The sequence below is a fragment of the Entelurus aequoreus genome, linkage group LG03 (assembly GCF_033978785.1).
Source record: "Entelurus aequoreus isolate RoL-2023_Sb linkage group LG03, RoL_Eaeq_v1.1, whole genome shotgun sequence".
NCBI classification, from domain to species: domain Eukaryota; kingdom Metazoa; phylum Chordata; class Actinopteri; order Syngnathiformes; family Syngnathidae; genus Entelurus; species Entelurus aequoreus.
In genome coordinates, this window is record NC_084733.1 from 91,909,582 (window position 1) to 91,981,670 (window position 72,089).

The window sequence follows — 72,089 nt, forward strand, 5'->3', positions numbered from 1 at the left end:
CTATTTAAGGCTCCTATTACTTCACCTCAAATATTCCACTTCGACATTTTTTGGGGGGGGGGGGGAATGTTGAATAATTTGTGTTTTTGCCATTAAAAACAGGGTTTTCGTTAACTTAAGAGCATAAAACATAAACATTTTTTATTTTAACTTCATATAAACTGATCTGAAGTTGAAAATATTTTTTTTTTTCAATGTATGACTTATTTTTAACACTTTTACGAGTGGGACCCTTTTGGGTCCCCAAGCATTTTAGTGTGATTTAAAAAAAAAATTGATTTCATAATCTCATTGCTCAAAAAATAATAATGAATCAAAATGTTGTTATGAATTAATAACCTATTTTTTCCCATCAAATATTTCACTTTGTCATTTTTGGGGGGGAAATATTGCACATTTTGTGCGTTTGCCATAAAAATAAGATTTTCTTTAACAAAAAGGGCATAAAACATAAAAATATAAATATATTTTTTTATATCAACAGATAAACCGGATATAGAGATTTTTTTTAAAAATTCATTAAAAAAAACTAATACAAAAAAAATATATATATATATATATATATATACATATATATATATATAATATACTGTCCAAAAAATATTCATGTATTAAAATCAATGTTTTGAATTATTGACCTATTTAAGGCTCCTATTACTTCAACATTTTTTTTTGGGGGGGGGGGGGGGGGATGTTTAATTGCCATTAAAAACAGGGTTTTCGTTAACTTAAGAGCATAAACCATAAAACATTTTTATTTTAACTTCATATAAACTGATCTGAAGTTGAAAAGATTTAATTTTTTCAATGTATGACTTATTTTGAACATTTTTACGAGTGGGACCCTTTTGGGTCCCCAAGCATTTTAGTGTGATTTTTTTTAAATTTGATTTCATACTGTCATTGCTCAAAAAATAATAATGAATCAAACTGTTGTTATGAATTAATAAGCTATTTAAGGCTACAATTTCTTCACATCAAATATTTCACTTTGTCATTTTTGGGGGAGAAAATATTGCACATTTTGTGCGTTTGCCATAAAACATGATTTTCTTTACAAAAAGGGCATACAAATTTAATATATATATATATATACTTTTTTTTTTTTTTATATCAACAGATAAACCGGATCTAGAGATTTAATGACAAAAGTAAAGACATAAAAATAATATCTGATTTATTTTGACCATTTTTATGACTGAGACCCTTTTGGGTGCCCGGGACCAAAATTGAAAAGAGCCCAAAAGGTTAAAAAAAAAAAAAAAAGTATATATTGTACTGCTTTTGAAAATGAAAAATATGAAAATGGCCCCTGCATGATTTAAATTTTCAGTGGAAAAAATGTGGACACCCTTGTGCTGCACACAGACTACTCTAAAGTGATGATTGTAGCATTATGAGTAAGAATGTGGTTCTTGGAACAGGCGGTCGGACGGCGAGCACCACCGACTCGTCCAACAGCAACCGAGAGAGCGTCAAGTCGGAGGACGGCGAGGAGGACGAGCCGCCGTACCGCGGTCCGTTCTGCGGCCGCGCTCGCGTCCACACCGACTTCACGCCCAGCCCGTACGACGCCGACGCCCTCAAGCTGAAGGTAAAACGCCCCTTTCAGGGCCAAGGCCCACGACGGACGCTCATGCTCGGCCTTCTCCCCCCCTGCAGAGCGGCGACGTCATCGACGTGATCAGCACGCCGCCCGCGGGCACGTGGATGGGCTTGCTCAAGGGCCAGGTGGGCACCTTCAAGTTCATCTACGTGGACGTCCTCCACCAGGAGCACGCCAAGCCCAAGAAGACGCGGCGGCGCAGGAAGGCCCGGCAGCCCAAGGCCTCGTCCGTGGAGGAGCTGCTGGAGCGCGTCCATCTCAAAGTAATCGTCTTCGTCACCGTCGTCGTCGTCATCAGCGCTCATTTGCATAATCCTCCCAAACCCCTCCCCTACCCCCAGGAGCACCTCCCCACCTTCCTGTTCAACGGCTACGACGACCTGGACACCTTCAAGCTGCTGGAGGAGGAGGACTTGGACGAGCTGCACATCAGGGACCCTCGACACCGGGCGGTGCTGCTCACCGCCGTGGAGCTGCTGCAGGAGTACGACGGTAGGCGGGGCTTAGGGAGGGGCTAGAGTCCACATGGCGATTCATGTTAAACCAAAATACACACACACACACATATATATATATATATATATATATATATATATATATATATATATATATATATATATATATATATATATATATATATATATATATATATATATATATATATATATAAACACAAAAAAATTAGCAATATTTTCCCCTAAAAATATTTGAGTGAAATATTTGTTGTGAATTTTTAGAGACTTCAATATGTTAATAATTCATAACAACATTGATTTGGATTCATTATTATTTTTTGAGCAATGACAGTATGAAATAAAATAAATAAAAAATCACACTAAAATACTTGGGGATCCAAAAGGGTCCCACTCATATAAGTGTTAAAAATAAGTTAAAGATTAAAAAAAAAAAAAAAAATATATATATATATATATATATATATATATATATATATATATATATATATATATATATATATATATATATATATATATATATATATATATATATATATATAAACAATTTTTTGATTTTTTTTTTTTCAAATTCAGATCGGTTGATATGAAGTTTGATTTACTTTTTTTTATTTTATTTTTTTTATAAAAATTTTGTTTTTATGTTTTATGTCTTTTTCTTAAAGAAAACCCTGTTTTTAATGGCAAAAACGCAACATATTCAATATTCCCCCATGTGGAATATTTGATGTGTAGTAATTGGAGCCTTAAATAGGTCAATAATTCATAAAAACATTGATTTTAATTTAAAAATATTTGATTGAAATATTTGTTGTGAATTTTTAGAGACTTCAATAGGTTAATAATTCATAACAACATTGATTTGGATTCATTATTATTTTTTGAGCAATGACAGTATGAAATCAAATAAAAAAAAATCACACTAAAATACTTGGGGATCCAAAAGGGTCCCACTCATATAAGTGTTAAAAATAAGTCAAAGATTTAAAAAAAAAAATATATATATAACAATTTTTTGATTTTTTTTTTCAAATTCAGATCGGTTGATATGAAGTTTGATTTACTTTTTTTTATTTATTTAAAAAATATATATTTTATGTCTTTTTCTTAAAGAAAACCCTGTTTTTGATGGCAAAAACGCAACATATTCAATATTCCCCCAACCCCCCATGTGGAATATTTGATGTGAAGTAATTGGAGCCTTAAATAGGTCAATAATTCATTAAAAAATTGATTTTAATTCATTATTTTTCGAGCAATGACAGCATGTATATATATATATATATATATATATATATATATATATATATATATATATATATATATATATATATATATATATATATATATATATATATATATATATATATATATATATATATAAACACAAAAAATTAGCAATATTTTCCCCTAAAAATATTTGAGTGAAATATTTGTTGTGAATTTTTAGAGACTTCAATAGGTTAATAATTCATAACAACATTGATTTGGATGCATTATTATTTTTTGAGCAATGACAGTATGAAATCGAATTTTAAAAATCACACTAAAATACTCATATAAGTGTTAAAAATAAGTCAAAGATTTTAAAAAATATATATATACATAAAAAAATTTTTTTTTTTTTTTTTCAAATTCAGATCGGTTGATATGAAGTTTGATTTACTTTTTATTTATTTTTATTATTTTTTTAATACTTTGTCTTTTTCTTAAAGAAAACCCTGTTTTTAATGGCAAAAACGCAACATATTCAATATCCCCCCCACCCACCATGTGGAATATTTGATGTGGAGTAATTGGAGCCTTAAATAGGTCAATAATTCATAAAAACATTTATTTTAATTCATTATTTTTCGAGGAATGACAGCATATATATATATATATATATATATATATATATATATATATATATATATATATATATATATATATATATATATATATATATATATATATATATATATATATATATATATATATATATTATATATATATAAACACAAAAAATTAGCAATATTTTCCCCTAAAAATATTTGAGTGAAATATTTGTTGTGAATCTTTAGAGACTTCAATAGGTTAATAATTCATAACAACATTGATTTGGATTCATTATTATTTTTTGAGCAATGACAGTATGAAATCAAATTAAAAAAATCACACTAAAATACTTGGGGATCCAAAAGGGTCCCACTCATATAAGTGTTAAAAATAAGTCAAAGATTTAAAAAATATATATATGTATATATAACAATTTTTTGATTTTTTTTTTCAAATTCAGATCGGTTGATATGAAGTTTGATTAACTTTTTTGATTTGATTTTTTTTATAATTATTTTAAAATATATTTTATGTCTTTTTCTTAAAGAAAACCCTGTTTTTAATGGCAAAAACGCAACATATTCAATATTCCCCCAAACCCCCCATGTGGAATATTTGATGTGAAGTAATTAGAGCCTTAAATAGGTCAATAATTCATAAAAACATTGATTTTAATTAACTATTTTTCGAGGAATGACAGCATGTATATATATATATATATATATATATATATATATATATATATATATATATACATATATATATATATATATATATAAACAAAAAATTAGCAATATTTTCCCCTAAAAATATTTGAGTGAAATATTTGTTGTGAATTTTTAGAGACTTCAATAGGTTAATAATTCATAACAACATTGATTTGGATTCATTATTATTTTTTGAGCAATGACAGTATGAAATCAAATTTAAAAAATCACACTAAAATACTTGGGGATCCAAAAGGGTCCCACTCATAAAAGTGTTAAAAATAAGTCAGAGATTAAAAAAATATGTATATATATATATATATGTATATATATATATATATATATATATATATATATATATATATATATATATATGTATATATATATATGTATATATATATATATATATATATATATATATATATATATATATATATATATATATATATATATATATATATATATATATATATATATATATATAACAATTTTTTTATTTTTTTTTTCAAATTCAGATCGGTTGATATGAAGTTTGATTTAATTTTTTTTTTTTTTTAATTAATTTAAAAAAAAATGTTTTATGTCTTTTTCTTAAAGAAAACCCTGTTTTTAATGGCAAAAACGCAAAATATTCAATATCCCCCCAACCCCCCATGTGGAATATTTGATGTGAAGTAATTGGAGCCTTAAATAGGTCAATAATTCATAAAAACATTGATTTTTATTCATTATTTTTTGAGGAATGACAGCATGTATATATATATATATATATATATATATATATATATATATATATATATATATATATATATATATATATATATATATATATATATATATATATATATATATAAATGTATATATATAAACACAAAAAATTTGCAATATTTTCCCCCAAAATATTTGAGTGAAATATTTGATGTGAATCTTTACAGACTTCCATAGGTTAATAATTCATAACAACATTGATTTTGATTCATTATTATTTTTTGAGCAATGACAGTATGAAATATAATAAAAAAAACAAAAGGCGAGTGCCGCTAAGAAAAGCCATTGAAGTTTAGGCATGGCTATGCAAAATGAAACTAAAACTGAACTGGCTGCAAAGTCAACAAAAACAGAATGCTGGACGACAGCAAAAACTTACTGTGGAGCAAAGACGGCGTTCCACAAAGTACATCCGAACATGACATGACAATCAACAATGTCCCCACAAAGAAGGATAAAAACAACTGAAATCTTCTTGCTCGCTAAAACAAAGCAGATGCGGGAAATATCGCTCAAAGGAAAACATGAAACTGCTACAGGAAAATACCAAAACAAGAGAAAAAGCCACCAAAATAGGAGTGTGAGACAAGAAGTAAAACACTACGCACAGGAAAACAGCAAAAAACTCCAAATAAGTCAGGGGGTGATGTGACAGGTGGTGACAGTACACCTACTTTGAGACAAGAGCTATACTGATGCATGCTTGGTTATGCTTTAAAGTCATACCCAACAATTGCGACAACGACTTTTTACTGCAAATCCTCCACACGACACCTCCGCTCCGGACAGGCTAACCTCCTCCAACCTCCGACTACAAAACTACGAACAGTCTGTGGAACGATCTCCCTGACCACCTGAGGGCACCACAGACTGTGGATGCTTTTTTTTTTAAATATTAAAAACCCTTCTTTTTAGATATATGCATACTAAGTCTACCTATTAGGCTGTACTAGTTTTATTGTTTTTTATCATCTTTTTATTATTTTTTAATACACTCTAGCCCGTTGAGGTTGTCTGCTCAATGTAAAGTGCTTTTTACAAATACAATCTGTTATTATTATTATTATTATTATTATTATTACTGTCAACTGAGTTTTGTTTTTTAACGATTTCTGCTGCTGGTGCGCCTGGGGATTTTTTTCAACGCAAAAAATGTGCCTTGACCTCAAAAAAGGTTGAAAAACACTGCAAACAGTAACAGTCCGCCCTCTGCTGGCGGCGCTGTGTCCTGCAGGCAGCAGCGACCCAGAGCGAGGCAGCCAGGAGAAGGCGGCGGTGGCGGACACGCTCGGCCTGGCGGGAGATTCCCCGCGCGACTCGGGATGTTACGAAAGCGGCGACAACCAAGACCACGGTAACGACGAACGTCTTACTTCCTCCCGCCAGATTCGAATTCTGAGCATTGACCGCCTGGACGCTGAGAGGCCGCCGTGTTCTCCGTGAGTGCAGGGAAGACAAGCTCACGAATTGTGCCTACGGATGCATGAATGACTTCTTTAAGTGTGTGTGTGTTTGCACTACAACGAAGTGGTGACAATGTGTGTGTGTGTGTGTGTGTGTGTCATCATAGATGCTGAGTGTTGGGAAATTAAAAAACATGCTTTACCAGTCTGGACTCCTGCCTTTTTAAAAAAAAAATATCACGTTCTTGTTATTCTTCAGGTGGTTAAAAGAAAAGAAGAAGCTGTAGTTATGTTTGTAAATGATTGTTCGGGTTTTTCGGAGCCGGCAGTTTAAAAAAATAAAATAAACTCATCTTGTGGAGGGGGGCGTGGTCTGCGGGCCTGCCGCGGAGCGGGGTGTGTAAGGACCGGCCTCCAAGCCAGCGGCAGGTAGAGTAGATTGCCCAGCTGGGGCTGGCTATCTAATCACCTATCATGCTCCTTATTTTCCGTAGGTCATAAAAATATTCCATAATTAAATAAGAATAACAGGGCAAAATAATGTTACACAGCCGTTATTTCCTGGCTCTAAACCTGCAGAAAATAGTTTCTCTATGTTTACATTTTCACACTTTTTTTCTTAAACATTTCTTACATATTCCTCATTGTTGCACCTTCCTTTTTAAAAACGTATTGTTGAGTGTTGAATTTGACTATTTTGTTAAATGATCTAATACCATGTTGGCAAAATACAAACACACAATACATATACAGTATATATATATCAGGGGTCACCAACGCGGTGCCCGCGGGCACCAGGTAGCCCGTAAGGACCAGATGAGTAGCCCGCTGGCCTGTTCTAAAAATAGCTCAAAGAGCAGCACTTACCAGTGAGCTGCCTCTATTTTTTAAATTGTATGTATTTACTAGCAAGCTGGTCTCGCTTTGCTCGACATTTTTAATTCTAAGAGAGACAAAACTCAAATAGAATTTGAAAATCCAAGAAAATATTTGAAAGACTTGGTCTTCACTTGTTTAAATAAATTCATAATTTGTTTTACTTTACTTCTTATAACTTTCAGAAAGACAATTTTAGAGAAAAAATACAACCTTAAAAATGATTTTAGGATTTTTAAACACATATACCTTTTTACCTTTTAAATTCCTTCCTCTTCTTTCCTGACAATTTAAATCAATGTTCAAGTAAATTAATTTTTTTTATTGTAAAGAATAATAAATTAATTTTAATTTAATTCTTCATTTTAGCTTCTGTTTTTTCGACGAAGAATATTTGTGAAATATTTCTTCAAACTTATTATGATTAAAATTCAAAAAAAATATTCTGGCAAATCTAGAAAATCTGTAGAATCAAATTTAAATCTTATTTCAAAGTCTTTTGAATTTCTTTTAAAATTTTTGTTCTGGAAAATCTAGAAGAAATAATGATTTGTCTTTGTTAGAAATATAGCTTGGTCCAATTTGTTATATATTCCAACAAAGTGCAGATTGGATTTTAACCTATTTAAAACATGTCATCCAAATTCTAAAATTAATCTTAATCAGGAAAAATTACTAATGATGTTCCATAAATTATTTTTTAAATTTTTTCAAAAAGATTCGAATTAGCTAGTTTTTCTCTTCTTTTTTTCGGTTGAATTTTGAATTTTAAAGAGTCGAAATTGAAGATAAACTATGTTTCAATTTTTTTTTTCGTGTTTTCTCCTCTTTTAAACCGTTCAATTAAGTGTAAATATCATTAATTATTAATAATAACATAGAGTTAAAGGTAAATTGAGCAAATTGGCTATTTCTGGCCATTTATTTAAGTGTGTATCAAACTGGTAGCCCTTCGCATTAATCACTACCCAAGAAGTAGCTCTTGCTTTCAAAAAGGTTGGTGACCCCTGATATATATAATACATAAAACATTTTATTATACTTTGTTAATTTCACTAGCAAAAGCATTCGGTCAAACATTTGTGATTCATTGTCATTTCAAAGTAAAGGTATTCTATTACATTATGCAGAGATAAGATGTGTTGATTCGAAAATATAACTTGGAATCCATTTTTGGCAGCAGGAAAGTGGTCGTTTGAGTAGATTTTAGCTTTGTAAATGGTATTGTAACAAGTAAACAATACAGTAGGTCCTTTATTTTGACATATGCAATGCTCATAATGGCATTTTAGTACATTATGCAGAGAATTTGAAAATACTACTTCGAATCAATTATTGAATCCAGAATATCGGGCTCTCGTGCCAGTGTGTGTCGCTCTCTCTCTCCAACTCCAACAACGTGTCTCAGGCCGGCTGCTGCTAATAAGGGTGACGGGTTAGTAGATACCCAGCCCCAGCTGGGCAATCTACTCACCTGCCGCTGGCTTCGAGGCCGGTCCTTACACACCCCGCTCCGCGGCAGGCACGCAGACCACGCCCCCCCTCCACAGTTCTTTTATCAAGGAAAGAAAAAATGGTAGCGGTTGTAAGATAAAACGTGGATCAGAATCATTTCATTTACCCCAGGTGTGTCCAATATATGATGCCTTCAGGTGTTACTGTATAAAGTACTAGTACAAATGTACCTAATGATGCCTTCAGGTGTTACTGTATAAAGTACTAGTACAAATGTACCTAATGATGCCTTCAGGTGTTACTATATAAAGTACTAGTACAAATGTACCTAATGATGCCTTCAGGTGTGTTACTGTATAAAGTACTAGTACAAATGTACCTAATGATGCCTTCAGGTGTTACTGTATAAAGTACTAGTACAAATGTACCTAATGATGCCTTCAGGTGTTACTGTATAAAGTACTAGTACAAATGTACCTAATGATGCTTTCAGGTGTTACTGTATAAAGTGGTAGTACAAATGTACCTAATGATGCCTTCAGGTGTTACTGTATAAAGTACTAGTACAAATGTACCTAATGATGCCTTCAGGTGTTACTGTATAAAGTACTAGTACAAATGTACCTAATGATGCCTTCAGGTGTTACTGTACAAAGTACTAGTACAAATGTACCTAATGATGCATTCAGGTGTTACTGTACAAAGTACTAGTACAAATGTACCTAATGATGCATTCAGGTGTTACTGTACAAAAGTACTAGTACAAATGTACCTAATGATGTCTTCAGGCGTTACTGTACTAGTACAAATGTACCTAATGATGCCTTCAGGTGTTACTGTACTAGTACAAATGTACCTAATGATGCCTTCAGGTGTTACTGTACAAAGAACTAGTACAAATGTACCTAATGATGCCTTCAGGTGTTACTGTACTAGTACAAATGTACCTAATGATGCCTTCAGGTGTTACTGTACAAAGTACTAGTACAAATGTACCTAATGATACCTTCAGGTGTTACCACATAAAGTGCTAGTACAAATGTACCTAATGATGCATTCAGGCGTTACTGTACGAAGTACTCATACAAATGTACCTAATGATGCATTCAGGCGTTACTGTACTAGTACAAATGTACCAAATGATGCATTCAGGCGTTTCTGTACTAGTACAAATGTACCTAATGATGCATTCAGGCGCTCCTGTACTAGTACAAATGTACCTAATGATGCATTCAGGCGCTCTTGTACTAGTACAAATGTACCTAATGATGCATTCAGGCGTTACTGTACTAGTACAAATGTACCTAATGATGCATTCAGGCGCTCCTGTACTAGTACAAATGTACCTAATGATGCATTCAGGCGTTACTGTACTAGTACAAATGTACCTAATGATGCATTCAGGCATTACTGTACAAAGTACTAGTACAAATGTACCTAATGATGCATTCAGGTGTTACTGTACAAAGTACTAGTACAAATGTACCTAATGATGCATTCAGGCGTTACTGTACTAGTACAAATGTACCTAATGATGCATTCAGGCGTTACTGTACTAGTACAAATGTACCTAATGATGCATTCAGGCGTTACTGTACAAAGTACTAAAACAAATGTACCTAATGATGCATTCAGGCGTTACTGTACTAGTACAAATGTACCTAATGATGCATTCAGGCGTTACTGTACAAAGTACTAAAACAAATGTACCTAATGATGCATTCAGGCGTTACTGTACAAAGTACTCGTACAAATGTACCTAATGATGCATTCAGGCGTTACTGTACTAGTATAAATGTACCTAATGATGCATTCAGGCGTTACTGTACAAAGTACTAAAACAAATGTACCTAATGATGCATTCAGGCGTTACTGTACAAAGTGCTAGTATTTGTATGAAGCAGTAATAGCACAAAGTGTGTAAAGGATGTGTTTAATGTGTGAAGGAGATCAGAGTTTTGCAGGTAAAGGTGTGTCCTGAAGACACTTCCTGATTAGTGTGAGGGCGTCCACAGCGGTCCCCCAGGCCAAGGACACCCCCCATCCTCCATGGCCGTAGTTGTGGACCACGTGCACGCTCCTGTGCTGGTTCACGTGCACCACCTCTCTCTCCACCCTGGGGTGCTTCCTGCCAGGCCTCAGCCCCACCACCACGCCCGCCGGGCGACTGTTGCGCAGCGAGGGCTCCAGGCGGCAGCAGCGCTCCAAGATGGCGTCGCTCTCTCCCGGGTCGGGCATCGGGCGCTCGTCGCCTTGCTGCCGGGTGCCGCCCAGCGTGACGTAGCGCGCGCCGGGGTAGATGTAGGTCTTCCCGTCCGCGTCCCGGACGAAGTGCTGCAGCCAGGGCGCCTCCACCTGCAGGACCTGGCCTCGGACGGGGTACACCTGGCCGTCGCCCGCCAGGGATCGAGAACCCAGACCTGAGCAGTTGACGATGATGTCATAGCGGAGGCCGAGCTCCCGGAGGTCGGTGACTTTAGTCCGCTGCACTTGACCGCCAGCTTTCTGGAACCTGACCACACAACAAGCACAAACTGCCATGACGACTCACTAACATGGACCCAGCCAAATATAAGCACCTATCATAGCAATCCCACAAGCATGCCCCCTTTATGAGGATAAGACATACCTTCACACAGGTGGCTACATGTTAGCATTGCAGCACACTGTACCTAATGATGCCTTCAGGTGTTACTGTATAAAGTACTAGTACACATGTACCTAATGATGCCTTCAGGTGTTACTTTACTAGTACAAATGTACCTAATGATGCCTTCAGGTGTTACTATATAAAGTACTAGTACACATGTACCTAATGATGCCTTCAGGTGTTACTTTACTAGTACAAATGTACCTGATGATGCCTTCAGGTGTTGCTGTATAAAGTACTAGTACAAATGTACCTAATGATGCCTTCAGGTGTTACTGTATAAAGTACTAGTACACATGTACCTAATGATGCCTTCAGGTGTTACTTTACTAGTACAAATGTACCTGATGATGCCTTCAGGTGTTGCTGTATAAAGTACTAGTACAAATGTACCTAATGATGCCTTCAAGTGTTACTGTATAAAGTACTAGTACACATGTACCTAATGATGCATTTAGGTGTTACTTTACTAGTACAAATGTACCTAATGATGCCTTCAGGTGTTGCTGTATAAAGTACTAGTACACGTGTACCTAATGATGCCTTCAGGTGTTGCTGTATAAAGTACTAGTACACATGTACCTAATGATGCCTTCAGGTGTTGCTGTATAAAGTACTAGTACAAATGTACCTAATGATGCCTTCAGGTGTTGCTGTATAAAGTACTAGTACACATGTACCTAATGATGCCTTTAGGTGTTACTTTACTAGTACAAATTTACCTAATGATGCCTTCAGGTGTTACTGTACAAAGTACTAGTATAAATGTACCTAATGATGCCTTCAGGTGTTTCTGTGCAAAGTACTAGTACAAATGTACCTAATGATGCCTTCAGGTGTTTCTGTATAAAGTACTAGTACAAATGTACCTAATGATGCCTTCAGGTGTTTCTGTATAAAGTACTAGTACAAATGTACCTAACGGGAAAGGGCCGAGAGGTGAGAAGATGGAGTCAAAGACCATGATCCTGCCAAACCAGCTCACTGAAGAGGATAACAAAGCCCTCGGCCTTGGTTACACCATTGAGGATGACACACTACATGTCATGGTTGCAGTGAACTTCTCCAAGAAGAAGAGGAAAATGCGCCTTGGTCAGGACTTACTGAGAGATGAAGTAAGAAGACAAACCCCAGATCCATTCACCAGAAGAGAACTGTTGAGCCAAGTCTCTGGTCTCTATGATCCACTCGGCCTCGTGGCTCCTGCAAAGCAGAAGGGAGCCATCCTCATCCGAAGAGCTTTTCAAGAAACAAAAGTCATGTACTGCATAGAAGACACCTGGGATGCCGCCTTGTCCAAAGGACTCAGAGAAGATGCCATAAAGCTCCTAGAAGACTATGCAGAGCTGAGCCAACTCAGATTCACCAGACCCCTGACACCACCAAACCTGACAGTGAAAAACCGTCTGTGACCAGCAAAAGACTCCACTTGCGGCCACCACCGAGAGGGAGGACACTCCACCTGGGGCCTGGAGGACAAAGACTGCTGTCTGTCAGCCAAAGAGAGCAAGATGGCTGATCCAAAGCCAACAGATGAACTGAAAGTGGAGAGGGCCACAGCTAAGAGACAGTTCTCCCGCCTTGCCAACAACATTACGAGAACCTACATAGAGATGTCTAAGGAGGAGTTACAGGAGAACTTCAAGAAGCTGATGCTAGAGAGCTCTCGTGTCTTCGAGGCAAACGAAGAAGTGGAAGCCGCTTACATGGCAGACGCTGAGGAGCTGAGCGACCCCCAGAAAGCCGACATAGCAAAGACGGAGAAAGAATGTGAGCAGAAGACGAAAGAAGTCAAACTCCTAATCCGAGAGACGCTCTGGACCACATATGGAGAAAAGGAACTTTCCCTGGCTCTACAAGTTGCAGAGGCCGAATTCAGGAACGTCTCCTTCCAGCCAGACACAACTCTGGAGGCTTGTGAGTTCATGCTGACCCACCTACAGAAGTTGGTGGACAAGGCAAAGGAAGCGCACCAGAACTGGAACCACTGGGCTCCGCTTGCCGAGAAAAAGGACTTTGATTACCGTTTAAGAGAGCTCGAGGTGGTCCTTCCCAAGCTGGTGTCACAGAAGGCCCCCCTCATCCAAGCAGCAAGTATAAAGAAAGACGCTGGACCCCAGCCCATCTCAGCCCGCAGCTCAGCTCCAGTGGCAGCGATAAAGCTAAAGGCCACAGCCTTACCAAAGTTTGCCGGCAACCAGCGAAACTACTACAGATGGAGGAAGGAATGGGAGGCTCTGCAGAAGCAAGGTGAACCAACCGGATCTTCAGAGGTTAAGAAATTCCAACTACTGGATAGCCTTGATGAAAAGGTGGCCAGGGAACTACGTCTGTCAACGTACAGCTCAGCAGATGAGGTCTTCAGAGTCCTGGAAAACCGGTTTGGGAACCAAGCCAGCATTGCTCTTGAGATCATAGAAGAGCTACAAGCAAGACCATCAGCCAGGAGCGGCCATCCAAGGAAAATCGTAGAGCTCATCCAAACTGTGGAAAAGGCCCTTTATGATCTAAACGAACTGGATAATGCAGACGCCTTAAAGAACCCACTGGTGATTAGATCCATCGAGAGCAAACTCCCAGAAACTCTGAAGAAAGACTGGCTCACCTATGCTGCTGACAGAGGAAACACTGTTAACCCCCAGAACCGCTTCGACAAGCTCATCACATTCCTAAAGTCCCAAGAATCTATATATGAGCAACTAGATCAACTGAGCAACGTCTTTGAACCCGCCAAGGAGCAGACTAAGCTCATCAAGTATGCCAGAACAAAGTCAGCCAAATCCAGCAGTGAAACAGCAGGCTGCATCATTTGTGGTGACCCAAAGCACAGAAGAAGACTCTATTTCTGCAGAAGGTTTAGGATCAACCTAAAGCCATCGGAGAAGAGGGATGCAGCACAACAGCTCGGTGCCTGCAAGAGATGTCTCGAGGTCCACAGCAGCGACCCCTGCAGAAACACCACGTATCTGTGCGGGAACCCAGAGTGCAAAGACCAACACCATTACCTTCTCTGTCCAGTTGCCAGACCCCAGTCCCAAAGAACACCTAAATCCAGTCCAGTGAGAGCTGAGGGGAAAAGATACACCGAAGCTCAAAAAGACTTCCTATCCAGGCTTACCCCTGAGCTGGCGCAGCAGTGTCGAGACACCTTCTGCAACGTCACATCCAGAGCATACAACACCACAGCAGTTGAAAGAGGTCTTCTAGAGGAAAATGGCTTGCATGAGTATCCAGTGATCCTGATGCTCTTTGATGTCACTGCCAACGATGGACAGAGAATTGGGACCCTCATCGACCTGGCATCAGACACGAACTATATAACACATAGAGCTGCCAGCAAGTTGAACCTGAGAGGTGAAGATGTGACACTGGTGGTTTACGGCGTTGGAGGGATGAAGGTGTCTGTTGCAACTAAGCGCTACCTCCTCAAGATTCGGGTCAACACTCCGAGAGGGACCCTCAGGTCACATCAACTAATCTGCTATGGCCTTGATAAGATTGCAGAGTTTCACAGACATGTTCCAGCTATTAAGCTACAGAAAATCTTCCCAGATGTTCCCCTAAGAGACCTTGCTAGACCCAAAGAGGTGCAACTCCTGATCAGCCACAAGGAAGGCCAGCTAGTACCCCAGAAGGTTCGTTCTGTTGGCAACCTTGTGCTCTGGGACGGCCCCCTCGGCAAGACGATCGGAGGCACACACCCGGACCTCTTTGAAGAAGTCACCTTAATGGCCCACACATCAAAGACACACTTCGCAAGATCCATGAGAACTGCAGCAGTCAAATACAGTGAACTCATCTGTAGAGATCCAATCTCCTGCCAGTCTCCCGACAAGCCCCACACCCAGTCCAATACAGCCACTAGCAGCAGAGACTTTCTGAAGTGGTGGAAGTGGGAAAGTATTGGAGCTGCTTGTGAGCCAAGATGTGGAGGATGTCGCTGTGGGAATTGCCAACCCGGGGGAAAAGAAATGACACTGGCTGAAGAAAGAGAGATGGAGATAGTGAAGAACGGGTTGATGTATGTGAATGGAGACCATCACAGTCCTGAGACCCACTGGCATGCCAAGTATCCCTGGACAGAAGATCCAGCATCTCTACCCAACAACAGGAGAGCGGTTGAAGCCACATTCCTCAGGACAGAGAAGCAGCTGGCAAAGGAACCGGAGTTGAAGACAGCCTACATGTCACAAGTCCATGAAATGCTTCATCGCAAAGCTGCAGTGAAGCTATCCAAAGAGGTTCTGCAGAGTTGGACTGGGCCAGTGTGGTACATAAGTCACCTGATTGCACCAAATCCACATTCAGTCTCCACCCCAGTGAGGCTAGTATGGAACAGCAGCCAGAAGTACAGAGGCCTGAGTTTGAACGACATACTAATCAAAGGTCCTGACGTCCTGAACCCAATCAGAGCTGTCCTACTGAGGTTCCGAGCTGGTGTCTTTGCTGCCCTCGGTGACATCCGCAAGATGTACAACTCTGTCTGGTTGGAAGAGAGAGAGGTCCACCTGCACAGGTTCCTGTGGCGTGACACTGAAAAGGCTGAAATAGAAGACTTCGCCATAACAAGGGTCAACATGGGAGACAAACCTGCTGGTTGCATAGCCCAAGTCGCCATGAGAGAGACCGCCAACTTGCCTTCATTCAAACACTTCAAAGAAGAGAAACGTGTGATAGAGGAAGATGCATATGTGGATGATATCCTGACCTCTCACAACAACCTCCAGCACCTCAAACTCCTCACATCCAACATCGAACAGATCCTTAAAGCTGGAGGATTCATCATGAAGCCCTGGGTCTACTCCGATCAAAGTGGGAGGAAAGGGCCGAGAGGTGAGAAGATGGAGTCAAAGACCATGATCCTGCCAAACCAGCTCACTGAAGAGGATAACAAAGCCCTCGGCCTTGGTTACACCATTGAGGATGACACACTACATGTCATGGTTGCAGTGAACTTCTCCAAGAAGAAGAGGAAAATGCGCCTTGGTCAGGACTTACTGAGAGATGAAGTAAGAAGACAAACCCCAGATCCATTCACCAGAAGAGAACTGTTGAGCCAAGTCTCTGGTCTCTATGATCCACTCGGCCTCGTGGCTCCTGCAAAGCAGAAGGGAGCCATCCTCATCCGAAGAGCTTTTCAAGAAACAAAAGTCATGTACTGCATAGAAGACACCTGGGATGCCGCCTTGTCCAAAGGACTCAGAGAAGATGCCATAAAGCTCCTAGAAGACTATGCAGAGCTGAGCCAACTCAGATTCACCAGACCCCTGACACCACCAAATCCACGTGCAAAACCAAGTGGCATCACCTTCTCTGATGGCAGTGAGCACGCATATGGCGCTGTGCTGTACCTACGCTGGAGCTGCAGCCATGGTGTTGTTGTGAGGCTAGTTGAATCTAAGGCCAAGCTGACCCCTCTCGACCACAAGGGTGACCCTGTGAAGGCGGAGATGTGTGGAGCAGTCTTTTCCGCCCGGTTGAAGAACTACTTCCAGAGACACTGCCGAATCGATGTTGAGAAGTGGTACCATCTCGTCGACAGTCAGACCGTCCTAGGCGCAATCCAGCGGGAGAGTTATGGTTACCAGACCTTCTTTGCCAACCGAGTCGGCGAGATCCAAAGCAGCACAAATGTCCAAGACTGGTGGTGGATTCCAGGGCCCGAGAACATTGCAGATATCATAACCAGAGGGGCCAGTCCAAATGACTTAACTGAGGAATCCGAGTGGCAGTCAGGTCCAAAGTTCCTTCGACTTCCTGAAAGTGAGTGGCCGAAGAAATCAGCCAAAGACGTCGCCGCACAAGCAAGAGACAATATCACAAAAATACAGAAGAAAACATTTGTCGCCGTACTCACCCGAAGTCAACAGAAAGCACAGGACCCAAAAAGAGTCCAAGAAACAGAGTCCAGATTCAGAAGACCACCTGCAGCAGCAGCAGTCCAAAAGCTACTGGACGAAAGGCGCTTCAGCAATCTAAGACGGCTGGTCGGGACAATAGTATGGACTTGGAGAGCAGTAAAGAAATTCCTGTGCCCCGGCGATAAAGAAAAGTGGGAGGCAGTACCTTCATCTGGTGTCATCACTGTGAACGAAAGAGAAGATGTGTTCAGAGACCTATGCTTGGCAGCACAGGAGGGCGTACACTTTCCAAACACAACAACAGACAGACTGGTTGTTTACAAGGACCAAACAAGCGGACTCCTGATGTGTGGTGGCAGGATCCAGACCTTCAGAGAAGACCACAGAGCTGTTCCCCTGCTACCGTTCCAGGCCTGGATCTCCACCCTCCTAGCCCGGGAAGCACACAGTGAGGGACATGAAGGAGTGGCAGGAACTACACTGCGGATGCGAAAGAAAGCATGGGTCATCAAAGGAAGAATTATTGCCCAAAAAGTTGTTGACAAGTGTGTCGTGTGCAAGAAAGCAAAAGCAAAGACCTGCCAGCAAATAATGGGAAACTTGCCTGAGGAGAGATCGAATCCGGCTGCACCATTTCAATTCACATCTGTCGACCTGTTCGGACCGTACCAAGTGAAGGATGATGTCAAGAGGAGGGTGAGCATGAAAGTATGGGGCGTGCTCTTCTGCTGCATGTCCAGCCGAGCCATCCATGTCGAACTGGCAAACACGCTAACAACGGAGAGCTTTCTACTTGCTTACCAGAGGTTCACTTCTGTCCGAGGCCATCCTCAGAAGATCTGGTCCGATCCAGGTACGAACTTTATTGGAGCAAAACCTGTCCTTGAAGAGATGTACAGTTACCTGAGACGACAAAACAAAGGATCACTAGAAGAATATGCTGCCAGGAATGGGACCGACTGGATGTGGAGAATCCTTCCAGCCGATTCACCTCACCGAAACGGTGCCGCCGAAGCTGCTGTCAAGATCACCAAAAGAGCTCTACAAAGCCTTGGTAGAGGAGAAGGCCTTGCCTTCAGTGAATTCCAGACTGTACTCAAGCTGGCCGCCAACCTTGCCAACGAAAGGCCTATCGACGCTAGAGTCCAGTGCCGTGAGGACGGCATCCAATACATCACTCCAAACACCCTGTTGCTCGGTCGAGCCACACAAAGTGGAGATTTCAAAACATTCGACTACACAACTTACCCCTTCAAAAGGCTGCAAGAGATTCAAATGCAAGTCAGCTACTTTTGGAAGTCCTGGAGCCAACTCGCAGGTCCAAACCTGTTCATCCGCAGTAAATGGCATACTGCTGAAAGAAATGCTGCCATTGGAGACATAGTGTGGCTCTGCGACCAAAATGCACTGAGGGGTCAGTTCAAGCTAGCAAGAGTTGTCAGTGTGAACGCAGATCCCAAAGGCATTGTCCGAGATGTCCACGTGAAAGTCTCTCCAAGTGGGTGCGTTCAGGTGAAGACTCCAAACCCTGTCGTTAAAGAGTCCAGGTCTAAGGAGAAGGACTTCCAGGGCACCATACTGCATCGAGACGTCCGACGCCTTGTCGTCCTCATCCCGGCGGAGGATCAGGTCAGGGGAGACCAGCTCGCCTGAGAGGTGCGATCTTTCCAGGTTACACTGCAAAGATCGAGTGGGAGGTGTTGCGGCGATCTGCCTGGAGGTGCGGCTGAAGGTGTGTGTGTGACAGCGGCTGTGCTGCTGCATGCGCGTCACAGCAGAAGCGCTGCATGCGTGTCACAGCAGAAGCGCTGCATGCGCGTCACAGCAGAAGCGCTGCTCCGCGGCGCGCCTCACCAGGTGCGCTCTCCAGCAGTGTGCAGGACGGAGCTGAGAGCAGCAGAGACAGAGACGATCACTAAAACCACGAAAGCACTTCACAAACGCATGGGAAAAAGGACTCAAACCAAACGGACTACCGGTTTTTCACCTTCCAAGATTCCAGTTAATAAACTGAAATACGAGTGAAATCCTGAGCCTCATCGAGTCCTTCCTTTTCAAGTGTGGGAAGCCATGTCGTTATAAATACACCTGACAATGCCTTCAGGTGTTACTGTATAAAGTACTAGTACAAATGTACCTATTGATGCCTTCAGGCGTAACTGTATAAAGTAATAGTACAAATGTACCTAATGATGCCTTCAGGTGTTTCTGTATAAAGTAGTAGTACACATGTACCTAATGATGCCTTTAGGTGTTACTAGTACAAATGTACCTAATGATGCCTTCAGGTGTTACTGTAAAGTAATAGTACAAATGTACCTAATGATGTCTTCAGGTGTTACTGTATAAAGTACTAGTACAAATGTACCTAATGATGCCTTCAGGTGTTTCTGTATAAAGTACTAGTACACATGTACCTAATGATGCCTTTAGGTGTTACTTTACTAGTACAAATGTACCTAATGATGCCTTCAGGTGTTACTGTATAAAGTACTAGTACAACTGTACCTAATGATGCCTTCAGGTGTTACTGTATAAAGTACTAGTACAACTGTACCTAATGATGCCTTCAGGCGTTACTGTATAAAGTACTAGTACAAATGTACCTAATGATGCCTTCAGGCGTTACTGTATAAAGTACTAGTACAAATGTACCTAATGATGCCTTCAGGTGTTACTGTATAAAGTACTAGTACAAATGTACCTAATGATGCCTACAAGTGTTACTGTACAAATTACTAGTACAAATGTACCCAATGATGCCTTCAGGTGTTACTGTATAAAGTACTAGTACAAATGTACCTAATGATGCCTACAAGTGTTACAGTACAAAGTACTAGTATTTGTATTTGTATGAAGCAGTAGTAGCACAAAGTGTGGTAACGGTGTGTTCGCGGTCCAAAGGAGATCCCAGTTTTGCAGGTAAAGGTGTTTCCTGCAGCGCTCCAAGATGGCATCTTACCGTCACACTTCTGCATGCTAACTAATGATTAGGTATCACTGTAAATGGTTAGTTCTAAAGTAACACACATAAAGAGACACACAATAGAACCCGGACACGAGGGTGTGAGGTATTTGGCAATAATCATCAAGATAAGCCAGCGGAGGGGCCGCTGCCATGGAAACCAGAGTCAGATGAGACTGTCCTGAAGTGACTGCTAACTCGTATCAAAACCAGTCCTAGACGTCACTACAATGTTTGGTCCTTCGAGTTAGTTGGATAGAAGCAACCACTTCAGTCAATATGTTCATGCCACGTGAGAGAATGCTCAGCGATACGGATCGCCCAGATTTGCCCGAATTGCCGCCTTTCCGGCACGTTTTAAAGTGTCAAAGTTTAACGTTAGCATGCAGCTAACAGAGCTATGCTAACGTCGCTAGCTGAGGTAATGTTGAAAAGTAATGTTGGCATAAGTTGCATGATTACAGCAGGTGCTCCAATTATTGACACAATATATTGTAAAAGTTGAAGAGAGGGGGACCTACCTGTTGAGGAGCCAAGGCAGGTAGTTGGTACATTCACACTTGATGGTAGTGAAGGCCTGACCAAAGGTGTGATGCGGGAAGCGTCTCAACTCGCGCTCGCTCAACAACCGGAAGCCCAACACAATGTCGGACCAGTAAGGAGTCTTGTTAGCGGGAGCTTCTTTGAAGATCTGACAGCTGGACCATTTTGGAAAGGAGTTAGGCTGATGTCTGAATTGTGAGAAGATCCAGAACATACCCTGAAGTGAGGAGGACGCCAGCCTCGGAGGAGTGCTGAGACTGGGCGACGGACAGCAGCTCATCAAAGCCGTCCTGGAACCAACGTTTTTGTCTTTCCAACGGGACATCTAGAAGACACATCATGTCCAGTACTGACAATAACAAAGTTGGCCCTCGTGTGTGTGGGGTGGAGGGTGAAGTACCTGGGAAGTCCTGGGTCAACAGGATCCCAGCGGCGACGTCACTTGTGGTGTCAGGACTGAACCTGTCGGCCACGAGCGTGACGGAGCAGCCAGGGAGAGCCTCGGCGATACAAACGGCGCTGGAGAATCCAACCACACCTGCTCCGACCACCACCACCTTCACTCCATTCATCCTGCACACAATGTTAATAAAGTTTATATATATTTCTTTTTTGTTTTCTTTAAACTCAACTGCTGTCTTTTAGGGACGCCCTGAGTACTGCCTTCATAATCCCCTCACACATACCATTGGCCTGCGGGTGGAGTTTCACTCCCAAGCTCTCCGCCGCAGCAGCCCAGAGCTCAGAAGCGAACTGGGAGCCACGGTCGGATGAGATGTCTCGGAAACGGGCAACCCACGTCCCAATAAAAGCGCAAGCCACCTCTGCGGGGGTGGCTGACGTCAGAGTTACTGCCTCCGGGCAGTGGGTGGTCCTGTCGACCATCGTGAGGAGGTATGTGCAGCTGCGCGAAGATGGGAGCGGTCCGACCAGGTCCACTTTGACATGGTCAAAACGGCGTTGCGGAACCGTAAACGGTGCCAGTGGAGCCCTGGTGTGGCAGCGCACTTTCGAGCTCTGGCATTCCCTAGCATCTTTTTTCAGTCCACGCCAGATGAATTTTGCAGCTACCAGCCGCCGGGAAGGTTCCTCCCAGGGTGGGAAAGGCAGTGGATCGAGTCGAACACCCGCCGCCTCCAAATGGCGGGCACAAGGATTAGGAGTGGAGTTACCGGAGAGAATGGGCCTAAACCCAGGGACTAGAGAGTCTTGTTCTTTCGTTCCGGGGACCTCGTCCTGGACTTCACAAGATGTAACACTTCCTGTGACTTCCTCCCCAGGCAGGGGGGAACACTGCTACTCTGACAATACCCCGGAGGCTGAGGCCCAGTCGAGAGATTTTGTTGTCCCCCTCAGGGACGAGGGACTTTGGACGGAGGGGGGGGGGGGGTTAGTGTAACGACCTGCTGGGGTTGATGTTGTGTTCCTGAGTGGGTGATATTCAGAATTTCCATTGTCGTGAACGCACCACGCCCATAAGGTGATTGGCGAAGAGGGAGGAAGCGTTCGTTGACCGGAGTTTCTCTGTGCAGCTTGGAGACTTTCTCTCCTCGGTGGCCTGTGGTGTTCCTCAAGGGTCAATCCTAGGTCCCATACTCTTCCTACTGTACATACTATGTTCAGGTGAAATCCTGGTCAAGCACAATGTCTCATTCCATTGTTATGCCAATGATGGTCAGATCTACTTACCTCTTAAGGCCACAGGACAGGTCGCACTTCAGCCACTGCTTGACTGTCGGACTGACATCAAAGCATGGATGAGTGCTAACTTCCTCAACCTTAATGAGAGCAAGACCGAGATCATCTCCAGTCTCGTTTGTCAGTGCTCTAGGTCCTCTGGGTGAAAACATCCGGTCCTCCATGAGAAATCTCGGAGTGATCTTCGATAGTGCCTTTAAATTCACCAAACAGGTCAGCTCGGTGGTTAGTACCAGCTTTTACCAGCTCAGAACCCTAGCAAAGACCAAGGCCTATCTCTCCCAGAGCGACCTGGAGACTGCTATCCACGCCTTCATCACACACCGGCTAGACAACAACAACTCACTGTACGCTGGCATTGATCAGGCAACACTCCGCCGTTTGCAGCTTATGCAAAATGCGCCTGCCCGTCTCCTCACCAGCACCAAAAAACGTGAGCACATCACCCCAGTCCTGGCCTCACTCCACTGGCTCCCTGTCTGTCACCGCATTGATTTTAAATGACTTTTAATTGTTTTTAAATCCCTAAATGGTCTGGCCCCACAATACCTGACCGAGCTTCTGCACCATCATACCTCGTCTAGAGCCCTAAGGACAGCTGACCAACTGCTGTTGGCGGTCCCCAGATCCAGGCTAAAGACCAGAGGGGACAGAGCCTTCTCCGTTGCCGACCCTAAGCTCTGGAACAGACTTCCCCTCCACATTAGGTCAGCCCAGAGCCTGGGGGTCTTCAAAACCCTTCTTAAGACCTACCTCTTCTCGCTGGCCTTTGACCTGAGCTGAGTCCGAATAAAGTTGACTTGACTTGACTTCGTTGTGCGGAAATGAGGAACGAGGATACACGTGCATGTGGAGGATGTCAATCATGTGTGTGTGGAATGTGTTTTGGGTGGGGATGAGAGATTGGCTGAGAGACAAGGGCGTGGAGATGTCCCCGTTCTCTATAGAAGAGATCACATTTGGTATTTTTATAAACGACTGTAGCGATAAGGTGGCGACTTGTCCAGGGTGTACCCCCGCCTTCCGCCCGAATGCAGCTGAGATGGGCTCCAGCCAATACGGGTTTTAAGCTGTTTTTAAACGCATCCACAGTCTGTGGTGCCCTCAGGTTGGATTGATTGATTGACTATCTCCCCTAATTCTGAGGTCTCAAGGTTGGCAAGTATGCCCATAACCCATATGTTTGTTGTTCAATTAAAAAAAATTAAAAAAATAAAAAATAAAAAAGTTGAGCTGTGTTAGCATATGTTGCCTAATGTGTGCACTTCTTCTGGAAGTAAGACAAATGCATGTAAATAAAATGTATATTATGACATAAAATGTATATTATGACATATATGAATCGCACTTACGTCAGCGTTTAAGAAGCAATGATTCACCAGACGCACTTTGTTCTCCTCACAGTTGCGTCTGTTTACTTCTTGCTCGACAGCGTCTGCGCACGTCTCGTCACTTCTCGCGAGAACACAACCGAACCCGGGAAAGGTCCTAACAGCTCGCTACTGCTCGATGAAGCAAACGTTTGCCTGTCTTGTGGGCATTTCACGGCTTTACTCCAAGTGAGTGTTTCCTCCTTGCTAACTTTATTCGAAACTAGCAGCGGGCGTTTTTGTTTGACGCGGCGTAGCTGCTTTGCTTAACACCGACAAGTTGAACGTTGTCGTCTAGTAGCTGCAAACACCTTCTGTAGAAGGGCGTCCTCTGACGTGCCTGACTAAAAATGTTTGAAACGTTTTTGAGTGTGTTTGGATAATAAATGTCGGTTGAACTGAACCTTATCAAATATAAAGTCGTATATAGTAATAAGTCCGTCGAATAAGGAACTTGTACAAGTGATCTTTGGAGCCATTGAAGCTACTTTATGAGGTAATGCTAACAAACGTAACGCCACCAACACGTGGTTTATGATTAAAAATGTCGTGCTTTGTTCAAAATAAACGATATATTCTATGCACAGTTATGGTCATAATAATAGCAGTGTGTTTAAAAATGTGAGTAAACCTCAAAATTATTCAAATAAGGGTGTACCCCGCCTTCCGCCCGAATGCAGCTGAGATAGGCTCCAGCACACCCCCCCCCCCCCCCCCGCGACCCCGAAAGGGACAAGCGGTAGAAAATGGATGGATGGATGGATGGAAGTTGTATTTTAATGAACATGAATATACCATGAATTGTTGAAAAACGTATTCGGGTGTTACCATTTAGCAGAGGTGTGGACTCGAGTCACATGACTTGGACTCGAGTCAGACTCGAGTCATGAATTTGATGACTTTGGACTCGACTTGACAAAATGTAAAGAGACTTGCAACTCGACTTAGACTTTAACATCAATGACTTGTGACTTCACTTGGACTTGAGCCTTTTGACTTGACATGACTTGCTACTTTCCCCAAAACCCAAAGATTAAAGAGTTATTTGGGAGCGCGCCGCTCCGTATTTTTCCTGTTCTTCGTCTGTGTCTATCAGCGTGTTGTTCCTGTCAGCTGGTGTGCTCTCAGTACAACAGCCAATCAAATTAGATCTACGCTATTTTCATCCCACAGCTCTCATCCAATCAAATTGCAGGACAACCAATGAAGAAGAATGGTCAAACAATGCGGCAGTGAGAAACAATTATGCCAAAGTTAATTTCGTTCGGGTATTAAAACTACGACTCGGTCAACAAAAAACGAATAGCCCTATGCAAATCATGCAGTTGGAATATTATAGACGGAGACGTAACAACTTCCAACTTCGTTCGACATTTGAAGATGCACAAAGAAGGGTAAGTTTTGAATGTAAGCTAACGTTTATTGGCTAAGTAACGTGACTTTTATTTGCTGTGTAGTTAAATCAGTGAGGCTGTAAACTCACTGCTAACGTTATAACCATAGACATCTTATAAGGGTACGCAGCATCGCGCGCTACTGCCTACAGGCGCAGACGAGACGCGGGGCCGCCATCTTGGAGTGGTGATCCGCCCCACTAGTGCAATTCATTTGGCAGGAGCAATGAACTGTCAGCGCATTTAATTCATTTTACCTCACTGAATACCACTGATTTTCACGCGCTTTTTTGTTATATGTGTAGCTATGATAAAGGACACATGTTTTGGCGTGTTTTATTATTCATAGTTTGCTTAACAGTAATATAATATTCTTATACGCTATAAGTGACCAGACGTCCGAGATCAAAACTGGGAATATAATCCAAGAGAAAGGGGAAAAAACGGTCAGCTATTTTTAAATTGAAGAAATAATATGATTAGGTTATATATACATGCGTATATCCTACATAAACAATGTATGAATACATTAGATATCTATATATCTTATAGACTGTATCTCTGTTGCTGCAGCAGCAGAGAGTTTATTCTGTCTTGACACTTTGTATTGATATTTTGTATTACATTCTTCCCTTAAATGATCATGTTTACAGTCATTGTTTTATATGTATTTTTTATGTATGTCGCTTTGGATAAAAGCGTCTGCCAAATACTTCAACATAAACATATATAAACACCTGTAAGTCTTTATATCAGCTAAAACCACCAATCTGTTTCACTGGATTCAGAATAAAACCAAATTCTGTCTTACCCAACAATGTTAGTATTTGAATATTGTTACTTGAAGACTTATTCCTGGTTACAATTATACTGTTAAGAAAGTATTGTGTTATATTTTGCCTAAAATGAGAATGCATCATAATCAGTGGCGGCTGGTGAATTTTGTTTTAGGTGGGGCTGAAAGTTTGTAAACCAAACCCATGTAGGGGGGTCATCCTCCCCCAGAAGATTTCTTTGTGATTTTCACATACAAATATTAAAGATCTTTGCTCCTTCTCAACTCTGTGGTAATATTATTTTCATAAAATACAACCAATAGTACATTAATGTTAAATCTTACTTGTGAAAAGTAATCACCCGATTTCTATTTTCAACAGTACGCTCATTTGAGTTGGAAAACGCTGAACACCATCTTTGTTTTCTACCTGTCAACTGTCAGTTTAGGCTGCTCGCCGGCTCCTCATCACCACTTCAAGATGGCGGCCAAATTGCTCGTGTCACAGCAGCCAATGCTGCGTCTACTTATAAGATGTCTATGGTTATAACATCATTGCAAACACGGCAATATGTTGCGTCCACTGCAGTTCGCTACCTTATTCATACTTTTTGTCAAGTGATTTTTTTTAAGCAGGGTTGCATGAGGTACCTATACTTAACGTTACGTTAGTCAATGTATCACACACAGTAACGTAACGTTAGACGGCGATCAGCAGCACCGCATATTTTAGCCACCTACAAAAACACAAACATAGTCAAATAAAGGTCAGTTAAAATGTATACTATATTAAGAATATGTGAACATATTGCATAGGGCCCTGACATCTAAAAAGTACAACTCTGTTCATTGTTTTGTTCATGTTTTTGTTATGTTTTTCATATGTACGCACACATCAACACACATACAGTATGAGATGAGATCAATGAGATAAGGTAAGAACAGGATAGAAACTGCTGTGGAACTACCGGTAGTTACAATGCAATGTGTCAAGGAAATACAATGTTAACACTTTTGTGCAAATAAGTACAGTTGCACTTGTTTTTTCAAATGTGTTTATTCTGTAAAGGAATGAGTTAAATGTTTAAAATGACTGGATAATAGTGCTATTATGAAGTGCAATGTCAGCACTATTTTTTTTCCTGCAATTTCAAATGCACTTGTTTTAATAAATGAATACAGCGTTTTAAAAGCATACACAATCTGTGTAAATATATTAGTCTGTGGTTAAAAGGACTTGAAAGGACTCGAAATTCAAAATGCAGGACTTGGGACTTGACTTGAGACTTTCCAGTCTTGACTTTGGACTTGACTCGGGACTTGCCTGTCTTGACTCGGGACTTGACTCGAGACTTGAGGGCAAAGACTTGAGACTTACTTGTGACTTGCAAAGGAATGACTTGGTCCCACCTCTGCCATTTAGTGGTCAGTTGTTCGGAATATGTACTGTACTGTGCAATCCACTAATAACACAATCAATCAATCAATCAATCAATCAAAAACACAAATGCATTGGGGACACTGCACATTCTATTTCAAAGCCAGAAAATTGGAATAAAAAATGAATTCAATTGACCATGAATTGATTAACGTGGACCCCGACTTAAGTTGAAAAACTTATTGGGCTGTTATCATTTAGTTGTCAATTGTACGGAATATGTACTGTACTGTGCAATCTACTAATAACAGTTTCAATCAATCAATCAAAAACACAAATGCATTGGGGACACTGCTCGTTCTATTTCAAATCCAGAAAATGGGGAGGGAGGGGGAGTAATTGAAGTTGATAATATTTTACGGAAAGTCAAGAAGTATAAAACACAAAAATAGCAGTGTTGACATCTTTCTTTACAAAACTCAAATGTACTGTATGAACTAAGAAAGGCTTGCAGATTCAACTTTCTTGAGAGTCATTAACTAATATTTAGTTACATAACCACGGTTTCTGATAACTGCTTCACGTCTGTAGCACATGGAGTCCACCAACTTCTGGCCCAGGACAATTGTACTACGTTCCACAATTCCTCTGCATTTCTTGGTTTTGCCTCATGAACAGCATTTTTTACGTCAGCCCACAAGTTTTCAATGGGATTAAGGTCCGGGGATTGTGCTGGCCACTCCGTTACTTGAATTCTGTTTGTCTGGAACCGTGGTTATGCTCGCTTGCTGGTGTGTTTGGGGTCATTGTCTCCTTGAAACACCCGTTTCAAGGGCATTTCCTCTTCAGCATTCTACTCAGTATTCTGATGTACTCAAACTGATCCACGATCCCTGGTATGCGATAAATAGGACCAACACCATAGTACGAGAAACATCCCCATATCATGATGCTTGCACCACCGTGTGTACTGTGGCTTGAATTCAGTGTTCGCAGGACGTCTTGACAAACTGTCTGTGACCCTTAGACGTAGAAGTTAAAATTCTAACAAAAACAGTGATTTATCTTGCTAGTGATGCTATTATTTTGAACACAAATGTATATTACCCCATAATAGCTTTAATTCAGGTCAAATAAATGCGATTGCATTTGTTACCTGCAATAATGCAATGGTTCTGATTGTTGGTAATCGTTTTTGTCTGTTTACACAATGTCTGAAAAGGAGTAGGAAGAAGCACAGCATTCGACCTGTTCTCCATATACCGTATTTCCTTGAATTGGCGCAGGGAATATAGTATTCGCACGTCTAGAATTACTGCCGGGTCAAACTCGTTTCTCAAAATAATTAAAGCATGCTTGGCCTTATCGCCGGTTTATTATTGAAGCCGGATCAAATTCGTTTCGCAAAATATTAATTTTATTATCGCATGTCTATAATTTTCACCGGGTCAAACTCGTTTCGCAAAATATTTAGCTTTTGGCTAGAACTTCCACCGGGGTCAAATTCGTTACGTCACGAGTGATGCATCTGTCCTCATTTTGAAAATGGAGGAAGCTGCTTTCAGTAGTTTACAATTGCACAAAGGAAAAAAGATAAAGAGCTATTCAGTAGGATTTAAGGTCCAAGCTATTGAATACCGGTACAGTATGCTAAAGAGAACAGTAAGCAGCTATGTTTTATTAATATACCGTAGCTGCGTGTGTCAAATACTGTATAAGTCATTACCTCCTGGTGGTAGAGGGCGCTGCCGCGCTAGTGATCCTTCTTGCGACTTCTGGTACTGCAGAAGAAGTGAACACACGCAGCAAGAGATTTTTTTTCTTCCTTCTAACATGGAGGATTACATATCTAAAATAAAACCGTTTTCTAAACTGGACTTTCAATCGAAGCAGGAGGTAATAATTAAAGGAATATCTCTGCAAATGGACTCCATTTATAAGTACAGGTAAGACCATAATAACGTTTTTTTTAATTAAATGTGCTTTTCATGATGGTATGCTTACATCACACTCAAAGCGCACGTCTACATTTTATGGATTCCTCTTGGTAAACGGCGGAGTGAGAAGAGGTTTTAAATAAGTGCCGCATGCACGGCCATCCCGCCGGTTTCCGGTAAACGCAGGAGTGACAGGAGGTTTTAAATTAATTAACGCCCCTGCGGCTATTCAAGGAAATACGGTATGACTGATCATTCATTCACAGCCGGTGTTTAACATGTTCACCCTTACAACAATCAATTGTAATGACAAAGTTTGTTCACGTTTATTGTTGTGAATCTTTTCTTTTCTTTTTTTTTTTTTTAGTCCTTCCGGGAGGAAGATGACTCTGACGGCCACGTCTTCCTCGCACAAGACCAGCATTTTGAGTAAATTGGACCGTCTCAGGAAGCGCGACGTCCTGTGCGACATCACACTGATGGTGGAGGACGAGCACTTCCGGGCGCACAAGGCCCTGCTGGCGGCGAGCAGCGACTACTTCTCACAGCTCTTTACCAACCAGGACCATGGAGGCGGCGGCGGTGGCGGTGCCACCTGCCGGCTTGACGGCGTGGCGGCCAGCATGTGCGGCGCCGTGCTGGACTTCATCTACAGCGCTCAGGTGTGCGTGGAGAAAGGCGGCACCCGGCAGCTGCTGGCCGCCGCTCGTCTGCTGCAGGTGGGCGACCTCGTCGAGGCCCTGCTGCCCGGACTCGGCGAGGGGGCGGAGCCAGAGCCGACCGCGCCGCCGAGGACCAAAAGGGCGCGGCCAAAGACGACGGTGGCGACGAGTAAGTCGGGAGAGGAAGACGACCGCGCCGAAGGAGCGTCGGAACGCGAAGATCGGTCGAGTCGACGCAGGCGGCGCAAGATCACCCCGCCGATGAAGTACAGCGTCTTCAAGGTGGGCGCCGACGCTTCGGGAGGGGGAGAGTTGGGGAGGAGAGGAAGGAGGAGGAAGTACCCCGACACGGAGGCCAGGTGTGACGACTGCGGCAAAGTCTTCAAGAACCATCTTTTCCTGAAGATACACCAGCGCACTCACACAGGTGACCTCATACTCCATGGAATGTCAAATCTAGCCTTTTTTAGAAATATTCATTAGAGATCGACTTGATTATTCGCCTCCGATATTTGGCATTTTCACGTAAATCTGTCTTTTTATAATTTTTTATTTTTAGGAAGAAAAAAATGCAACTACAACAGAACTACAGTACAGGCCAAAAGTTTGGACACTTTCTCATTCAATGCGTTTTCTTTATTTCCATGACTATTTCCATTGTAGATTGTCACATCAAAACTATGAATGAACACATGTGGAGTTATGTACTTAACAAGAAAAAAGGGGAAATAACTGAAAACATGTTTATTTTAGTTTCTTCAAAATAGCCACCCTTTGCTCGGATTACTGCTTTGCACACTCTTGGCATTCTCTCCATGAGCTTCAAGAGGTAGTCAGGTGCTTGAAGTTTGTGGAGAGAATGCCAAGAGTGTGCAAAGCATTAATCAGAGCAAAGGGTGGCTATTTTGATGAAACTAGAATATAAAACATGTTATCGGTTATTTCACCTTTTTTTCTTGTTAAGTACATAACTCCACATGTGTTCATTCATAGTTTTGATGTGACAATCTACAATGGAAATAGTCATGGAAATAAAGAAAACTCATTGAATGAGAAGGTGTGGCCAAACTTTTGGCCTGTACTGTATATCAGCAGATACAATAATATACACATATGATTTAATATTTTTTTGCAGCTTATGTAAAAAAATATATTGTTAATAGGGATGTCCGATAATGGCTTTTTGCCGATATCCGATATGCCGATATTGTCCAACTCTTTAATTACCGATACCGATATCAACCGATATATACAGTCGTGGAATTAACACATTATTATGCCTAATTTGGACAACCAGGTATGTTGAAGATAAGGTACTTTTTAAAAAAATGAATCAAATAAAATAAGATGAATAAATTAAAAACATTTTCTTGAATAAAAAAGAAAGTAAAACAATATAAAAACAGTTACATAGAAACTAGTAATTAATGAAAATTTGTAAAATTTAACAGTTAAAGGTTAGTACTATTAGTGGAGCAGCAGCACGCACAATCATGTGTGCTTACGGACTGTATCCCTTGCAGACTGTATTGATATATATTGATATATAATGTAGGAAGCAGAATATTAATAACAGAAAGAAACAACCCTTTTGTGTGAATGAGTGTGAAGGAGGGGGAGGGAGGTTTTTTGGGTTAGTGCACTAATTGTAAGTGTATCTTGTGTTTTTTATGTGGATTTAATTTAAAAAAACCAAAACAAAACAATACTGATAATAAAAAAAACGATACTGATAATTTCCGATATTACATTTTAACGCATTTATCGGCCGATAATATCGGCAGACCGATATTATCGGACATCCCTAATTGTTAATGTATTATATATATACATTGTTAAAAGTGGCAACCATAACTGCGATGTGGCCCTCAATGAAAACCAGTTTGACACCCCTATCGTAGACACACGTAATAAAGGTATTTGTGAAATCCCCTGATGTTTTTTTTGCTGCTGAAGTAACCACAACATTAGGGCCTCATAAAACATTGTTGCCACGTTACCTCGTTAAGTTAAAAAACAACTTAAAACCTTGTCCATCTGTTCACTATTCATGTTTATATTACTTTTACTGCAAATGAACATGGGCTCCAAATATCGGTGCATCAGCCTCGGTCGATCTCTAATGTTAGCACAGGCAACACTTTCACCCTGAAGAGTGTAGGTAAGTGATGTCATCGTTTCTGTGACGGCCTGCAGGTGAGAAACCCTTCGTGTGCCAGGTGTGCGGGGCGGCGTTCACCCAGAAGCACACGCTGCTGGTCCACCTGCACAAGCACACCGGAGAGACGCCGTTTGTGTGCAGCGTGTGCTCCAAAGCCCTCGCCACCAAACACAGCCTGCAGGAGCACATGAACCTCCACCAAGGCAAACGTCTCCACATGATCCTTTTTGTCCTCGTTAGACGTCCCTGAATGTTGTGTGTCGTCTTGTAGAAAACAAATCCTTCTGCTGTGACAAGTGCGGGAAAAGCTTCACTCAGCAGAGGCAGCTAAAAAGTCACTACAGAGTCCACACGGGTAAGTTTTCGTCTGTCTTATTGCTGCTGAACGACTCTTAACTCGTAGTTCTTTTCCTACGTTTTCTAGGCAAGTCCCTTTCAGAGTGTGCTCAGTGCCACCGCAAGTTTTTGGACACGGCTCAGCTCAAAAAGCACCTGCGCACTCACACAGGTGAGTCACATCGCGGCCAGACCCCCCGCTGCACGTCGAGAAGAGCGATACATGATTTCAGTTAGTCTCCGAAAATGTCCATGAAGACCAGACTAGATTTGGTGCTTGTCACTTTTTAAACATTTTTGAAAAAGGGTTGCAAATACTTGCTAAATAGTGAAACATTTGCTCAGATTGCAACACTCATTAAGATAAACTACACAGGGCTGGGCGATATCACTAAAAAACGTGTTTTACACCGGTCGATGTTGAAATTTATTGGTATTGGACCTAACGAAAATAAGGAGCAAGTCCCTTTCAGAGTGTGCTCAGTGTCACCGCACGTTTTTGGACACGGCTTAGCTCAAAAAGCACCTGCGCACTCACACAGGTGAGTCATATCGCGGCGAGAAGAGCGATACATGATTTCAGTTAGTCTCTGAAAATGTCCATGAAGACCAGACTAGATTTGGTGCTTGTCACTTTTTTAAAATGTTTGAAAAAGGGTTGCAAATACTTGCTAAATAGTGAAACATTTGCTCAGATTGCAACACTCATTAAGATAAACTACACAGGGCTGGGCGATATCACTAAAAAAAACGTGTTTTACACCGGGCGATGTTGAAAATTATTGGTATTGGACCTAACGAAAATAAGGAGCAAGTCCCTTTCAGTGTGCTCAGTGTCACCGCACGTTTTTGACCACGGCTCAGCTCAAAAAGCACCTGCGCACTCACACAGGTGAGTCATATCGCGGCGAGAAGAGTCATATCACGGCGAGAAGAGCGATACATGATTTCAGTTAGTGTCCGAAAATGTCCATGAAGACCAGACTAGATTTGGTGCTTGTCACTTTTGAACATTTTTTGAAAAAGGGTTGCAAATACTTGCTAAATAGTAAAACATTTGCTCAGATTGCAACACTCATTAAGATAAATTACACAGGGTTGGGCGATATCACTAAACAACGTGACAATTATCGGTATTGGACCTAACGAAAATAAGGAGCAGGAGCAAAACACAGTACAGGCCAAAAGTTTAGACGCACCTTCTCCTCATTCAATGTGTTTTCTTTATTTTCATGACTATTTACATTGTAGATTGTCACATCAAAACTATGAATGAACACATGAGGAGTTATGCACTTCACAAAAAAAGGTGAAATAACTGAAAGCATGTTTTATATTCTAGTTTCTTCAACATAGCCAACCTTTGCTCTGATTACTGAAGCTCATGATGTGCATACAGTCAAAACAGCTGGTGTGTAATAAGTACTATACTTAGTGTACGCACACCTTGTAGGATACAACAAAAGAGAAGACTTAATGGCAAAGACTATTTCCTGCCCACAGCAACACATCTAGGACAAACTGAAATGAATGCAAATGATACTCAAAAGTTTAAGAAAACAAATGATAATAACCGGGCAGTACAGTTATCAGCTCACTGTTTATAAAAGTATATATTTTATTATTAAACAATTGACCTTTTGTTACCACATAAACACACTCACAGTACCGGCATCGATTCCCCAGGTACCAGGGAGTTGGTATCGTATCGGTTCAATTGATCTGTAATTCCTGCCACCTTTAGGACCGGAGTGGAACAGTATCGCCCGCTCATTAGGACTGTTCTGTTAAATGTTAAGAAGTGAATTTATTCATTTAATTATAATCAATTTGCCCTGATCATATACATACACATATATATATATATATATATATATATATATATATATATATATATATATATATATATATATATATATATATATATATATATATATATATATATATATATATATATATATATATATATACACAATTTAAAAAAAAAGGACTAAAGTTAAATATGTATGTAAAACAGGTGTTTAATTGGTTATGTATTTGCATATTGTGTTTTCTGCTGCATTAATCTATTGTTTCTGGGGTTAAATGTATTTTATATATATCTTGGTGCATTTACGTTGAGACAGTTTATTTAAAATCTGTTTTAACTTAAAGGGAAAAGATTAGTCAAAAATGTTTTTGCACTTGTTTAATGGTTAAGAGTTTGATAGCCTAATTGATAATTGTAAATTATGGGATTGATAATTGATTGATTTTTTTTTACAGCATGTTATTCTTGTGGTGTTTTGTCTTTCAAGGTTGTTCACCTAAAAATACTACTAAAGACTGCTAAAGAGACTGCTAAAAATACTACTAAAGACTGCTAAAAAGACTACTACAGACTGCTAAAAAGACTACTAAAGACTGCTAAAAAGACTACTAAAGACTTCTAAAAAGACTGCTTAAGACTGCTAAAAAGACTGCTAAAAAGACTGCTAAAGACTGCTAAAAAGACTACTAAAGACTGCTAAAAAGACTGCTAAAAAAACTACTAAAGACTGCTAAAAAGACTACTAAAGATTGCTAAAAAAAGACTGCTAAAAAGACTGCTAAAGACTGCTAAAAAGACTGCTAAAAAGACTGCTAAAGACTACTAAAGACTACTAAAGACTGCTAAAGACTACTAAAGACTGCTAAAAATACTACTAAAGACTGCTAAAAAGACTACTAAAGACTGCTAAAAAAAGACTGCTAAAAAGACTACTAAAAAGACTGCTAAAGACTGCTAAAAAGACTACTAAAGACTGCTAAAAAGACTGCTAAAAAAACTACTAAAGACTACTAAAAATACTACTAAAGACTGCTAAAAAGACTGCTAAAAAAACTACTAAAGACTACTAAAAATACTACTAAAGACTGCTAAAAAGACTACTAAAGACTGCTAAAAAGACTACTAAAGACTGTTACAAAGACTGCTACAAAGACTACTAAAGACTGCTAAAAAGACTGCTAAAGACTGCTAAAAAGACTACTAAAGACTGCTAAAAAGACTACTAAAGACTGTTACAAAGACTACTAAAGACTACTAAAGACTGCTAAAAAGACTGCTAAAGACTGCTACAAAGACTACTAAAGACTGCTACAAAGACTACTAAAGACTGCTAAAAAGACTGCTAAAGACTGCTACAAAGACTACTAAAGACTGCTAAAATGCGGAACGGAAATTAGGGAGCAGCAGAAAAGTGGAATGTATTATTTAAATCGGTGCGTTGGAAAACACGGACCGGCATTTAAAAAAAAAAAGGATCTGGATCAGCATTTTCCAAATGCCTTGCCGATACACATTTTTTGGCAAATATCGGCGGCCGATTCGATCCAAATATCGGATCGGGACAACCCTACACCACAACACAATTAGGCATAATAATGTGTTCATTCCACGACTGTATATATCGGTATCGGTTGATATCGGTAATTAAGAGTTGGACAATATCGGAATATCGGCAAAAAAAGCCATTATCGGACATCTCTAGTTTCTACTAAAATGGTTAACGAGAGTCATCCCGGCAGGTGAGAAGCCTTTCACCTGCGAGATCTGCGGCAAGTGTTTTTCTGTCAAGAGCACTTTGCAGACGCACATCAGAATCCACAGGTGAGTACGACCCACTTTGCCATCTTAATATTTTGGACTGCACAGTTATCACGACCAGCTCATTTTTAAATGACCCACTAAAAAACATTTCATTATCAAACAAGTCCGGTCTCCTTGTGGATCAAATGAGTCTCCTTGGAAGTAAATACTAGACAGTGTTTCCCACACATTCATTTATTTGTGGCGGCCCGCCACGAAAGAATTACGTCCGCCACAAATTAAAAAAATATTATTATTATTATTATTTTTTGTCCTGTCCACTACTGTTTTCTGTTTATTTGTTACTGACTGTGGCAGGACACCTCTGCCTCTGTTTCACTTTATGTTGCTGGTAAATAATATGGTTGTAGTAGTAGGCTAAAGTTACATGATTTAGTATGCACTAATTAAAGGGGCAGAGCTTTAAGAGACATTTTAGCCTTTATATTTTATAAGATATATTTTTTTGTAAGAACCACAATTAACAAATATATTTCAGTGAATAACTTAATTGTTCAAATCTGTATATAAATATGTACATAAAGTGTTGTAATTATATTGTAAAATGGATGGATGGATGGACGTTTAAAACAAAACTGTTATTATTAATTAGTAAGTATACATTTTTTTAGCCTTTTTAGAGAAAATCATATTGTAGTAAATTATGCAAATTACTCTGACATCATGGTGACCACGCCCATAGCCACGCCCCCACCACCACAGGCATCTTGGCAGTTTATGGGAAACACTGCTAGAGACCTTGTCCTCAGTTCTTTATGTTATGTGATGTGTTCACGCCATATTTAGCCCATTTTGCTCCGCAGAGGCGAAAAGCCGTACAGCTGCAGCGTGTGCGACAAGTCCTTCTCGGACGCCAGCGCCAGGCGCCGCCACGTGGCCTCCCACTCAGGGAAGAAGCCCTTCACCTGCTCGGAGTGCGGCCTCTCCTTCACACGTCTGGACAACCTGAAAACGCACGTCAACTCGCACGACAAGGAGAGGCGGGAGGCCTCGCCGCGAGGAGGAGGTGGCTCGCAGGTCCAGAAGTACCATCTCACGCCGGGCTCGGGGCAGGAGATCCAGCTGATGGCGACGGAGGACAACGCCGACTTTGCCCACAGCGTCATCACCTCCGAGGAGTCGTCGGCCCAGTCGGGGAACAGGACGAGCACGCAGGTGGGTCCGTCGGCGCACGTCATCACGCTGAGCAAAGAGGCCATGGAGCACCTGCGGACGCCGCACCTGCTCCGCCTGGCGCAAGGACCGGTCCGGCAGCAGCAGGGGGCGCCGCACGCTCAGGCCATCCACGTCAGCAACCAGGCCGGCCAGCCCATCTCTATCAGCCAGACCAGCGAGCACATCCCCAGCCACAACATCCACGGACACACCTTCCAGATACAAGCCGGGACCGTCTCCTGCCTCTACACCCCCGCCAGACCGCTGAGCTGACACTAGCGACACCACCCTCACCTGGCAGCTCCAACACCTGGTAAATGTACACTCACTTTCCTACACTACATCTCACAGCACTTCTCATGGTAGATACAACAACGTTTAAATAAAGTGGATGCAACATAATGCTGTTTTATTTTAATACTAATGTTATTTCAATACTAACATTATTTCATTACTAACATTGTGTGAAGTGAATTATATTTATATAGCGCTTTTCCTCTAGTGACTCAAAGCACTTTACATAGTGAAAGTTACATTTAAAGCAGTGTGGGTGGCACTGGGAGCAGGTGGGTAAAGTGTCTTGCCCAGGGACACAAAGGCAGTGACTAGGATGGCGGGAGCGGGGATCGAACCTGGAACCCTCAAGTCGCTAGCACGGCCACTCTACCAACCGAGCTATGCCGCCCACATTATTTCAATATTAACATTATTTTAATACTAACATTATTTCAATACTAACATTATTTTAATACTAACATTATTTTAATACTAACATTATTTCAATACTAACATTATTTTAATACTAACATTATTTCAATATTAACATTTCAATACTAACATTATTTTAATACTAACATTATTTCAACACTAACATTATTTCAATACTAACATTATTTCAATACTAACATTATTTCAATACTAACATTTTAATACTAACATTTCAATAATAACATTATTTTAATACTAACTATTTCAATACTAACATTTTAATACTAACATTATTTCAATACTAACATTATTTCAATACTAACATTATTTCAATAATAACATTATTTCAATAATATTATTTTAATACTAACATTATTTTAATACTAACATTATTTTAATATTAACATTATTTTAATACTAACATTATCTTAATATTAACATTATTTTAATACTAACATTATTTCAATACTAACATTTTTTTAATACTAACATTATTTTAATACTAACATTTCAATACTAACATTATTTTAATACTAACATTATTTCAATATTAACATTATTTTAATACTAACATTTCAATACTAACATTATTTTAATACTAACATTATTTCAATACTAACATTATTTCAATAATAACATTATTTTAATACTAACATTATTTCAATACTAACATTTTAATACTAACATTATTTCAATACTAACATTATTTCAATAATAACATTATTTCAATACTAACATTATTTTAATACTAACATTCTTTTAATACTAACATTATTTCAATATTAACATTATTTTAATACTAACATTATTTCAATACTAACATTATTTTAATACTAACATTATTTCAATACTAACATTATTTCAATAATAACATTATTTTAATACTAACATTATTTCAATACTAACATTTCAATACTAACATTATTTCAATAATAACATTATTTTAATACTAACATTATTTCAATATTAACATTATTTTAATACTAACATTATTTTAATACTAACATTTCAATACTAACATTATTTTAATACTAACATTATTTCAATACTAACATTATTTCAATAATATTATTTTAATACTAACATTATTTCAATACTAACATTATTTCAATAATAACATTATTTTAATACTAACATTATTTCAATACTAACATTATTTCAATAATAACATTATTTTAATACTAACATTATTTCAATACTAACATTTTAATACTAACATTATTTCAATACTAACATTATTTCAATAATAACATTATTTCAATACTAACATTATTTTAATACTAACATTATTTTAATACTAACATTATTTCAATATTAACATTATTTTAATACTAACATTATTTCAATACTAACATTATTTTAATACTAACATTATTTCAATACTAACATTATTTCAATAATAACATTATTTTAATACTAACATTATTTCAATACTAACATTATTTTAATACTAACATTATTTCAATACTAACATTATTTTAATACTAACATTATTTCAATATTAACATTATTTCAATACTAACATTATTTTAATACTAACATTATTTTAATACTAACATTATTTCAATAATAACATTATTTTAATGCTAACATTATTTTAATACTAACATTATTTCAATACTAACATTTTAATACTAACATTATTTCAATACCAACATTATTTCAATACTAACATTATTTCAATACTAACATTTTAATACTAACATTATTTTAATATTAACATTATTTCAATACTAACATTATTTCAATACTAACATTATTTTAATACTAACATTATTTTAATACTAACATTATTTCAATACTAACATTATTTTAATACTAACATTATTTTAATACTAACATTATTTCAATATTAACATTATTTTAATACTAACATTATTTTAATACTAACATTATTTCAATATTAACATTATTTTAATACTAACATTATTTTAATACTAACATTATTTCAATACTAACATTATTTTAATACTAACATTATTTCAATATTAACATTATTTTAATACTAACATTATTTTAATACTAACATTATTTCAATATTAACATTATTTTAATACTAACATTATTTTAATACTAACATTATTTCAATACTAACATTATTTCAATACTGACATTATTTTAATACTAACATTATTTTAATACTAACATTATTTCAATACTAACATTATTTCAATATTAACATTATTTCAATACTAACATTATTTTAATACTAACATTATTTCAATACTAACATTATTGTGTGAAGGCTCCAAAACATTCACACACATGTTTTCTACACCAAAATTAATGTATTTATTATTCAACTTATTCTTCTTCTGCAGATTTTTGCGCTCTACCTTCCACATTTTTCATCCGATTCAAAGCGTTCCAACTTCAAACTGTTCAGCCTCTTCGGTGAATGGCGGGCTTTCCCTTGACAAATTCCAAAAATTCCCAGAATTCCAGGTTTCCCCGGACATTTTTCCCATTCAAAATGAATTGGCCGTTTTTCAAAGTTCCACCATTTCCACATTTTTCACCCAATTCAAAGCGTTCCATCTTCAAACTGTTCAGCCTCTTCGGGGAATGGCGGGCTTTCCCTTGACAAATTCCAAAAATTTCCAGATTTCCAAGAATTCCAGGTTTTCCCGGACATTTTTCCCATTCAAAATGAATTGGCTGTTTTTCAAAGTACCACCATTTCCACATTTTTCACCCAATTCAAAGTGTTCCAACTTCAAACTGTTCAGCCTCTTCGGGGAATCGCGGGCTTTCCATTGACAAATTCCAAAAATTCCCAGATATTCCAGGTTTTCCCGGACATTTTTCCCAGTCAAAATGAATTGGCCGTTTTTCAAAGCTACGCCATTTCCACATTTTTCAACCTATTCAAACCATTCCACCTTCAACATATTCCACCATTCTGGACATTCAAACTTCCCCTTTTCCAAGTTCAAAAAAATTCCAGGATTTTCCAGAATTCCTGCTTTTCCAAAGCCCTATTTCCACCCTTTTTTCTGGTGACTACTCATCCCACATTTTCAACCCACTTCAACTGTTCCACCATCAAAACATTCCTCTTAATCAGGACAAAAAACAAAGTTGTATTTTGAACTGGAAAAATTCCCGGTTTTTCTTGAAATTCCAGGAATTCCGTAATACCAAATCTCAATTCAACATGTTACTGCTTCAACATTTCTCCGATTTGAAAAATGTCAACACCAACCATTTCAACTCATTCTGACCATTCAAGTTGTTTACCATTTTCCAAAAAATTCCTGCTTTTCCCGAAATTCCCATTTTTTTCCAAGGATATTCTTCAAAGTTCCACAACTTCCACATTTTTCATCTGATTCAAACTGTTCTAACTCCAAAATATTCAGCCTGTTCAGGAATTGTGTGCTCTACTTAAATCAATTCTAAAAGAAATTCCCGGATTTTCCATAATTCCTTTTTTTTTTTTTTTTTTGCATTTTCCCCATTCAAAATGAATTGGCCATTTTTCAAACTTCCACAATTCCCACATTCTTCAAACTATTCCACCTTCAACACATTCCACCATTCTGGGAGTTCAAACTACCATTTTTCCAAGTTCAAAAAAATTCCATATTTTCCCGAAATTCCCTAATACCATTTACTACTTCAACATTTCTTGCCCGATTTTAAACAATTCTAACACCAACCAATTCAGCTCATTCAGGACATTCATGCTCATAATCATTTTCAAAAAATCCTGCTTTCCCCCAAATTTCCAGGAAGTTCCCATTGAAATGAATGGGACATTTTTCTAAGTTGCACAAAGTGGTGACCCTCGCCCCGTCCTTGTTTGTGAATGACTGAGCATTTAATGGAAGCTGCTTTTATACCCAATCATGGCACCCACCTGTTCCCAATTAGCCTCTTCACCTGTGGGATGTTCCAAGTAAGTCTTTGATGAGCATTCCTCAACTTTCTCACTCTTTTTTGCCACTTGTGCCAGCTTTTTTCAAACATGTCGCAGGCATCAAATTCCAAATGAGCTAATATTTGCAAAAAATAACCAGTTGGAACGTTCAATATCTTGTCTTTGCAGTCTATTCAATTGAATATAAGTTGAAAAGGATTTGTTGTATTCTCTTTTTATTTACCATTTACACAACGTGACAACTTCACTGCTTTTGGGTTTCGTATGTTAAATGTTCCTCCTTGGTCGCTCTCATCTAGAAAAACAAAAGTAAAGCCACACAAACTCACTAATCTGAAGTCTTATTCATTGAAAATGTCATATTATTACAATAATTATTGTTTTTCAAACCCTGAGCACAGTCTATGTTTACCTTGTTGTAGTGTTGCCATGGTGACAGCATCCGCCCATCCTTCCTGCTGGGACGATGAGGGACTTTTTGTGACCTGTAGGGGGCTCTCATGCTTAATTTCAGTCCTTTTCCAAAATGAAACTGTTTTTTTTTTTTTGTTTTTTTTTTAGGACAATTGGAACACACACTTAGTCCTATTTAGACAAATAAATAAATAAAAAATACGATGTAAGTGTGAAAACGAGCGCTGTTGCCGAGCAGCCATTGTGACGTCATCGAGAGCGGCTGCGGTCTTCTCAGATACAGCACCTGATTGGTGCAGAGTTGAGCGCATGCTGGCCAATAGGAAGCAGCCTCTGTGATGCCTGCAGTGTCTGCAGTCATGCAATTCCTCCAGGGAGAGGATTTTTACACACACACACACAGAAAACACTTTTTCTTGTATTTGTTACCTTCTTGAGACCTCCGAAAAATGCCTCCCTCTTTAGGCCCAGCCTTTCTAGATATATAAAGAAGTGTATTTACAACATTAATAATATATACATACTATGCACATATAAAAAAGCTTCTTGAGTTGGAATTTCACAAGAAAAAGGTCACAATTTCACAAGAAAAACATCGAATTTTGGCAGTATTATAATAAAAGTCGTCATTTTACTCAACGCAAGTCAAAATTGTACAAGAAAAACTGAACGTGTGTGCAATATTAAGATAAAAGTTGGAATTTTACTCTAATAGTCGCAATTTTACAAGAAAAGCTTAAAATGTTGGCAATTTCATGAAAAGCATCGTAATTTTACTCGACAAAAGTCACAATTTTATAAGAAAACTTTTACATGTTGGCAATATTATAATAATAATCAGAATTTCACTTGGCAAAATGATGACAAAAGTCATTTTACTCCAAAAATGTCACTATTTTAGCAGGACAACAAAACAATGGGCAATATTGTGATAAAAGTCAGAATTTTATATGAGAAATGTCACCATTTTGAATTAAAAAGTAATAATTTTACATAAAAAAGTAATAATTTTCCGAGAAAATATTGCAACATTACAGAAACAGAAATAATATGAGAAATTGTTCCCAATTTTATAAGAAAAAAAGTCGACACATTGTGAGAAAAAGACTGCTTTTAGTTCATCAATTAATTAATTTATTTTTTGTTTGTAATTGGTTTTTAATCTGGGACAAGCGTTAGAAAATGGATGGATGGATGGATTATTTACTTCAAGTTATTACAGTATGTCTCTATATACATATTTATTGTATTTTAATTTTTTTTTATTTTGGCCAAAGGGGGCACATTTCAATTTCTTACACACACTTGTTATTTCATATGTTGACCAGAGGGGGAGCACTTTTAAAAGCGACACACAGTCAATTTGAAAAATACCTCTTTAGGACCAGCCTTTCTAGATATATAAAGAAGTGTATTTACAACATTAATAATATATACATACTATGCCAATATAAAAAAGCTTGTTGTGAAAAATGAGTTGGAATTTCACAAGAAAAACGTAGAATGTTGGCAGTATTATAATAAAAGTCATAATTTTACTCGACGCAAGTCAAAATTTTACAGGAAAAACTGAACATTTGTGCAATATTATGATTAAAGTTGGAATTTTACACAATAATAGTCACAGTTTTACAAGAAAAGCTTAACATTTTGGCAATTTTATGAAAAGAGTCGTATTTTTACTCGACAAAAGTCACAATTTTATAAGAAAACTTTAAAATTTTGGCAACATTATAATAATCTGAATTTTACTCAAAAACTGTCACTATTTTACAAGGACAACAAAAAACATTGGCAATATTGTGATAAAAGTCAGAATTTTATATGAGAAATGTCACTATTTTGAATTAAAAAGTAATAATTTTACACAAAAAAGTAATAATTTTACATAAAAAAAGAAATAATTTTCTGAGAAAATATTGCAATATTACAGAAACAGAAAGAATATGAGAAATTGTTCCAAATTTTATGAGAAAAAAGTTGACACATTGTGAGAAAAAGACTGCTTTTAGTTCATTAATTAATTAATTGTTTGTAATTGTTTTTTTTATCTTCATTATTTACTTCAAGTTATTACAGTATGTCTCTATATTCATATTTATTTAATTTTTTTAAATTAATTATGGCCAAAGGGGGCTCATTCAATTCCTTACACACACACTTGTTATTTCATATGTTGACCAGAGGGGGAGCACTTTTAAAAGCGACACACAGTCAGTTTGAAAAATGCTTCTTTAGGACCAGCCTTTCTAGATATATAAAGAAATGTATTTACAACATTAATAATATATACATACTATGCAAATATAAAAAAGCTTGTTGTGAAAAATGAGTTGGAATTTCACAAGAAAAAAGTCACAATTTCACAAGAAAAACTTAGAATGTTGGCAGTATTATAATAAAAGTCGTCATTTTACTCAACGCAAGTCAAAATTTTACAAGAAAAACTGAACATTTGTGCAATATGATAAAAGTCGTAATTTTACTCAATAACAGTCGCAATTTTACAAGAAAACTTTAACATCTTAGAAATGTTATAATAATAATCTGAATTTTACCCTGCAAAATTATGACAAAAGTCATAACGTTATTCAAAACATTTCACTATTTTATAAGAGCAACAAAAAAATTGGCAATTTTGTGATCAGTCAGAATGTTATATGACAAATGTCACCACTTTGCATTAAAAAGTAAAAAATGTTTCATAAAAAAGTAATAATTTTACGAGAAAATATTGCAATGTTACAGAAACAGAAAGAATATGAGAAATTGTTCCCAATTTTATAAGAAAAAGTCGAAACATTGTAAGAAAAAGACTGCTTTTAGTTCTTTTTTTTTTCAATGTTTTTTTTTTAATTTGTTTTTTAATTTTCATTATTTACTTCATGCTACTACGGTATGTCTCTCTCTATATATATATATATATATATTTACCGTATTTTTTTTAATTAGTTTTGGCCGAAGGGGGCTCATTTCAATTTCTTACACACACTTGTTATTTCATATGTTGGCCAGCGGGGGAAAGCACTTTTAAAAGCGACACACAGTCAATTTGAAAAATCCCTCCTTTTTGGGATGAATAGGGAAGTCCTTCTTTAGCTTGTTTTATCATATATTGTTGCCTTTGCACCTGTTGGTGTCTACTTTTGTACGCACATTTAATCAACAAACAAAAATCCTGACTTTGGAGCAATGTTCACGGACTCTAGTATTTGGCTCTCTATTAGATGCAACAGTTTTCCGTATTGGGACCATGATTTCGGTCCTAACTTGTTCACCGGTCCTCATATGGAGGCTACTTTTCCTTTGCAGTGTTTTCTTTGGTATGCACATTAAATCAACAACAAAAATCCTGACTTTGGAACAATGTTCACGGACTCTAGTATTTGCCTCTCTATTACATACAACGGTTTTCCGTATTGGGACCATGATTTCGGTCCTAACTTGTTCACCGGTCCTCATATGGACGCTACTTTTCCTTTGCAGTATTTACTTTGGTATGCACATTAAATCAACCAAAAAAATCCTGACTTTGGAGCAATGTTCACGGACTCTAGTATTTGGCTCTCTATTAGATGCAACGGTTTTCCGTATTGGGACCATGATTTCGGTCCTAACTTGTTCACCGGTCCTCATATGGACGCTACTTTTCCTTTGCAGTGTTTACTTTTGTATGCACATTAAATCAACCAAAAAAATCCTGACTTTGGAGCAATGTTCACGGACTCTAGTATTTGGCTCTCTATTAGATGCAATGTTATTGGGACCATGATTTATGTCATCACTTGTTCACACCTCATATGGAAGATACTTTTCCTTCTTCATGTCTCAGGAAGGGTAGAAATACAAGAACACACACATAAAAACACACGAGGCAAAAAAGTAGGCGTAGATTTGACAGATGCGAGTGCTTCTCCGAGCTTTATTTACATGCACCATCTCGGGGAAACGCCTCCACGTCCTTGCAGGAGTGACGTGTGGTGTCGGTGCTAACATGATCTGTAGAAGCACAACACACTCAAATAAAAGTGGTGACAAAACGCCAGTGAGCTTGAACAAAAACATTTTTTAATCCACTGCACACGAGGACGGACGTCAAATAAATAAAAACTTTACAAAAAAATCACATTAAAAAAAAAATGCATCTTGGGGTTCCTACTAGGTTCCTTATAGCACCGCTCTCTATGATCTATACACTCTATGTCTAGCTTTGTATACGCACAAACATTTGGCAATATTTAAAATACCTTCTTTAAAATGGCTACCAGCTCCGGTCACAGGGTCGCACCACCTGCTGTAGCGCCGATACGGGGGGGGGGGGCCCCTCTATCTCCTTATTTATAGCACCAAGAAGTCGACTTCGCCAAAAAAAAAACAGTGAAATATTGCACACGCCATCACAAAACCTCCACAGCGGCGAGTCTCGAACTGTGAAGAATCGGCTAAATATTCAAACACGGTGTTACTGTTCAAACTGTTGGCCAAACATGTTAAATGAAACTTCTGCCTTTTTGTTTTTAATGAATATTTAGACCTACTGTATTTTATTTAATTAATGTTGGTGGGAAAAACTGTAAGAACAAATTGAACAACGTTGGCTTATGTGTGGCTGTAGGCAACGTGCTGGTTTAAATCTAACTTAGATATTGGGTTTCACTATGTAAACGCGCTTCGAGTCACTAGAGAAAAGGCGCTATATAAATATAATTCACCTCACTTCACTTTAATTCTATTTCATCCCATTTGAAGTGGGGTTGCCAACAGGAAGAAGGATTGCAGTTTGAAGGAAGTGTTATTTCAAGTGTGTTGGACAAAAAATGGGTTCACATCGGAACCGCGATTCTTACTCATCCCTATTCTAATTTGGTTTATAACATTCAAAAATCAACATACAGTACAGGTCAAAAAGTGTGGACACACCTTCTCATTTCAATGCGTTTTCTTTATATTCATGACTATTTACATTGTAGATTGTCACATCAAAAGTATAATATATGATTGGCAATAAAAGTTAAAAAAATATTGTTTTTATTCTGGAGGCTACAATACATATTACTTTCATTTGTTTTCAAGTTAAAACATTTTTACTTTCAAGGTGTGGCAGGGGAAACCTTGATATTCAATGTGTGTTCTTTATTTACATGACTATTTACATTGTAGATTGTCACATCAAAAGTATAATATATGATTGGCAATAAAAGTTAAAAAATATTGTTTATTCTGGAGGCTACAATACATAACACTTTAATTTGTTTTCAATAAAAAAACGTATTTTCAAGGTGTGGCAGGAGAAACCTTGATATTCAATGTGTGTTCTTTACTTTCATGACTATTTACATTGTAGATCGTCACTGAAGGCATCAAAACTATAATATATGATTGGCAATAAAAGTTAAAAATATTGTTGGACATCAAAACTGTGACGCCTGTGAAGTGAAAACCCTTTCAGGTGACTACCTCTTGAAGCTCATGGAGAGAATGCCGAGAGTGTGCAAAGCAGTAATCAGAGCAAAGGGTGGCTATTTTGAAGAAACTAGAATATAAACCATGTTTTCAGTTATTTCACCTTTTTTAAAGTACATAACTCCACATGTGTTCATTCATAGATTTGATGTGACAATCTACAATGTAAATAGTCATGAAAATAAAGAACAAGCATTGAATGAAAAGGTGTGTCCTGCCACACCTTGAAAACAAATTGAAGTAGTATGTATTGTAGCCTCCAGAATAAATCACACAAAGTCCAACAATATTTTTAACTTTTATTGCCAATCATATAATATAGTTTCGATGCCTTCAGTGACAATCTACAATGTAAATAGTCATGAAAATAAAGAACAAGCATTGAATGAAAAGGTGTGTCCTGCCACACCTTGAAAACAAATAGAAGTAGTATGTATTGTAGCCTCCAGAATAAATCACACAAAGTCCAACAATATTTTTAACTTTTATTGCCAATCATATAATATAGTTTCGATGCCTTCAGTGACAATCTACAATGTAAATAGTCATGAAAATAAAGAACAAGCATTGAATGAAAAGGTGTGTCCTGCCACACCTTGAAAACAAATAGAAGTAGTATGTATTGTAGCCTCCAGAATAAATCACACAAAGTCCAACAATATTTTTAACTTTTATTGCCAATCATATAATATATGATGCCTTCAGTGACAATCCACAATGTAAATAGTCATGAAAATAAAGAACACGTCATGGAAATGAGAAGGTGTGTCCAAACTTTTGGCCTGTACTGTACGTGAGTTTCAAAATAAAGCAAAGGTATTGTCGCTCCACGCTGACGTCTCTACTTTAACAGCCATAAAAAGATTAGAACCCTCCCAAATATATTACACTATATTCATTCATACATCCATTTTATACCGCTTGTCCTTCTTGTTATACCACTTTCATTTATTTTCACATAAAAAACAACTCATTTTTAAGTTGTGGCGATTTTTATTTTATTGTGTAGTAGCAGTGGTAGCGACTTCCTTGTTCGTTTACGCAATCTGGTCAACTTCCTGTGCTTTCACTTTGGAACCACATTGGAACCACATTGGGACCGTTTACACTGGAGTCTGCTAAATATCATATTTTACTCGCAGTGTAAACAGCTGGAAACGAATCCGGTTCCGACAAAATCCGATTTGCGTCACTTTGGCCTGCAGTGTAAACAGTCTATGTTTACATTTTCTTACACTTTATTAAGCATTTCTTATATATTCCTTATTTTAGTTATTGTTACGTGTCGTTTTATAATGTTTACATTGACTGTTTTCACCTTTCCTTTGTATTGTTAAATGTCAACATTTTAAACAAATGTTTACATTTAATAGTGCTTGATGTCCATCGGTCATAAAAAAAACATCAGTTATTATCGATATCGACCGATGTAAAACACTTGTATCGTGATACAGTTCTCAGCCGTATCAGCCAGTCCTAGTCTGTGTGTTATGTAAGATACTTTCTAACAAACAACCAGCTCATTTTCTGCTTGACCACAACAACAAAAACTACGTCGCATAGATTCAGAATCGAGAATCGTGTTGAATCGAGGATCGATTCTGAATTTAATCGTCACCCCAGGAATCGGAATTAGATCAAATCAAATAAACAACCAGCTAATTTTCTATTTGACCACAACAACAAAAATTAAAGTCCCATCGATTCAGAATCGAGTTGAAACGAGAATCGAGTTGAATCGAATCGTCACCGCAGGAATCGGAGTGGGATCAAATCGTGATACAGTTACCAGCCGTATCGCCCAGTCTTAGACTGTGTGTTATGTAAGATACTTTCTAATAAACAACAATTACGATGCATAGGTTCAGAATCAAGAACCGTGTTGAATCAAGAATCGATTCTGAATCGAATCTTCACCCCAGGAATCGGAATCGGATTAAATCGTGATACAGTTCTTAGCCGTATCGCCCAGTCCTAGTCTGTGTGTTGTGTAAGATACTTTCTAATAAACAACCAGCTCATTTTCTGCTTGACCACAACTACAAAAATGACGTCGCATAGATTCACAATCGAGTTGAATCGATTCTGAATCGAATCGTCAACCCAGGAATCGGATCAAATCAAATAAACAACCAGCTGATTTTCTATTTGACCACAACAACAAAAATTAAGTCCCATCGATTCAGAATCGAGTTGAATCGAGAATCTATTCTGAATCGAGAATTGATTCTGAATCGAGAATCGTCACCCCAGGAATCGGAACCGGATCAAATCGTGATACAGTTTTCAGCCGTATCACCCAGTCCTAGTCTGTGTGTTATGTAAGATACTTTCTAATAAACAACCAGCTCATTTTCTGCTTGACCACAACTACAAAAAGTATGTCGCATAGATTCAGAATCGTGTTGAATCGAGAATCGATCCTGAATCGAATCGTCAACTCAGGAATCAGAATCTGATCAAATCATATAAACAACCAGCTGATTTTATGCTTGACCACAACAACAAAAAGTAAGTCATTCATTCAGAATCGAGTTGAATCGAGAATCGATTCTGAATCGAATCGTCAGCTCAGGAATCGGAATTGGATCAAATCGTGATACAGTTCTTAGCCGTATCGCCCAGTCCTAGTCTATACGATACTTTCTAATAAACAACAAAAATTAACGATTCATAGATTCAGAATAGAAACCCGTGTTGAATTGAGAATCGATTCTAAATCGAATCGTCACCCCAGGAATCGGAATGGGATCATATCTTGACTCTGTTTTCAGCCGTATCGCCCAGTCCTATTCTGTGTGTTATGTAAGATACTTTCTAATAAACAACCAGCTCATGTTCTGCTTGACCACAACTACAAAAACTACGTCGCATAGATTCAGAATCGAGAATCGTGTTGAATCGAGTATCGATTCTGAATCGAATCGTCACCCCAGGAATCGGAATCGGATCAAATCAAATAAACAACCAGTTGATTTTCTGCTTGACCACAACAACAAAAATTATGTCACATAGATTCAGAATCGAGAATCGTGTTGAATCGATTCTGAATCGAATCGTCAGCCCAGGAATCGTAATGGGATCAAATCGTGATACAGTTCTTAGCCGTATCGCCCAGTCCTAGTCTGTGTGTTATGTAAGATACTTTCTAATAAACAACAATTACGATGCGTAGATTCAGAATCGAGAATCAATTTTGAATCGAATCATCATCCCAGGAATCTGAATGGGATCAAATGGTGATACAGTTCTCAGCTGTATCGCCCAGTCCTAGTCTGTGTGTTATGTAAGATACTTTCTAATAAACAACCAGCTCATTTTCTGCTTGACCACAACTACAAAAATGACATCACACAGATTCAGAATCGAGAATCAATTCTGAATCGAATCGTCACCTCAGGAATGGGAATGGGATCAAATAGTGATACAGTTTCCAGCAGAGTCCTAGTCTGCGTGCTATAATTTAGCTGAGGCGATGCACCGTAGAAGTCCAGAAGAAAGTCAGTAAAAAGGACAAACTGGATGCAAACTAAATGATGATATCATTATGTGTAGACGTTCATATTTGGTAAGTCAATGGAGGGCAAAAAAGCTCCGAAATGAAAGTGAAAGTACTTTGTGTGCCTCAGAGATGAAAAGAAAAGTCCTCTACTTTCTCTCTTTTCCTCTCCGAGTGTAAACGGGCCCTCGGCCGCTAGTTTGGCAAAGATGTGTTGAAGTGTGACGATTCCCTGAGACTCACACAAGACCGGGTCTGGCACGGGACCGGCTCATGTTTGCTTCGCTTTAAAGGAACCCCAGTGCGCTATGGTCTGGACCTCTTCAGAACCCACCGGACCTGGTGTGCCTCGGACAAGTGTACCAATCAGGTTCAAAACACAGAATACACAAATACACCTGCATATTCTATAGTCATTGGTACCTTTCACATGGGAACCGATACCGGTACCGATTTTTCGTACTTTTGTGTGTTGATAAATGTTGTTTTTGATAATAAAATCTAATTATTTGATCACAAGATTTAAACATGAGCTGATTATGATAACTGCTAACCAGTATCTTCTTTCAGTATCACATGTCTGAGTCTTATTTTGCAAGTATGACATTAAGTTGCACTAATTTAAGTCTGTTGTTGTGCCATAAAAAGTGTTAATACTGTATAAGTATTGTACTTAGTTACATGCATCTTTGTAGTGGTTTTTATTTACTAAATTGGGAGGCGTTGAAATCCCCAATGCTAATCGGTAGCATGTTAATGGCAAAGCCAATGTATGTTAGCATCAAGCTAGCATGTTTTTTTGGAAAAGTGAAACCTGACTTTACTTACGTTGGAGCGTTTTTTTTTTTGAGTCGATTTCTTTATTGGCATTGTTGGATTTGATGTGAAATCCAAATCGGGATTTGGTCAGTCTCTAGGATTTGGTCAGTCTCTACTAAACGGTACCAATTGGTACTTTTGATTGGGCTTAAGTGGCAGAATACACCTGCATATTCTATTGTCATTGGTACCTTTCACATGGGAACCGATACGGTACCTAGGAAGCGATACCGGTACCAATTTTTCGTACTTTTGTGTGTTGATAAATGTTGTTTTTGATAATAAAATCCAATTATTTTATCGCAAGATTTAAACATGAGCTGATTATGATAACTGCTAACCAGTATCACATGTATGAGTCTTATTTTGCAAGTATGACATTAAGTTGCACTAATTTAGTCTGTTGTTGTGCCCTAAAAAGTATTAATACTGTATAAGTATTGTACTTAGTTACATGCATCTTTGTAGTGGTTTTTATTTACTAAATTGGGAGGCGTTGAAATCCCCAATGCTAATCGGTAGCATGTTAATGGCAAAGCCAATGTATGTTAGCATCAAGCTAGCGCGTTTTTTGGGAAAAGTGAAACCTAACTTTACTTACGTTGGAGCGTTTTTTTTGGAGTCGATTTCTTTATTGGCATTGTTGGATTTGATGTGAAATCCAAATCGGGATTTGGTCAGTCTCTACTAAACGGTACCAATTTGTTGGCATTGTTGGATTTGATGTGAAATCCAAATCGGGATTTGGTCAGTCTCTGGGATTTAGTCAGTCTCTACTAAACGGTACCAATTTGTTGGCATTGTTGGATTTGATGTGAAATCCAAGTCGGGATTTAGTCAGTCTCTACTAAACGGTACCAATTTGTTGGCATTGTTGGATTTGATGTGAAATCCAAGTCGGGATTTGGTCAGTCTCTACTAAACGGTACCAATTTGTTGGCATTGTTGGATTTGATGTGAAATCCAAATCGGGATTTGGTCAGTCTCTACTAAACGGTACCAATTTGTTGGCATTGTTGGATTTGATGTGAAATCCAAGTCGGGATTTGGTCAGTCTCTACTAAACGGTACCAATTTGTTGGCATTGTTGGATTTGATGTGAAATCCAAGTCGGGATTTGGTCAGTCTCTAGGATTTGGTCAGTCTCTACTAAACGGTACCAATTTGTTGGCATTGTTGGATTTGATGTGAAATCCAAATCGGGATTTGGTCAGTCTCTGGGATTTAGTCAGTCTCTACTAAACGGTACCAATTTGTTGGCATTGTTGGATTTGATGTGAAATCCAAATCGGGATTTGGTCAGTCTCTGGGATTTAGTCAGTCTCTACTAAACGGTACCAATTTGTTGGAATTGTTGGATTTGGTGTGAAATCCAAGTCGGGATTTGGTCATTCTCTACTAAACGGTACCAATTTGTTGGCATTGTTGGATTTGATGTGAAATCCAAGTCGGGATTTGGTCAGTCTCTACTAAACGGTACCAATTTGTTGGCATTGTTGTATTTGATGTGAAATCCAAATCGGGATTTGGTCAGTCGCTGGGATTTAGTCAGTCTCTACTAAACGTTACCAATTTGTTGGCATTGTTGGATTTGATGTGAAATCCAAGTCGGGATTTGGTCAGTCTCTACTAAACGGTACCAATTTGTTGGCATTGTTGGATTTGATGTGAAATCCAAATCGGGATTTGGTCAGTCTCTAGGATTTGGTCAGTCTCTACTAAACGGTACCAATTTGTTGGCATTGTTGGATTTGATGTGAAATCCAAATCGGGATTTGGTCAGTCTCTAGGATTTGGTCGGTCTCTACTAAAGGGTACCAATTGGTTCCACTTTTTTTTTTTTTTAAATGCGCTAGCTCAATGCTAATTTACATAGGATATGCCATATACATGCTGCCGATTAGCATTTGCACACCTCCAATTGTGTTCATGAAAATGGAGATGCACGTTACCATCAAACAGCTGGTGCGTAATAAGTAAAATACTTACAGTGTTAACACTTTTTAGGACTCAACAAAAAATACAACACTGGCACATTGAACCCACTGGCAAAGACTACTTCCCGAGTACAGCATGCAAATTCTACTATATGATAACTTAATGTCAATATCAGCTCAATGTTAAACATTTTATTATTAACATTTATCACCACATGAACACACACAAAAGTAAAGAAAATTGATATCGTCGAGTACGGATACTGATCTCAGGTACTGGGAATTCGGACTTAATCGGTTTTCTGTCATAATATCATATTTCCTGTCCCCGTCATATTTTTGTATTTTGACGGATCGACTGCTGAATTTCTCCAGTTATATCTTATTTTCCTACACCTCTGAGTATCATTTGCAAGTATGCATTCATTTCAGTCTGTCCTAAGTGTGTTGCCGTAGTCAGGAAGTAGTCTTTGCCATTACGTCTTGTCTTACGTTGAACCCGACAAAAGTGTTGATACTGTAAATATTGCACTTACTACGCTACTACTAGACGGTATTCATTGACAAATTTGGGGTTGTTGAAATCGCCATGTAAAATCGCTAATGCTAATTGTTAGCATGTATATGGCATATCCAATGTAAATGAGCTTTGAGCTAGTGGAGCCTTACTTCTGAGCGTTTTCTACCAAATTGTATTAGTTACAGGCTGTTTGCTACAAATACGCCAAGTTCCGGACGTGCAGCAAAGGTATCAAAATATTGGATTTTAGGTGAGTAACAGAATTAGGTCGGTACTTCCATCCAGTCCAGTCCTTACTTGCTTAGTACTTACTGCACAGGTTTTGGTGCCGTGCCAAAAATACCAGAGCGAAGACTAAACCAACCAACCAAAGTGCGCAGTGAGTCAAAAGTTGGACCTAAACCCGAGTACGAGTGTGAACGCAGCCTTCAAAGTCCACCAGGTCCTTCAAAGATCTAAACCCGAGTACGAGTGTGAACGCAGCCTTCAAAGACCACCAGGTCCTTCAAAGATCTAAACCAGAGTACGAGTGTGAACGCAGCCTTCAAAGTCCACCAGGTCCTTCAAAGATCTAAACCCGAGAACGAGTGTGAACGCAGCCTTCAAAGTCCACCAGGTCCTTCAAAGATCTAAACCCGAGTACGAGTGTGAACGCAGCCTTCAAAGTCCACCAGGTCCTTCAAAGATCTAAACCCGAGTACGAGTGTGTCCACCAGGTCCTTCCCTTCAAAGAAAGCAGATGTGAAAATAAGAGGACATAAACAAACTTCCACTAGTTGAGTCCATGTTGTGTCCGGAGCTCTCAGCTTTGGACCCAGTTCTGCGCCGACGTCTGTTTGGCGCCAGAGAAGCCCCCCGGGTTGATGTTGGCATTGTGGGCGGCGTCGAAGCTGAGGTCCAAGCAGTCGGCCTCCATCAGCTCGTTCCGGATGATGGAGTCCATGTCGCACTCCAGGCTTCCGTTAAAGACCTCCAGGTCCAAGTCGGCGGGAAAGCGGTCCTGGTTCTTCCCGGGAGACTTCAGGTGCTTAGCCTCGCCGTTGTTGGCTTGCCAAGCGGGCGGGTTTTGGGCTTGGCCGGCACCGCCTTGGTCTTTACGCAGCAGGAGGGCGTTGCGGCGGGAGTTCTGCAGGGCGATGGCGGCGCTGGCCTGCGACATGAGCGGGTCGGACTGCGTGAGCATGACGTCGCTGTGGTCCAGGCTGAGGAGGTCCTGCAGGGTCTGGTGGTTGCTGAAGAGCGAGGCGCAGGAGAAGGTGGTCTGCTTGTTCTCCTGGATGGTCTGCATGGGCGACTGGCGCAGGCTGGTGATGGACGGCGGGCTGAAGAGAGGATTGGGACCGTAGCTTCCCACCGGACTGGCCAGTCCGCCTCCCGAGCAGCTGAAGGTGAACACGGAGCTTCCCTGACCTTTGTCGTCCTCGCCAGGAGGAGGCTGCTGCGCCGCCGTCAGGCTGATGTTGTCCAAAAGGTCGTCCATCAGGTTGTCGGACAGGCCGTCGTTGAGGTTCATGGTCCCCGCCAGGTCGGAGAGGCCGGTGGGGACGGTGGACGGCGACATGCTGCTGGGGCTGGAGTACAGCATGGGGGACAGGGGGGAGCTGTCGGCGGGGACCTCGTCCAGCTCCAAGTTGGCCAGGATGGGCGACAAGCGGCCGCTCAGCGTGCTGGCGTTGGAGTTGGTCCGCGAGCGGAAGTCGGTCCAGGCGTCCAGCTCGTCGCTGCTCCGGGAGGTGGGACTCCCCGTCCACTTGGAGAGGCTCTCGGAGCTGCCGTCCTGGGCGGCCTGCAGCGAGGCCTTCTTCTTGGTGGCGCGGCCCCGGGCGCCCTTGATGTACTTACTGTTGTCCATGGAGACGGCGCGGCGCCGCGGCGCTTTGCCCCCTTTGCCGCCGTCCGGGTTGACCATCCACCAGGAGCTCTTGCCCGTGCCTTCGTTCTGGACTTTGACGAAGCGGCTGTGGAGGGACAGATTGTGCCGGATGGAATTCTGGAAGGGGACGACAAAAAAACGTAGTGAGGACGGCAAAAAGGAACCCGAAGGTCGGGACAGAAGTTGTCCAACTAAGCGCAGTACTTGCCGGCAACCAGCAGGGGCGCCAACTGGCTTACCACGCCAAAAGAAGACAACGAAGGTAAACTAAGCCACACGATTAGAATCAGAAGTACTTTAATAATCCCCGAGGGGAAATGGAGATTATCAGAACAATCCCATTCAAGATCAGACACACATTACAGGGAGACAGAACAGGATCAAACCTTACAGGGAGACAGAACAGGATCACTGCCAACTTCCGGCGCCCCTTACAAAAAAAAAAGGTGAGAAACAGGTAAATGTTGGGGAGAGTAAAAAAATATTCAAAGGCTGGACTCCAGGGAGGGGGTCCAGACTGAGGCCAAGGGAAAAAAACGCATAGCCTTAGCATACATAAACATGTTATATAGAAGCAACAAAACTTGCAACAGAGGGGAGGGAGTGGGAGATATGGATCACTATGTAATGATTCATTTGTAATCAATGTGTTTGATCGTCTACCTATCAAACCTGATCATCTACATCAGAGGTGTCAATCAATCAATCAGTGAATACTATTATTACACCATTTGTATGCATTTTATTAGTAGATTTTGTTTCAACTAAAATGTAAAAAATATATATATGGTAAGTTTTTAAAGTAATTTCTACTTTTTCATTTTCAATTTTTATATTACTGTAAATGGAAAAACCGTATTTCTGTTTTTATGGTAAAAAAGCAGCTCAGTTGGCAGAATTTTACTCTTAAATTTACATTTGTTTTTTATTGTAAATTTTTTTTAAAAACTACAATTTTACGGTAAAATTTTGGCACCTGAGCTTTGTTTTTACCGCAAATCAACAAGTGTACATTTTTGGGTGTATTACTGTAAATGCCAAAACGGCACCACAGTTTATTACAGTAAAAATGTTCATTTAGAGAAAAATGCTGTAAAAAACCCATTAAATTTCACAGTTTTACCATGAAATCTATTGCTACTTTTACATTGCCCAATTGTTGCTAACCTAGCATGATGTTAAATGTATTGTTAGCATGCAGCTCACATAGTCATGCTAGTATTGCTAACCTAGCATGATGTTAAATGTATTGTTAGCATGTAGCTCACATAGTCGTGCTAGTGTTGCTAACCTAGCATGATGTTAAATGTATTGTTAGCATGTAGCTCACATAGTCGTGCTAGTGTTGCTAACCTAGCATGATGTTAAATGTATTAGCATGTAGCTCACATAGTCGTGTTAGTGTTGCTGACCTAGCATGATGTTAAATGTATTCTTAGCATGTAGCTCACATAGTCGTGCTAGTGTTGCTAACCTAGCATGATGTTAAATGTATTGTTAGCATGCAGCTCACATAGTCGTGCTAGTGTTGCTAACCTAGCATGATGTTAAATTTATTGTTAGCATGTAGCTCACATAGTCGTGCTAGTGTTGCTAACCTAGCATGATGTTAAATGTATTGTTAGCATGCAGCTCACATAGTCGTGCTAGTGTTGCTAACCTAGCATGATGTTAAATGTATTGTTAGCATGTAGCTCACATAGTCGTGCTAGTGTTGCTAACCTAGCATGATGTTAAATGTATTGTTAGCATGTAGCTCACATAGTCGTGCTAGTGTTGCTAACCTAGCATGATGTTAAATGTATTGTTAGCATGTAGCTCACATAGTCGTGCTAGTGTTGCTAACCTAGCATGATGTTAAATGTATTGTTAGCATGTAGCTCACATAGTCGTGCTAGTGTTGCTAACCTAGCATGATGTTAAATGTATTGTTGGCATGTAGCTCACATAGTCGTGCTAGTGTTGCTAACCTAGCATGATGTTAAATGTATTGTTAGCATGCAGTTCACATAGTCATGCTAGTGTTGCTAACCTAGAATGATGTTAAATGTATTTTTGGCATGTAGCTCACATAGTCGTGCTAGTGTTGCTAACCTAGCATGATGTTAAATGTATTGTTAGCATGTAGCTCACATAGTCGTGCTAGTGTTGCTAACCTAGCATGATGTTAAATGTATTGTTAGCATGTAGCTCACATAGTCGTGCTAGTGTTGCTAACCTAGCATGATGTTAAATGTATTCTTAGCATGTAGCTCACATAGTCGTGCTAGTGTTGCTAACTTAGCATGATGTTAAATGTATTGTTAGCATGTAACACGGGACCCGCCCCTGCACTATGTGAAAGTACTGCGCTCCTACTTCCACACAGCCTGGCCGTGTTACGGAAACAACAGTTCAGAACGTTCACAGGCAGATCTCTACACCCTTTCATTAAAAAAAAAAAATCTAAAAAGGAAAAACATATATTTTTTAATAAATTAAAAAATATATATATTATATATTAATTATATATTAACTATATATTTTTTTACATTTAAAATATATATATATTTTATATACTAATTATATATTATTAATTGTATATTTTTTTACATTTCATTAAAAATGTTTTTATATATTAATTATAAATTACTAATTAATTATATATTATATATTTTTTACATTTCATTTAAAAAAAATTTTTTTAATTATATATTATTAATTAATGAATTATATATTATATATATTTTTACATTTCGTTTAAAAAAATATTATATACTTTATACATCAATTATATATTAATTATTTTGTATATTATATATTTTTTAATTTCATTAAAAAAATATATATTTTATATATTAGATGTATATTAATTATATTTTTTTACATTTAATTTAACAAATATATTTTCTAACTAAATGTCATATTTTTTCCAAATGTGTTAAAAACATTTAATAATGCGTTTGAATGAAAAAAAATTTTTTTAAAATGTGAAACCTATTTAAATGTGTTAAATGAAATTTCATATTCAATAAAAATATAACTTATTTAATATATTATATAAACAATTATATGTAATATTTGAATTTCTGTATATTTTAAAAAAAATGTCTTCTAAAGGTTTTGAAAAACTGATTTGTCCCTTTTTTTTTTTTTTACAATCAAAGTTCATCTGAGTAGTAGTATCAGGTGACAAGGCTGGGACTATCACGATACAAGTTGATATCGATAATTATTGATATTTTTTTCAATAGACCAGGAGAGCAGGATGTTACATGTCAACATGTTCATTACAAATATTGACATGTAACATATTTCTATCAACAAGAAACTAGAAGACATGACAAATGCAGCTTTTACAAATGATTAGGTGTCACTGTTCGATTCCCGCTGCTGCACTTTGCAGACATGTACCGTACCGCCCACACGCCGTCTGAGAGGATAAATCCTTCCCCTCCCCCACAGCAGCTCCTGATGTTGACCCACATTCTTCTAGTCAGCTGATTGATGGTCACTAGGACCTTGTAGTTTGTCACGTAGCCTCAAAGTCTCTTTTTCAATTCAATGGAATAATTACATGTCACCAGTCATGCTAGTAATGCTAACCTACAATAATGTATTGTTAGCATGTAGCTCACATAGTCATGCTAGTGTTGCCAACCTAGCATTACGTTAAAATGTAATGTTAGCATGTAGCTCACATAGTCATGCTAGTGTTGCTAACCTAGCATTACGTTAAAATGTAATGTCAGCATGTAGCTCACACAGCTATGCTAGTGTTGCTAACCTAGCATTACGTTATAAAGTAATGTTAGCATGTAGCTCACATAGCCATGCTAGTGTTGCTAAACTAGCATTACGTTAAAATGTAATGTTAGTATGTAGCTCACATAGCTATGCTAGTGTTGCTAACCTAGCATTATGTTAAAATGTAATGTTAGCATGTAGCTCGCATAGCCATGCTAGTGTTGCTAACCTAGCATTACGTTAAAATGTAATGTTAGCATGTAGCTCACATAGCTAGGCTAGTGTTGCTAACCTAGCATTACATTAAAATGTAATGTTAGCATGTAGCGCACATAGTCATGCTAGTGTTGCCAACCTAGCATTACGTTAAAATGTAATGTTAGCATGTAGCATCACCAGTGTTGGGACTAACGCGTTACCGTAACGCTGTTACTTTCGGCGGTAAATAGTAATCTAACGCATTATTTTTTATATTCAGTTACCGTTACTACATGATGCGTTACTGCGTTATTTTACTGAGAAGATCTGAGTGTGTTTTATTGGAGCGCTGCGAAAGGAGCGACAAGGAAGAGACCAGCTGTGTGTGTGTGTGTGGGGGGGGGGGGGGGGGGGCGTGTCTGTGTTTACTAACAAGACGTCATGGCAAAGCCCGAAGCCGAGTTTCTTAACATGGAGATATTCTCACTACTTTTCTTTTGTCGGCCACAAAGAAAAGAACATTTTAGTTAAATGTAAGTTGTGTCTTGGATCAAAGATCCTATCCTAGCAATTCAAATCTGCTGAAACAGCTACAAAAACAACACGCTTCGACGAAGCTCATCCTTTTTTCCGAATACAAAAAAATTCCAGGAATTCACAGAATTCCTTTTTTTTGTTCTGATTGCATTTTCCCCATTCAAAATGAATTGGCCATTTTTCAAACTTCCACAATTCCTACATTCTTCAACCCATTCAAACCATTCCACTTTTAACAAATTCCATCATTCTGGACATTCTAACTACCCTTTCTCCAAGTTCAAAAAAATTCCAGATTTTCCCGAAATTCCCTTATACCATTTACTACTTCAACATTCCTTGCCCGATTTAAACAATTCCAACACCGACCAATTCAGCTCATTCAGGACATTCATGCTCCTAATCTTTTTCAAAAATTCCTGCTTTTCCCCAAATTCTCAAATTTCCAGGAAGTTCCCACTGAAGTGAATGGGACATTTTTCCAAGTTGCACAATTCCCACATTTTCCAAGCTATTCAAAGCATTCCAACATCAACACATTCCACTCATCCTGGACATTCAAACTAACACTTTCCCAAGTTCCAAACCAAATTCCGGTTTTCCTGGAAATTCAAACTCTTCAACATTCAAACTCTTCTTACATTCATACTACATTATTGGTAAAGGAAGTTGGTAAAAGAACTAGAAAAATTCCTGGTTTTCCCAAAATTCCTCTATCAAAAACTGTTACTAATTCAACATTTCTTGCCCGATTTCAACAATTCCAACACCAACCAATTCAGCTCATTCAGGACATTCATGCTATTAATCATTTTCCCAAATTTCCAGGAAGTTCCCATTGAAATGAATGGGACATTTTCCAAGTTGCTCAATTCCCACATTTTTCAACCTATTTAAACCATTCCACCTTCAACAAATTTCTCCATTCTGGAAATTCAAACTACCCTTTTTCCAAATTCCCAAAAATTCCAGGATTTTCCAGAATTCATGGTTTTCCAAAGCCCTATTTCCACCCTTTTTTCTAGCGACGACTCCTCCCACATTTTCCAACCGTTCCACCGTCAAAACATTCCTCTTAATCAGGACAAAAAACGAACTTGTTTTTTGAACAGGGAAAAATTCCAGGAATTCCGTAATACCATTTCCTACTTCAACATTATCGACCGATTTGAAAAATTCCAACACCAACCATTGCAACTCATTCAGACCATTCAAGTTTTCTACCATTTTCCAAAAAAAAAATCCTGATTTTCCTGAAATTCCCTAATACCATTTACTACTTCAACATTTCTTGAGCAATTTAAACAATTCCAACCATTTCAACTCATTCAAGTTTTCTACCATTTTCAAAAAAATCAATTTTTTCCCCAAATTCACACATTTCCAGGAAGTTCCCATTGAAATGAATGGGACATTTTTCAAGCTATTCAAACCATTCCAACATCAACACATTCCACTCATCCTGGACATTCAAACCAACACTTTCCCAAGTTCCAAACCAAATTCTGGTTTTCCTGGAAATTCAAACTCTTCAACATTCAAACCATTCCAACATTCAAAGTTGGTAAAGGAACTAGAAAAATTTATTTTTTTCCCGAAATTCCAGGAATTTCTTAATGAAAAAGTGTTACTAATTCAACATTTCTTGACCGATTTGAACAATTCCAACACCAACCAATTCAGCTCATTCAGGATATTCATGCTCCTAATCATTTTTTTTTTAAAAACAGTTTTTCCCTAAATTTCCAGGAAGTTCCCATTGAAATGAATGGGACATTTTTCCAAGTTGCACAATTCCCACATTTTTCAAGCTATTCAAAGCATTCCAACATCAACACATTCCACTCATCCTGGACATTCAAACTAACACTTTCCCAAGTTCCAAACCTAATTCCGTTTTTTCTGGAAATTCAAACCATTCAAACTCTTCTTACATTCATACTACATCCTTGGTAAAGGAACTAGAAAAATTCCGGGTTTTCACGAAATTCCTCTATCAAAAACTGTTACTACTTCAACATTTCTTGACTGATTTCAACAATTCCAACACCAACCAAGTAAACTCATTCAGGACATTCATGCTATTAATCATTTTCCCAAATTTCCAGGAAGTTCTCATTGAAATGAATAGGACATTTTTCCAAGTTGCCCAAATCCCACATTTTTCAAGCTATTAAAACCATTCCAACATCAACACATTCCACTCATCCTGGAATTTCAAACTATAATTTTTTTTCAAGTTCTAAATAATTCCAGGAATTTCCAGAATTCCCTTTTTTATGTTGACTACTCCTTCCACATTTTCAACCCACTTCAAGCGTTCCACCGTCAAATCATTCCTCTTAATTAGGACAAAAAAACAAAGTTGTTTTTTGAACTGGAAAAATTCCCAGTTTTCCTAAAATTCCAGGAATTCCGTAATACAGTTTCTCAATTAAATTGTTACTACTTCAACATTTTTCGACCGATTAGAAAAAATTTAACACCAAACAATTCAGCTCATTCAGGACATTCATGCTCCTACTCTTTTTCAAAAAATCCCACTTTTCCCCAAATTTCCAGGAAGTTCCCATTGAAATGAATGGGACATTTTTTTCAAGTTGCACAATTCCCACATTTTTTCAACCGATTCAAAGCATTCCAACATCAACACATTCCACTCATCCTGGACATTCAAACTAACACTTTCCCAAGTTCCAAACCTAATTCCGGGTTTCCTGGAAATTCTAACCATTCAAACTATTCTTACATTCATACTACATCCTTGGTAAAGGAACTAGAAAAATTCCGGGTTTTCCCAAAATTCCTTTATCAAAAACTGTTACTAATTCAACATTTCTTGACTGATTTCAACAATTCCAACACCAACCAATTCAGCTCATTCATGCTATTAATCATTTTCCCAACATTTCCAGGAAGTTCTCATTGAAATGAATGGGACATTTTTCCAAGTTGCCCAAATCCCACATTTTTCAAGCTATTAAAACCATTCCAACATCAACACATTTCACTCATCCTGGAATTTCAAACTATAATTTTTTTCAAGTTCTAAATAATTCCAGGAATTTCCAGAATTCCCTTTTTTATGTTGACTACTCCTTCCACATTTTCAACCCACTTCAAGCGTTCCACCGTCAAATCATTCCTCTTAATTAGGACAAAAAACAAAGTTGTTTTTTGAACTGGAAAAATTCCCAGTTTTCCCAAAATTCCAGGAATTTCGTAATACCGTTTCTCAATTAAATTGTTACTACTTCAACATTTCTCGACCGATTTTTAAAAAATTCCAACACCAACCTTTTCAACTCATTCAAGTTTTTTTTTTTTTACCATTTTCAAAAAAATTCCCGCTTTTCCCGAAATTCCCATTGAAATGAATGGAACATTCTTCAAAGTTCCACAATTCCCACATTCTTCAACCCATTCCACCTTCAACACATTCCACCATTCTGGACATTCAAACTACCCTTTTTCCAAGTTTAAAAAAATTCCCAATTTTCCCGAAATTCCCTAATCCCATTTACTACTTCAACAATTCTTGCCCGATTTAAACAATTCCAACACCAACCAATTCAGCTCATTCAGGACATTCATGCTCCTACTCTTTTTCAAAAAATCCCTGCTTTTCCCCAAATTTCCAGAAATTCCCTTTTTTTCCACCCTTTTTTATGTTGACTACTCCTTCCACATTTTCAACCCACTTCAACCGTTCCACCGTCAAAACATTCCTCTTAGTTAGGACAACTATTCCCAGTTTTCCCAAAATTCCAGGAAATCTGTAATACCATTTCTCAATTCAACATATTACTTAAACATTTCTTGACCGATTTTAAAAAATTCCAACACCAACCTTTTCAACTCATTCAATTTTTTGTATTTATTTTTTTAACCATTTTCTAAATTCCCGCTTTTCCCGAAATTCCCATTGAAATGAATGGAACATTCTTCAAAGTTCCACAATTCCCACATTCTTCAACCCATTCCAATTTTAACAAATTCCAACATTCTGGACATTCAAACTACCCTTTCTCCAAGTTGAAAAAAATTCCCGATTTTCCCGAAATTCCCTAATACCATTTACTACTTCAACAATTCTTGCCCGATTTAAACAATTCCAACACCAACCAATGCAGCTCATTCAGGACATTCATGCTCCTAATCATTTTCCAAAAAAAAATCACACTTTCCCCGAAATTCCCAAATTTCCAGGAAGTTCCCATTGAACGGAATGGGACATTTTTCTAAGTTGCACAATTCCCACATTTTTCAACCGATTCAAAGCATTCCAACATCAACACATTCCACTCATCCTGGACATTCAAACTAACACTTTCCCAAGTTCCAGACCAAATTCCAGTTTTCCTGGAAATTCCAACATTCCAACTATTCTTCCATTCATTCTACATTCTGTCAGCATTTCACTTCAACTTCAGCATTCACACCTCATCTAGTTAAAAATGTCGTGTATATTTCCTTCCCTTGACCCACTAAGGCGCGACAAAAGACGACGTGCGTGTATTTTCTCTCACCTTCCACCCGGCCGAGCTGTTGCTGTCGCCCTTGTCCTTGAAGTAGGGCACGGAGCGGACCATCCAGTCGTAGATCTGGGACAGCGTCAGTCTGCTGTCGGGGGAAGACTCGATGGCCTGCGTGATCAGGTCGGCGTACGAGTAATTCCCCCACGCGTTCCTGCGGGCCGAACACTTCCGCGCCTGCTGCGGAGCCGCCGCCGGTGCGAGCTGAGCCGAGGAAGGCGAGCCCTCCCCGGCCTCGTCGCCCCGGAGCTCCGGCGGCCGCGGGGCGAGCTCGCCGCCGCCGCCACAGCCGCCGCCACAGCCGCCCCCCCGCGGGGTCTCGCCACTCCCCGCGCCGCCTCCCTCCTCCTCGTCGTCCTCTTCCTCCGGGATGACGTCATTCGCCCCCGCTTTCCCCGCGCCACAGTCCGGACGGGGCAGCGGCCAAGTGCAGGAGCGCGGCCGCTTCTGGGGCTCGAAGTCCGGGTCGATGTCCACGCTCGGCGGCGGCGCCTCCAGCTCCTCCTCCTCCTCGGCCATGCTCGGCGTGTCGGCGTCACTCGGCTCGCATTCCATCAAGCGCCGCGCGGCATGCCACAGCACCGAGCGTCGTCCGCCCCCCGGTGGTCGTCATCACCGTGCAGGCCGGGCCGGGTCTCTCATTCACAAATTGCACCGCAACACGTCATCCTTCATCTTGCACAAGTCTGCTGCCATCTTGCTCATCTTCATCTTGCACAACTCTGCTGCCATCTTGCACATCTTCATCCTCCTCCTCCTCCTCCTCCTCGCCAACAGAAAGCACTGCAGAAATGTGGCGCCGCCCACTCAGCAGCTCGCGGGAACGTGGACAACATCCTCCACGGTCATGATGCAAGCATGTCATTCAAAGTGCGAGGGAAGGGGAGGGAAAAAGAAGCCTCTCCCTCCTCCTCTTCCTCCTCCTCCTCCTCCTCCTGCTGGACTGCCCACAGTATGGAGATGAAAAGTGACGTCATGCTCTCGCTGCAATGCACGGGGATGCCCAGCAGGGGGCGTTAAAAGGCTAGTGGGGGGATATTTAGGCCCACAAGTGCAGATACAAAAACACATGGAAACAAAGAGGGGAACATACAAGAGCTGAAACAACCAGCTGCCACCTCAGCGGCGCCGTTTCTACATACAGCTACAAAAGTAAAACAATGAAAAACCAAAAAAAAAAAGAGCAACAACTAATGCATATTGCACAGAGTATGCCATTTCTACATACAGCTATAGAAGTCAAACAAAAAGAGCAACAACTAGTGCATATTGCACAGAGTAAGCCTTTTCTACATCCACCCATCTATTTTCTACATACAGCTACAAAAGTAAAACAATGAAAAACCAAAAAAAAGTGAGCATATTGCACACAGTAGGCAATTTCTACATACAGCTACAAAAGTAAAACAATAAAATAAGAGCAACAACTAATGCATATTGCACACAGTAGGCCATTTCTACATGCAGCTATAAAAGTAAAACAAAAAAAGAGCAACAACTAATGCATATTGCACAGAGTAGGCCTTTTCTACATCCGTCCATGTATTTTCTACATACAGCTACAAAAGTAAAACAATGAAAAACCACAAAAATGAGCAACAACTAATGCATATTGCACAGAGTATGCCATTTCTACATACAGCTATAGAAGTAAAACAAAAAAAATGAGCAACAACTAGTGCATATTGCACAGAGTAGGCCTTTCCTACATCCATCCATCTATTTTCTACATACAGCTACAAAAGTAAAACAATGAAAAACCAAAAAAAAGTGAGCATATTGCACACAGTAGGCAATTTCTACATACAGCTACAAAAGTAAAACAATAAAATAAGAGCAACAACTAATGCATATTGCACACAGTAGGCCTTTTCTACATGCAGCTATAAAAGTAAAACAAAAAAAGAGCAACAACTAATGCATATTGCACAGAGTAGGCCTTTTCTACATACAGCTACAAAAGTAAAACAATGAAAAACCACAAAAATGAGCAACAACTAATGCATATTGCACAGAGTATGCCATTTCTACATACAGCTATAGAAGTAAAACAAAAAAAATGAGCAACAACTAGTGCATATTGCACAGAGTAGGCCTTTCCTACATCCATCCATCTATTTTCTACATACAGCTACAAAAGTAAAACAATTAAAAACCAAAAAAAAAGTGAGCATATTGCACACAGTAGGCAATTTCTACATACAGCTACAAAAGTAAAACAATAAAATAAGAGCAACAACTAATGCATATTGCACACAGTAGGCCATTTCTACATGCAGCTATAAAAGTAAAACAAAAAATGAGCAACAACTAATGCATATTGCACAGAGTAGGCCTTTTCTACATCCGTCCATGTATTTTCTACATACAGCTACAAAAGTAAAACAATGAAAAAACAAAAAAATGAGCAACAACTAATGCATATTGCACAGAGTAGGCCTTTTCTACATACAGCCACACTGGTAAAACAATGACAAACAATAGAAATGAGCAACAACTAATGCATATTGCACAGAGTATGCCATTTCTACATACAGATACAAAAGTACATACTTTTTTTTTTTTTTAGCAACAACTAATGCATATTGCACAGAGTAGGCCTTTTCTACATCTATCCATCCATTTTCTACATACAGCTATAAAAGTAAAAGAAAAAAAAGAGCAACAACTAATGCATATTGCACATAGGCCTTTTCTACATACAGCTACAAAAGTAAAACAAAACAAAAAGAGCAACAACTAATGTATATTGCACAGAGTAGGCTTTTTCTACATACAGCTACAAAAGTAAAACAAAAAAAAAGAGCAACAACTAATGTATATTGCACAGAGTAGGCTTTTTCTACATATAGCTACAAAAGTAAAACAAAAAAAAAGAGCAACAACTAATGCATATTGCACAGAGTAGGCCATTTCTACACACAGCTACAAAAATAAAACAACAAAAATGAGCAACGACTAATGCATATTGCACAGAGTATGCCATTTCTACACACAGCTACAAAAATAAAACAACAAAAATGAGCAACAACTAATGCATATTGCACAGAGTAGGCCATTTCTACACACAGCTACAAAAATAAAACAACAAAAATGAGCAACAACTAATGCATATTGCACAGAGTAGAGCCAACGCAGCAACCCAGAGAGCCGACTCCATCCTAGGCCGCCCACTAGCTTCTGCTCAAATTTCCAGTCAGCGCAGATGAGCAAGAATCTACTTGTCAATTTGTATTTATTGTTTTTAGGCACTAAAATATTCAGTGAGTTTAATTAGTAACATGATTGTCATCATTACAATAATAGTTCAAGTGAAACACATTTGTAAAACTAACTTATATTAAATATTTAAAAGATAGCTAATGCTAGCAACTCATTTTAGCCTGTTTTTAATGACTTAAGATGGTCTGCAGGTTTTAGATGTGAAATATTAAGTCAAAATAATAGTCTTTGTTTTTTGAAGGTGAATCAAAGTTGACAATCGTACAACGGGCACACACCCGAATGTAAACCGTTAGCCGCTACTTTTAGCTTGCCAATATTGTATCTGTTTTTAGGCGCTAGATATTGTTAGTGAGTCGTTTTGTGTAAAAAGATTGTCAGTGGAAATCATCACAATAAAAAAAAAAAGGTATTAGCGTGAACGCCATTTTAAAACTTAGCAGTGCGCTACTCTGCCATGGTAGCACTCTGCTAGCTGGGGTCCTGCGAATACAAACATACATGAGGTCAGATGCAAACTTGAATTCCATCACATTTTTACCTTTTAATGACTTTATAATCCCACGTATGGCAGCCTGGTTTGTGTACCCCGAATTTAGGGCGACAATATGAAACATTTTGCAGACAAAAAAAACAACATTTTGTTCCATTAATCAACAGAAGTGAAAAAAGTGTTAAAAAAAAAAAATGTACAAAACCCAAAACCGTTGTGTAAATGCTCAATAAAAAGTTAAAGTAGCAATGATTGTCACACACACACACACACACTAGGTGTGGTGGAATTAACCTCTGCATTTGACCCCTGGGAGGTGAGGGGAGTAGTGAGCAGCAGCAGTGGCCACGCCCGGGAATCTTTTTTGGTGTTTTAACCCCCAATTCCAACCCCTTGATGCTGAGTGCCAAGCAGGGAGGTAATGGCTCCCATTTTTATAGTCTTTGGGGGATTTGAACTCACGACCTACCCATCTCAGGGCGGACACTCTAACCACTAGACCGCCGAGCTGGTTAAAGCGAGAACACAATGATTATTATAAGACAAGATATTTAACGTTCAAATTTGAAAACTTTGTTATTTTTTGCAAATATTAGCTCATTTGGAATTGGATGCCTGTGACGTGTTTGAAAAAAGCTGGCACAAGTGGCAAAAAAGAGTGAGAAAGTTGAGGAATGCTCATCAAAAGACTTATTTTGGAACATCCCACAGGTGAACGGGCTAATTGGGAACAGGTGGGTGCCATGATTGGGTATAAAAGCAGCTTCCGTGAAATGCTCGGTCGTTCACAAACAAGGACGGGGGCGAGGGTCACCACTTTGTCAACAAATGCCCGAGCAAATTGTTGAAGAACAACATTTCTCAACAAGGAATTTAGGGATGTCAACCATCTACGCTCCGTAATATCATCAAAAGGTTCAGAGAATCTGGAGAAATCACTGCACGGAAGCCATGATATTACGGACATTCGATCCCTCGGGCGGTACTGCATCAAAAAGCCGCATCAGTGTGTAAAGGATATCACCACATGGGCTCGGGAACACTCCAGAAAACCGCTGTCGGTAACTACAGTCGGTCGCTACATCTGTAAGTGCAAGTTAAAACTCTACTATGCAAAACCACAGCCATTTATCAACAACACCCGGGGCCCGAGCTCATCTGAAATGGACTGATGCAAAGTGGAAAAGTGTTCTGTGGTCTGACGAGTCCACGTTTCAAATTGTTTTTGGAAACTGTGGATGTCGTGTCCTCTGGACCAAAGAGGACTGTTCTAGGGTGAAAGTGTAAAAGGCAGCATGTGTGATGGTATGGGGGTGTATTAGTGCCCAAGACATGGGTAACTTACACATCTGTGAAGGCACCATTAATGCTGAAAGGTACATACAGCTTTTGGCGCAACATATGTTGCCATCCAAGCAACGTCATCGTGGTCGCCCCTGCTTATTTCAGCGAGACAATGCCGAGCCACGTGTTACAACAGCCTGTTGAACTACTTAAGCTGTACATCAAGCAAGAATGGGAAAGAATTCCACTTCCAAAATGTGTCTCCTCACTTCCCCAGTTTACTGAGTGTTGTTAAAAGGAAAGGCCATGTAACACAGTGGTCAAAATGCCTTTTTTGCAGCCATTAAATTCTAAATGGATTATTTGCATAAATAATGGAACGTTAAATATCTTGTCTTTGCAGTCTATTCAATTGAATATAAGTTGAAAAGGATTTGTTGTATTCTCTTTTTATTTACCATTTACACAACGTGACAACTTCACCACTTTTGTATATTTATACTATTTATATATATATGCTGGTTATTTGCATGTAAAATGTCCCCTAGAATCAAACGGGAGTTGGACCTCAGTGCCAAAAAGGTCCGATCGTCCATGTAAAGTGCAAGGTCCGTCATGATAAATTGCAATAAATACTTTTGTGTACAACATCCGGTATTGTTACGTAGCGGGAGTGAGTAGCGTACGACGTTAGGACCTGCCGCTGCGGTCGCCCTGCAGCCAGTACTCCTCCGTCTGCATCTCCGTCAGTCTGGATACAGTTCTCTGGAAGGCAAACATCTCCTCTTCTCCGCTGAAGATGGACAAGCTGCTGGCTTCTTCCTGTGACAGGCACAAAACATGGACTACTACCACCACCATGCTTGACGGTAGGAACGGTGTACCTTGTCTCCGTATTATTATCGATCTCTTACTCGTTTCAGTCCCAGGTCGTCCATGAGGATGTGGCTCTCGTCGTGGTGGTGGTGGTCCCTGTCGTGGACAAAGAGCTCCTCCAGCGGGTGCTGGGCCAGCAGGACCACACGCACCTGGACCGCACAGAAGGTCAGAGTCAAAAAAAGAAAGAAAGAAATGGATGATGAGGATTACCTTGTGGTCGTAGAAAGCGTCCACCAGCGTGATGAGTCGCCTGGCTTGAGTCTTCTTGTTGAGCGTCAGGAGAGGAACGTGGCGGATGAAGACGGTGTCGAACACACGCGACATCTCCAGGTAGTCGCTGGCCCCTAGAGGCTGGAACACGCATTACATGACTGCATCTTTCACACACACAGTAGCTATATACAAACCCCGTTTCCATATGAGTTGGGAAATGGTGTTAGATGTAAATATAAACGGAATACAAATCCTTTTCAAGCC

At 39.1% G+C, this 72,089-nt stretch overlaps 5 protein-coding genes across 10 annotated transcripts in view; 2 read left to right on the plus strand and 3 right to left on the minus strand.

Moving 5' to 3' along the window:
* The window catches only part of LOC133647115 (SAM and SH3 domain-containing protein 1-like), a 91,802-nt gene extending 84,826 nt beyond the window's left edge, over positions 1-6,976 (plus strand). For 2 of the 3 annotated variants that reach the window (XM_062043237.1, XM_062043239.1), the window contains exons 14-17: positions 1,425-1,594; positions 1,663-1,869; positions 1,948-2,098; positions 6,607-6,965. In XM_062043237.1, the coding sequence (XP_061899221.1) occupies positions 1,425-1,594; positions 1,663-1,869; positions 1,948-2,098; positions 6,607-6,730 (652 nt within the window). In that variant the 3' untranslated portion in view covers positions 6,731-6,965. Of the gene's footprint in view, positions 1-1,424; positions 1,595-1,662; positions 1,870-1,947; positions 2,099-6,606 lie in introns of all 3 variants that reach the window. The other variant, XM_062043238.1, reaches the window with a different exon arrangement.
* Positions 6,977-11,040: 4,064 nt separating this feature from the next.
* LOC133647106 (D-aspartate oxidase-like) lies at positions 11,041-24,303 on the minus strand. Its single transcript, XM_062043226.1, has 5 exons — positions 24,176-24,303; positions 21,526-21,698; positions 21,342-21,450; positions 21,104-21,280; positions 11,041-11,618 (listed from the first exon to the last, which is right to left on the minus strand). Exons 2-5 carry the CDS (start codon positions 21,695-21,697, stop codon positions 11,057-11,059), a joined length of 1,020 nt encoding a protein of 339 aa, XP_061899210.1. The 5' UTR covers position 21,698; positions 24,176-24,303; the 3' UTR covers positions 11,041-11,056.
* On the plus strand, positions 24,258-41,739 carry LOC133647105 (zinc finger and BTB domain-containing protein 24-like). 3 transcript variants are annotated; one of them, XM_062043224.1, is made up of 8 exons: positions 24,258-24,382; positions 30,045-30,766; positions 32,536-32,703; positions 32,772-32,855; positions 32,925-33,008; positions 36,386-36,467; positions 37,271-37,935; positions 40,652-41,739. In XM_062043224.1, the coding sequence occupies exons 1-7, from the start codon at positions 24,333-24,335 to the stop codon at positions 37,893-37,895; spliced, it is 1,815 nt and encodes a 604-aa protein (XP_061899208.1). In that variant the 5' UTR covers positions 24,258-24,332; the 3' UTR covers positions 37,896-37,935; positions 40,652-41,739. The 3 variants fall into 3 exon arrangements, with proteins under 3 accessions (XP_061899208.1, XP_061899207.1, XP_061899209.1); XM_062043223.1 differs by lacking the exon at positions 40,652-41,739 and having other exon boundaries at positions 37,271-38,009; XM_062043225.1 differs by lacking the exons at positions 24,258-24,382; positions 40,652-41,739 and adding an exon at positions 24,561-24,689 and having other exon boundaries at positions 37,271-38,009.
* A 13,052-nt stretch (positions 41,740-54,791) lies between these two features.
* LOC133647107 (forkhead box protein O3-like) lies at positions 54,792-66,652 on the minus strand. Its single transcript, XM_062043227.1, has 2 exons — positions 65,729-66,652; positions 54,792-56,855 (listed from the first exon to the last, which is right to left on the minus strand). Exons 1-2 carry the CDS (start codon positions 66,287-66,289, stop codon positions 55,668-55,670), a joined length of 1,749 nt encoding a protein of 582 aa, XP_061899211.1. The 5' UTR covers positions 66,290-66,652; the 3' UTR covers positions 54,792-55,667.
* A 2,834-nt stretch (positions 66,653-69,486) lies between these two features.
* LOC133647109 (AFG1-like ATPase) overlaps positions 69,487-72,089 on the minus strand; it is a 21,988-nt gene continuing 19,385 nt past the window's right edge. The window contains exons 11-13 of one of the 2 annotated variants that reach the window (XM_062043229.1): positions 71,823-71,963; positions 71,648-71,761; positions 69,487-71,555 (exon numbers count right to left, since the gene is read on the minus strand). In XM_062043229.1, coding sequence (XP_061899213.1) covers positions 71,424-71,555; positions 71,648-71,761; positions 71,823-71,963 — 387 coding nt within the window. In that variant the 3' untranslated portion in view covers positions 69,487-71,423. Of the gene's footprint in view, positions 71,556-71,617; positions 71,762-71,822; positions 71,964-72,089 lie in introns of both variants that reach the window. The other variant, XM_062043230.1, reaches the window with a different exon arrangement.

Bases quoted from the DNA above. Each gene is read 5' to 3' on its own strand.
- LOC133647107 (XM_062043227.1), bottom strand. From the start codon at position 66,289: ATGGAATGCGAGCCGAGTGACGCCGACACGCCGAGCATGGCCGAGGAG. The intron at 56,856-65,728 runs GTGAGAGAAAAT...GTCCCCTTCCAG, and splicing joins ACAGCTCGGCCGGGTGGAAG to AATTCCATCCGGCACAATCT.
- LOC133647105 (XM_062043224.1), top strand. From the start codon at position 24,333: ATGAAGCAAACGTTTGCCTGTCTTGTGGGCATTTCACGGCTTTACTCC. The intron at 33,009-36,385 runs GTGAGTCACATC...TCATCCCGGCAG, and splicing joins GCACCTGCGCACTCACACAG to GTGAGAAGCCTTTCACCTGC. The intron at 36,468-37,270 runs GTGAGTACGACC...TTTGCTCCGCAG, and splicing joins ACGCACATCAGAATCCACAG to AGGCGAAAAGCCGTACAGCT.
- LOC133647106 (XM_062043226.1), bottom strand. From the start codon at position 21,697: ATGAATGGAGTGAAGGTGGTGGTGGTCGGAGCAGGTGTGGTTGGATTC. The intron at 21,451-21,525 runs GTACTTCACCCT...TGTGTCTTCTAG, and splicing joins GTTGACCCAGGACTTCCCAG to ATGTCCCGTTGGAAAGACAA. The intron at 21,281-21,341 runs GTATGTTCTGGA...AAAATGGTCCAG, and splicing joins GGCGTCCTCCTCACTTCAGG to CTGTCAGATCTTCAAAGAAG.